A 71,289-nucleotide genomic window follows, 5' to 3' on the forward strand; every position below is an offset into this window, starting at 1 on the left:
ATGTCTGGCTGCGGGTGGCCGGAGCTGACCGGCGGCTCCGCAGCTTGGCCGTGGAGTGCAGCCAGCCAGCCAGGATTCCGGGGGGGGGGGAGGCACGGAGCGCCTCCCTCCCAGCAAGGATTCTGGGGGGAGGGACGGAGCACCTCCCCCCACCTGCGGAGCCCGGCGGAGCCAGGTAAGCAGGGTTTCGCACACCCCTAAACGAGTGCAACTCCTTCAGCACTGGACTGATGTGATCTCGCCGGCAGCTGCCTTTAATCAGGCAAGCCGCCGCGTTCTGTACCAGCTGCAGCTTCTGAACCATCTTCAAGGGTAACCCCACGTAGAGCGCATTACAGTAGTCTAGACAAGAGGAGCCCAGGGCATGTACTACTGATGGGAGAAGATGGTCAGGAAGGTAGGGGCGCAGCCACTGTATCAGGTGGAGTTGGTACAGTGCTGTCCGGCTCACAGCTGACACCTGAGTCTTCATGGACAGCTGGGAGTCTAAGATGACCCCCCAAGCTGCGGACCTAGTCTTTCAAGGGTAGCTGTACCCCATTCAACACCAGGTCAACATCCCCCAAACTCCTCTTGTCTCCCACCAAAAGTACCTTGGTCTTGTCAGGGTTCAGCTTCAGCTTATTCCTCCCCATCCAGCCATTCACCGTCTCCAGACATTTGGACAGGGATTCTATGGCCAACCTTGGTGAAGATTTGAACGAGAGGTAGAGCTGCATGTCATCCACATATTGGTGACACCGCACCCCAAACCTCCTGATGATAGCCCCCAGCAGATTTACATAAATGGTAAACAGCATCGGGGAGAGGATGGAACCCTGTGGCACCCCACAAGTGAGCGGCCATGGGTCCGAAACCTCCTTTCCCAGTGCTACCCTCTGGTACCTGCCGGAGAGGAAGGACCGGAACCACCACAATATGGTGTCTCCAATGCCCAACCCCTCCAGGTGGTCCAGGAGGATACTGTGGTCAACGGTATCAAAAGCTGCTGAGAGTTCGAGGAGAACAAGGAAAGAGCATTCGCCCCTATCCAGAGCCCTCCTCATATAATCCACCAAGGTGACCAAGGCCGTTTCTGTCACATGCCCAGGCCTGAAGCCCGACTGAAATGGATCTAGATAGTCAGCTCCTTCCAAGTGTGCCTTCAACTGCAACGCCACCACCCGCTCAATCACCTTGCCCCAAAATGGCAGATTCGAGACTGGGCGAAAGTTGTTCAGAACTTGGGGATCCAAGGAGGGCTTCTTTAAGAGTGGTCTTATCACTGCCTCCTTGAGGGCTGATGGCATCACTCTCTCCTCAAGGGAGGCGTTCACCACCGCCCTGATCCCTCCCCCAATCTCTCTCTGCAGCCCATAATGAGCCAAGATGGGCAAGGATCAAGTAAGCAGGTGGTCGGCCTTACAGATGAAAGCACCTTGTCCACTTCATCAGAAAGAAGAAGCTGGAACTGATCCCACAAAACCAGTTTGCCACAGATCACCTCTTGCTCACTAACTGTATCCACAGCGCACAGAATAGCACTCCTAATCCGATCAAATTTATCCGCAAAGTGCCTTGCCAAGGCCTCACAGGAGGCCTTAGAATGCTCCAGGGGTTCTGGAGCAACTGGACCGACCATGCTCCAGACCACTTGGAACATCCTCCTGGGACAGCACTCTGCAGATGCTAGGGATGGACGAAAGCCCCTTACCTGATCCCGCAGCTTGCTTCACGGTGGGGGGAGGCGCTCCGTTCCTCCCCCGAAATTCTGGGCAGGGGGGGAGGCGCCCGATTCCTCCGGCCGAAATTCTGGCTGGGGGGGAGGCGCCCCGTCCCTCCGGCCGCAAACCTCGTCTCCTGCCGGGATGCAAATGGCAGCGGCCGTAGCCGCGGCCATTTGCGTCCCTGCAGTCAACCGTGGTAGGCTATGTAAATCCTTATTACAGCCATGCAGTCAGCCGTGATAGGCTACGTAAATCCTTATAGGCTATTTGCGTTGCCCTTGTTTTCGCCATAGTCTACGTAAATGTTTACGTAGACTACACGTGCCCAAATAAGGAATGCAAATGGCGGCGCCCATGGGCGCCGCCATTTGCGTACGTGCTTTCCCCCCCCCCCCCAAAGTCAGTCGTGATAGGCTACGTAAGGATTTACGTAGCCTATCACGGTGTTCTTTGAAAATCTAGCTGTGGTACGCTACGTAAATCTTTACGTAGCCTATCACGTTTGTTGTTGTGTTTTTTTTTCACCTTGGAAATGGTGGTGGCGGCAGCCGGTCAGAAGATTGGCCGCCGCCGCTGCCGCACCGCCGCCGCACCACCGCCGGGAGCTGCCAGCGCCAGGGACATTCGACAAAGGTAAGTCCCATTCCGGGGGTGGGGTGGGGGGGTGGCGGACTGTTTCTCCACCAATTTTGGGGGGCCGAATGCGTTGGCATTCGGCCTCCTGGAGATTCGTGGAGAAATTCTCCGACATCCCTAGATGTGATAGAGGCAGCATAATATTCCCTTTTTGCTGCCTTCACTGCCACGTGATAGGCTGAAGAGACAGCTCTAGCCCGTGTCTGATCGTCTTTGGAGCGAGACTTCCGCCACCGGCACTCTAGCCATCTCACCTCCTGTTTCAGAGCTCGTAACTGCAGATTGAACCATGGTGCAGTCCGAGCCCTGTTCAGGGGGAGAGGGCGTTTCGGAGCCACCCGATCTAATGCCCCAGTGATTGCGGCATTCCAGCCACCCACGAGGTTCTCGACCGAGTAGTCATTGGCATGCTCCAGAGAATCCCCAAGCGCGTTCAGGAATCCATTCGGATCCATAAGACGCCTGGGGCGGACCATTTTAATGGGTCCTCCGCCCCTGTGGAGGGGTTGTGGAACTGAGAAGTCCAACATCACCAGATAGTGATCTGACCATGACAAGGGGGTGGTGGATATACCCCCGACTTCCAGATCACTCCCCGCTTCTCCAGAAACAAACACAAGGTCTAGCGCATGACCAGCTACATGAGTGGGCCCAGTTGGAATAGGGTGCAGCTCCCAGGAAGCTATGGTCTCCATGAAGTCCCGAGGTGCCCCTGTGAGGATGGCCTCTGAATGTACGCTGAAGTCTACCAACACCAATAAGTTAGGGGCCTGCACACACACATTTTCCCAGGAGAGCTGAGAAAATGACAAAGACCTAGGAGTTTTGGGTGGCACTACTGGAGCATTCTAGAGCCTCGTGTGGCGCAGAGTGGTAGGCAGCAGTATTGCAACTGAAACTCTCCCCACGACCTGAGTTCGATCCCAGCGGAAGCCGGGTCTCAGGTAGCTGGCTCAGGTCAACTCAGCCTTCCATCCTTCCGAGGTCGGTAAAATGAGTACCCAGCTTGCTGGGGGAAAGGTAGTCACGACTGGGGAAGGCAATGGCAAACCACCCTGCTACAGTCTGCCAGGAAAACGCCAACGCAAGCGGCATCCCTCTAGGGGTCAGTAATGACCCGGTGCTTGCACAGGAGGAACCTTTCCTTTCCTACTGGAGCATTAGCAAACATGAGTAAGCAGGCAGGAGAGGGAAGGAGTGGAAGAAGGAAAAGATCTGGAGCAGGAAAATTTCTGGAGGCTTTCCGATGAGTTTGGGGGTAGATCAGTCCCTATCAGGCCCATCACAATAACATCAGCAATGCAACACCTGGCACATAACTGGGCTTGAGATAAACCAAACTCTGTCTCTGAATTGTAGGGAAATGGTTTAGTTTTCCTGAGCTCAGTTACCAGCCTAAGCTGGAGAGTGTGCTTGCTCCATCACTACTGTCCAAATCTTAACAACCCTTCCAGCAGGTCACCCTAACCTTTCCAGAGGTAGGGCGCCAGTTCCTACCCAGTCAGTGTGGCCAATGACTGCCACTTTTTTATCTGATGTTAATCAAAGCAGACACGACATGGTGACTATAGGTACTGTAAGGTACGGGACAATTAATTCTTAAAATGCAAGATGGTTAGTGAGTAAACCCTGCCCCCGCAAGCTAAACTACTCATGTGTATCTTTGGATTGCTCTGGCTTGAAAGACACCTTTTGAGATATACAGCACCTACCCTTTAGTTTTGAAGCCTCTTCAAAAGTTGGTCAAGAACTACGAAATCGTTGCTCAGAATGTCCTTCCGCACAGCCTCCCAGGCACAAAAGCTGTATTCTTTGCCTTTTAGGTACCTATGGATTCGGATGAAGTATCTCTTCAGTCTTAGCCTTAGCCGGGGATCTTTGAATGATGCCTCCTCCCCGGTCTCTGCCACAGAGCACCTCTTCCACTGTATAATCTGTTGATCCAGGGCCTTTTGGAAAAGCTCTGTAACCTTCACATTCCATTCGGCCTGGGTGAAGTTGTGCCGAAATACATCTTGGATCTGCTCAAGGAGAAACCCTATTGTGGCTCTTGCATCCTCTTTGCTGCACTTGAGGAGTTTTTCCACGGGGAAGCCAAAGTCTGGCATTTCATAGAAGCACTCGGGAGGAAGCTGTTGTCCACCTCCCAGGGCTTCCAGATGCTTTATGGTCTCCCCATTCTCAGACTTTTGAGACTGCACAATTTCATTACAGTTGAGAGTTACGATTCCAGATGCCAGCAGAAGCAACAGGCCGATTTGCTGCAGACTCATGGCTGCCAGGCTGGGTCTCCTTTTTGGGTCTGGATGGAGATGCTGGAGAGGACACTTCCTTCAAGCTCTCTCTTTGATCGCTGCCTTTTGGAGCCATGCTGAGCTTATTTATTGTGAGCACCAGGAAAATTTCAGCCATGCAGTTTGCAATTGTAATTTCCAATTTCACTTTCAGTTTAACAGCATCAGGCACTTTCTGTCACTTTGGGGTTACCCTACTCCACTCTTCCCCAGCCTCCCAAATAGATAGCATAAAACAGACCCTTCTCTGTTAGAGGCCTCTTATCTATACCAAATGCATGTTATGGATAATGTTCGATTTGTACATATTTCCTATTGGAGAAATATTGCTGTTGCCTCACCACTGACAGCAACTTCCTTTAACATTTTGTGCTAATAGAACATAAGTGTGAGTCATCTGAAGACCGTTCCAACCTGGCATACGTAAAATCGGTTTGATTATCATCAGGATCAAAATCAGATGGAAGAGCCCAATTGTTTTATGGGGTTTCCCCCACCCCTGCTCCCTTGATCAGACGTATATCCCGACTGGAGTTGCAGCAATGAAACTTCTAACGGAAGACACTTCTTATGAGAGCATTTAGTGTTAGATCATTTTATATATCTGACTGCCCCCTTTTAAGCCAAGATGTATGCATCTTCTTGGTAAGCAGGGTAACATTAGCCTTTTTTTGCCTGATCTTGCAATTACACTCGGCCAACTTTCAAAGCTCTGTGAATAATCAGAGCTCAGTGGCCTCTTCTCCATCCTTCCCTTTCCTCAGCTGACCTGTCCAGTCATCTGCTGCTGGGGTCTCTGCCTCACATTTCCCTTGTCATTGAGGGCCAAATGAGATATGGTGTTTGTCCTATAGTTCTCCCCTGAAGCTGTTTCTTCAAAATCAGTCACTGGCATGGGGCGGGGGGGGGGGAGCAGGACTGGGGCCATGGAGTGGAGGCTTTAACCCTTTCACAGTCCAGATCAGAATTACCTTGTCTGCCACCAATGGGATCCAACTTTCCATTGCGATTTAGAGGTGTGGGTGGCCCAATTCTGATCAGGACCACATTGGGGCCCCCTGCTCTACCCCTGATCCTTCCAGCCCTGATCAGGGCCCCATCCTCGGCTCTTTATTTTTTTAAAACAAAACCAGCTATCCAAGGATGAACAACATGACAAATGGCCGGTCTCGTTTTGCCCTGAGTTGGCAGGACTGTTGGGTAGTGAATGAGAGCCTGAGAATATGCTGCCACCGTAGCAATCTTCCCACCTTCCTTCCAGAGGAGGCTGGTGGCTCTGATTTTGGTGGGGCTGTGAATCCAGTCCAGGTTTCAGCCAGAACTCTAAAGGAGCTATCCAAGATGCAGAACCTATTGTGGGGATAGGTTCAGGACCTTGAATAGCTCCTTTAGAGTTCTGGTTGGTTTTGACTGAAACCAACCAACCTCCGCTGCTTCCCTCAGCCATTCTTGTCTTCTCCTGTGGGGAGGTGTGGGGTGGGGGAGGGAGAGAAACTGAGCTCCTGTGCTGGTGCAGCTGCCATTGATGCTTGTTCATGCCAGGGAGAGCAACCACTCTTCTGCCATGCAGGCAAGTCCCATTGCCCCTCATCCCCACCGCTATCCCCGATAAGGATTCACCTGCACCAGGGATATCAGCCATTCTTCCCTGCATGGGTGAGTCCTGCTGCCCCTTACCCCTGCCCTGATCTCCCATCGGAGATAGCAGCAGGGATACAGGGCAGCCTGTGTCCCTCTTCCCATGCCAGGCAGAGGAACAGTTCTGTGCCTCCTTCCCGCATGGAGAAAAAAAGGGGGGTGATGCCAGGGGAGCACACCCCCTGATGTCCCCTGACCCATGGGGGACCTGGTGGGAGGCAATCCAGCTCTCCACCCCAAAGCCCTTCTTAATCTATTGAGAACAAACAAGTCGGGTGATAAAGTGGCACCCACCCCAAACGCTATTGTGAGTAACTGCTCAACTTCAAGTGTTTCCTCGGGTGAGTTGGACCTTCCCCTCTCCATGCAGCATAAAGGGATGCACAGTCAGAAAAAGTCCAATATCCCCGATAGTGTGGAAAGCCATTTGGAATCCTGCCTGCAGTTTATCATCATCACCATCCATATTTACATGCTGCCTTAGGGAGCAATCCTGTGGCCACTAGACAGCATCTGGGGGGCCATAGGGTTCTTCAGATTCCTTGATCAGAGGTTAGAGACAGCGCTCCAAGCTCTCGGCCCCCTCCTCCTCCCAGCAAGTGCAGAGAGACCTGCATTGAGGTCACAAAAGGGAAAGGGGGTGGTTCTGTGGGTAGGGAAAGGAGGGGACTGGAGAGGCTGGCTTACAAAGAATCCTCTGGCCTCCCCAGCCTCCTTCCCTCCTGCTCCACAGAGCCCCAGCTACATGGTGAAAAAGCCTGTCTAGCCAAAATGCAGAGTGGGAGGAGTGCAGAGGAGAAGATGGCCTCCGCACTCCTCCTGCCTTGCATAGGATGCCTGGCAGCCTCCGAATTCGGAGCCTGACGGGCATCCCGAGAGGATTGTGCCCTCAGTCATTTCCTAAAAGGCTATCAAGGTGGTGTACAACAATTTAAAACAATAAAGCCTCAACACAATAAAAAGCAGGAACATTAAACACAGGAAGACAGCCACATAATTTAAAAGGCTATGTTAAACAGATGCATCTTCACCCCCTTTCTAAAAGCCAGGAGCATGGCGGCCAATCGTCGGTCTTGTGGGAGTGTGTTCCACAGTTTGGGAGCAACACGGGAGGAAGCCGTTTCACGTGTGCCCAATGCAGGCACCTCTGTAGGTATGGTGTCCTCAGGAAGGTCTCTTCCTGATTCCCCTTAAGAACTGGAAAGTTTGATCATGAGAACTTTACAGCGGAAGAGCAATGATTATTAGTGCGAGAAGTCTTTCAAATAGAGGGCTGTCCTTCGGAAAAGGGGACACATGGCCAACCTAAGAGGGCCCCGAAGTGTCCACCCCTGGAACAGGGTATCAATTGCATCTAATGTCCATTAATTACAAGCACAAGAAAAGTGTGTTTAAAATGGGATTGAAAGGAAAAAGTTGCACATTTCTATTTTTTAAAACCCCTAATTGTATTACTGTTGTAATTTCACATTCTGCTGCTTTGTTCATTGTATCATGTGCTTGTTGGATTTCCCTTGTCTTGATTTTTGGACAAGGAAAATCTTTTAGCCAGGTTAATGTGCTCTGTTTCCTGTAGTCAGTTTCACTTTCTTATCCTCATGTTACAAGGCTCCACTGGGTGATTCCCATCACTTTAAAAGGAGTAGTGTGGGTTTTTAAAAAAGCGTCTTAAAACCAGAAATACCATTTAACTTGTAATGCAGCCAGGAAAAACAGATGAATCAAGCAGAAAAGCATTTTCTGTTTGAGGTAGGTACAGTAAATCGTCACCAGAATACTCAACAGAATACTCCCCAAATGATTTCTGAATCAGGATTTGATTTTATCTTTTGAGACTTGCCCCCCAGTTGTTGTTGGACTACAAAGTCTATCATCCCCAGTCAACACAGCCAAATATCAGGGTGCTGGGAGTTGTAGTCAAACAACATCTGGGAACCCAAAGTTGGGAAAGGTTGCCTAGAGTATCAACGGAGAGTAGCTGTGATAACAAAGTAGAACATCTGCATTCTGAGGCAGTATATCTTGGAGTACCAGATGCTTGGTACAGGTAACAATGCAGGGCTTAGGCCTAATGCTTTTTGACACAGATCTTTATCAAGGGAACTGAAGAATATAAGAAACATGATAAATGATATATAATGTACAGCAAGACATTTAAAATACAATTTTACATGTTTCTGAAAGAATGCTTAAATAATAAGCATTAAAATCTTCAAAGCATGCAGAACTATCCTAAAATAATGTTAAGATTCTCTATACGTAAGTACATAAGCTTTATAATCTGACAGATATATATATATATATATATATATATATATATATACACACACACACACACACACACAGCATTTAAAATACAAATGGATATGTTTTCAACAAAATCTCTGGATACCATAAAATGACTGGTTAAAAACTGCAAACACATATGAGCTGATGATAAGAACTCTCTGTACTTAAATACCCAATGATGATCAGGCAGGATTTTTTTTTTTTTTAACTTACTTACCAACTCTTAGACTTTTCTAGAGAATTCCCTCTCTCTCTTACTTCATCCAGAGAAGATTGAAAAGTCTCCTACCTTTCAAGGTAGGGTATCATCGGATTTTAATAAAATTAAATTGAGTTTAATTAAACCCTTCTTTCTCAGTCTCAACTCTTAAAGACAGAAAGGTAAAAATCCTGTTAAGACTTACTACCCTTTATGTTGAGATCAGTTTTAAGATGCAAACAAGAATGAGTATATTGCCAAGACAGACCTATAGTTAATCTTAGCATTTGACCCTGAAGGGGTTACAGTGTCAGGCCTCAAGATCCACATTGCTTCCTCTCTGAACAGTTTCTTCCTACAAAGCTCTTTCCTCTTCTCTCCAGGGCAATCTGCTCTATGGCTCCAAATTAAATATCCTCTGCCTTATGTCCATGTTGTAAGTAATGTTTGACTAGGGGTTCAGCTTCCCTTTTTTGCTTTATATTATTAAAATGTTCTGCAATCCTTATCTTCAGCTTGAGAGTAGTCATTCCTACATACATGCTTTGACGATTTTAATACATATTATTTAAGAATTCTTTCAGAAACATGTAAAATTGTATTTTAAATGTCTTGGTGTACATTAAATATCATTTATCATGTATTTTCAGTTTCCTTGATAAAGGCCCATGTTGAAATGCATTGGGAATTCAATTGGTGCAGCTGTTCCTTTTTGGATTTTGGTTTCCAGCTTTACAGCTGTTTTTTCTGATCCCTATTGGTACTGTTGCAGGGCTTAGGCCTCCATTATCCTGCTTATGACTTTACAGAGGCATCTGGCTACCCACTGTTGGAGACAGTATGCTGACCTAGATGGATTCTTGGCAGAGCTGCTCTTACATCCTTATGACAAGGATGTAAGAGCAGCTCCTTCATGATGGTTCCCGTCCCTCCTTGAGATTAACAAATATGGACTCTAATCCTGAGGCAGTGACAATTACAGTTGCTGCTGTGTTGGTGCTGGGAGCGGAGGCAGGTCTGGTGCAAGGGGCAGGAGCCTAAGAGCTTTTCTGCATGAGGCTGTTAATTTGCTGTATTTACTTTCATTCATTGCAGAACTGAGATCCAAGCACTACACAAAGTTCCCTTTCCTGCTTTTCTGCTGTATAACCTCTAGGTGGCACTGCAGTATAGCAGAATAGTGCAAATGCACAAATGGAAAAAGTATTCCCTTTCACCTTTACAGATAATACTGCATTTTTACTGCTCTAAATAAACTCACCAAAAGTGAGTTTCTTTAGAAGTGAAATAGAAGCAGAAAACAGAAGCAAAACTGGAGAGTCACATAATCTAAACAACCTGTAAACAACCATGAGTAGGGAATGATGAGTGCACAATAAATGTATAGAAAAGCTCTTAGACTGTTGATCTGCCCTCTCACTGTGGGACGGCCTATAGCAGGGGCGTGGAACCTCCTTCAGCCCGAGGGCCAAATTCAATTTCAGAGAAATGGTCAAGGTGTGAGTGTATGTGGGGCCAAAGGCAAAAGGGGCAGGGCCAATATACCCCAAATTCCAGGATATTGTAGCTTAAAGCTCTTATGGTCACTAACTAAGCCTTGGGAGAGTGGCATCTCACCCTTATAGAAATGAGGAGGGGCGGGCGGGCAGGCGGGCGGACTGCAAAAGCTGGGAAACCATCAAACAATCAGTAGTTTGGGGGAAAAGGAAAAAGTCCAGGGCAGGAGGCACAGACATCTGGGGAACCCCAGAAGGGCTGGATTAGCACCCTCGGCCTGAGGTTCCCCACCTATAGCAATGGTATGGAAAAGCCTATTCCTTCTAAATCCAACTGCTGGGGGGGGGGAGTTGAGCAAGCTTTTGAATCACATCAGGACTGATTCAATCGATGGCATCAGAATACAGTGTGCCAGCAAACAAGGAATATAATTGCCAGATGGTTCAAGAGAGCAAGTCTGCTGCACCCATTCACCTGGCTTGGAGCCACATGGTCTCAGGCATTCCTTGTGTAAATGCTTTACAAGAGGAGTCATGCAATGTGCTTTCAGAATGAAGTCATTAACCAACTGTCAGAGAGGAAAACCTCAAACGATCCTGACTTGGATGTCATCATTTCTGTTTCCTTCCTGTCATTTTTTAGCCCTGTAGTTTTCTCAGTCTCTTCAGCTGTTTCCTGTGCTTCAAGGTTCTCTGCTCCAACTGCACTTTCTAATTGTGAGCCTGTGACTTCAGGCTGGCCTTGTGGAATTTCCATGGCTTGAAGGATTTTGTTTTTGGTTTGTTCGTTTGTTTCAAAGTGTTGTTTAACCAGAAAAAACCCAAACCACTTTTACTGAAGTTAACAGAAAGATAAAGGAAATGTGAACTCTGCCTGTTTTGGTTATGACAATTGCCCCAATCCAGCACGGGCGAGAGGCAGTGGCAGCTGATGACTCCAGTTCCAGAGGGGCAGTAATTCCATTCTGGATTTTAGTTTCAACCAGCCAAAGCTCGAAAGGTACTCAAAGTCTAATTCTGCACATGAATTTCCTTGCTTATTTGGGAAGTGCATGCACAGAGTTGGATGCAGGAACACATATGCATTGTGATATGTTCAGATACAAAGCATCTGAATGCAGCCCCCATTTACATGACCCCAGGGGCAGGCGGACTTCAGGCTTACAGGATCTACCTTGGTTTTTGTTTTTTTTAATGAGAATCTTGAGATTCACCCACTGGAGCCTGGTGCAAAAGACATGCACTTGGAATCAAAGAATTCTTAGTCCAAGATTTGTTATGAGTACCAAAACTGAACTCAGCTCACAGCCTTTCCACACAAACTCCATTCCTGGTTATCCCAAGCTTTCTTCATTTCAGCAGAATTATTTTGGGTGTGTGGAGTCATTTTGTTACTGCAGTTGTTGAACAATTGGAAGTCACAAATGCTTCCTAATTTGCTGCAGTCACCCAGAGATCTATTAGGATATTCAGATCTACCTTCTGTGCTACACAGTGTGAATGGAAGCATGAATGTCCACCCACATTACAATCAAGTGGAAGCCAGGAGACAATCTGGGTGATGATATGGAGCCCAGAAACAAGCCAAGAGTCAGAATGAGCCAGAAGGAACTGAAGACCCAGCCTGAACAGGAAGCCCACCCCATATAAACCTTCCTGTTGAGGAAAGCCAGTGGGCAGCCTTGACATGTTTCTGGAAACTAGGGAATGGGACTTCTTATGGATTTACATTTAGATTAAGTTAAGAGAAAATTGATCTTGGGGCACTATTGGACCATTGTAAAACACTTTTGAGTCCCACTGAGTTTAGTGGGATCATTAAATATGTGCTTAACAGTGCAATCCCATACATGCTAGGAGTTGTAGGATGTTTTTCTGTCTAAATGGGCATAGGATCACACCCTTATTCTCTCTTGCTGAAGGCAATGGATGTCAACTGGATCCCACCAAATTAGTGGTTGTTGTTGTTGTTGTTGTTGTTCAGTCGTTCAGTTGTGTCCGACTCTTCGTGACCCCATGGACCATAGCACGCCAGGCCTTCCTGCCCTGCGCTCTCTCCCGGAGCGTGCTCAAGTTCATATTCATTGCATTGGTGATGCTATCTAGCCATCTCATCCTCTGCCATCCCCTTCTCCTTTTGCCTTCAGTCTTTCCCAGCATCAGGGTCTTTTCCAGAGAGTTTTCTCTTCGCATTAGGTGGCCAAAATATTTGAGCTTCATCTGTCCTTCCAATGAGCACTCAGGGTTGATTTCCTTTAGGATTGACTGATTTGACCTCCTTGCAGTCCAGGGGACTCGTAAGAGTCTTCTCCAGCACCACAGTTCGAAAGCATCAGTTCTTCGGCGCTCAGCCTTCCTTATAGTCTGGCTCTCACAGCCATACATTACTACTGGGAAAACCATAGCTTTGATTAGACGGACCTTTGTCAGCAAGGTGATGTCTCTGCTTCTTACTATGCTGTCTAGGTTTGCCATAGCTTTCCTCCCAAGGAGCAAGCGTCTTTTAATTTCATGGCTATAGTCACCGTCTGCAGTGACCTTGGAGCCCAAGAAAGTAAAATCTGTCACTGCTTCCATTTCTTCCCCTTCTATATGCCAGGAAGTGATAGGGCCAGATGCCATGATCTGAGTTTTTTTTAATGTTGAGTTTCAAACCAGCTTTTGCACTCTCCTCTTTCACCCTCAACAAGAGGCTCTGTAGATCCTCTTCGCTTTCTGCCATTAGGGTGGTATTGTCTGCATATAGGAGGTTGTTGATAATTCTCCTGGCAATCTTAATTCCGACCTCTGATTCATCCAACCCGGCATTTCTCATGATGTACTCTGCATATAAGTTAAATAAGCAGGGTGACAATATGCAGCCTTGTCGTACTCCTTTCCCAATTTTGAACCACTCGATTGTTCCATGTCTGGTTCTGACTGTCGCTTCTTGACCCTCGTACAGGTTTCTCAGGAGACAGGTAAGGTGGTCTGGTACTCCCATCACTTTAAGAATTTGCCACAGTTTGTTGTGATCCACACAATCAAAGGCTTTAGCGTAGTCAATGAAGCAGAAATAGACGTTTTTCTGGAATTCTCTTGCTTTCTCCATGATGCAGTGAATGTTGGCGATTTGATCTCTAGTTCCTCTGCCTCTTCGAAACCCAGCTTGTACCTCCGGTAGTTCTTGGTTCGCATACTGCTGAAGAAGCCTAGCTTGTAGGATTTTGAGCATCACCTTGCTGGCATGTGAAATGAGCGCAATTGTGCGGTAGTTTGAACAGTCTTTGGCGTTGCCCTTCTTTGGAATTGGAATGTAAACTGACCTTTTCCAGTCTTGCAGCCATTATTGAGTGTTCCAAATTTGTTGGCATATTGAATGCAGCACTTTAACAGCATCATCTTTTAGGATCATAAATAGCTCAGCTGGAATACTGTCATCTCCTCTAGCTTTGTTTTTACTAATGCTTCCTAAGGCCCACTTGACTTCACTCTCGAGGATGTCCGGCTCAAGTTCAGTGACCGCGCTATCATGGCTATCAGGGACATGAAGATCTTTCCTGTATAGTTCTTCTGTATATTCTTTCCACCTCTTCTTAATCTCATCTGCTTCTGTTAGGTCCCTGCCTTCTTTGTCCTTTATCATGCCCATCTTTGCACAAAACGTTCCCTTGAGATCTCCAATTTTCTTGAAGAGATCTCTAGTCTTTCCCATTCTGTTGTTTTCCTCGATTTCTTTGCATTGTTCATTTCAGAAGGCCTTCTTGTCTCTCCTTCCTATTCTCTGGAACTCTGCATTCAGTTGGATATATCTTCCCCTTTCTCCCTTGCTTTTCGCTTCCCTTCTTTCCTCAGCTACTTGTAAAGCCTCATCAGACAGCCACTTGGCTTTCTTGCATTTCTTTTTCTTTGGGATGGATTTTGTTGCTCCCTCCTGAACAATGTTACGGACCTCCGTCCATAGTTCCTCAGGCACTCTGTCTATCAGGTCTAATCCCTGAAATCTATTCCTCACCTCCACTGTATATTCGTAAAGGACACAATCAATCTGATTTCGATATTGACCATCTGGTGATGTCCATGTGTAGAGTCGTCTCTTGTGCTGTTGGAAAAGAGTGTTTGCTATGATCAGCGTGTTCTCTTGGCAAAACTCTATTAGCTTTTGTCCTGCTTCATTTTGTACACCAAGGCCATGCCTGCCTGTTATCCCAGTGATTTCTTGACTTCCTACTTTAGTATTCCAATCCCCTATGATGAAGAGGACATCTTTTTTTGGTGTTAGTTCTAGAAGGTGTTGTAGGTCTTCATAGAACCGATCAACCTCAGCTTCTTCGGCATCAATGGTTGGGGCATAGACTTGAATTACTATGATGTTGAATGGTTTGCCTTGGATTCGTACTGAGATCATTCTATCATTTTTGAGATTGTACCCCAGTACTGCTTTTCCCACCCTTTTGTTGACTATGAGTGCTACTCCATTTCTTCTAAGGGATTCTTGCCCACAATAGTAGATATGATGGTCACCTGAATTAAATTTGCCCATGCCTGTCCATTTTAGTTCGCTGATTCCCAAGATGTCGATGTTCAATCTTGCCATCTCATGTTTGACCCACCTCCAGCTTACCCTGAATCATTGATCTGACATTCCAGGTTCCTAAACAATATTGTTCTTTACACCATCGGATTTTCTTTTCACCACCAGACACATCCACAGCTGAGTGTCCTTTTGGCTTTGGCCCAGCTGCTTCACTCTTTCTGGCGCTACTTGGAAATACCCTCTGCTCTTCCCCAGTAGCATATTGGACACCTTCCAACCTGAGGGGCTCATGTTCCGGCGTCATATCTTTTAGCCTTGTGATACGTTCCATGGGGTTTTCTTGGCAAGAATACTGGAGTGGGTTGCCATTTCCTTCTCCACATTTTGTCAGAACTCTCTGCCATGACCTGTCCGTCTTGGGTGGCCCTGCATGGCATAGCTTATGGCTTCACTGAGTTACGCAAGCCCCTTTGCCACAACAAGGCAGTGATCCATGAAGGGGAAATTAGTGGTGCAGATATTAAAAGCACAATATGCCTATTGTTCCTTATGTACTTGTGATTGCATATTTGTTGCCTGGTCCTTTTTTGCATGCTTGGAATCTGGATTTTTGGGAATTGAAATAAGTAGTGGAAGGATGGACATGTTGGTCATTCGTTACAACAGTTGCAGCTAATGCTGTAATGGGGACAGGAGGATAAAAACTAGCAGTGATGGGAATGGATTGGGGATTATTGCAGTGTTAAATTTAACTTCCTGTTTTCACCAGAAGCTGATCCAGCTGCCACCTAGCTTTTGAGCCTTGAACACAAATCCCCCCCCCCCGGATTTCTCTATTTTTCCCCACATGCATCATAGGGATGGCAGAGTACAGCGTATGTTGAACTAAAGCAGCCTTCCCACCCTAGTGTCCCCCGCATGTGTTGGACTGCAACTCCCATCATTCCCAGCCAGCATAGCTATTGGCCATGCTGGCTGGGAATAACAGCAATTGCAGTCCAACACATCTGGAGAGCATTGGATTGGGGAAGTATGAACTAAAGGTTATGGAATGGGCAGGGAGGGAATTTCTATTTATAGCATGTAATGGCACAAGTCTGCTATACCACGTTGCCATCTAGTGGCTGTATAATTAACCATAGAGATAGGCAGAGAAAGACACCCCCCCCCCCCGGGGAAAAAGCATGTGTAAAAGCCTAATGTAGAAATGCCCTCAGCCTGGTGAGCTGGATTTTCTGACCCCTTGGAGATATGGTGCCATCCTCCATCTCTGCACTCCATCAGGGTTCCAGGTTTTTAAATTTGCTGATCCAGTCCAGTCTGGAGAATCGTTATGGAATTCTCATCCCAAGCCATTTCAGTATGGTTTTGCTTGAAGATGTGATCAATCTCTTGGAGAATGTCTTGCATGGCCACCTTGACATTCATTGGTGTTTGTGATTATTTCTTCATTGGGTGAGAAGTTTATTACTTCACCTATGCATTATAGAGGAATGATTGATCCCATTTTATTGCTCAGATGTTCCAAGTGTCCCTCCTTGGCCTCTTGTGACTACTGTGAAGTTATTTGCATCCCTGATATGAGATTTCAGTGAGGAAGAGCATTGCTAAACAAATATGCAGAAGCCAGCCCTTTCTGATCATGGTGGAGATGAAAGAATGTAGCCTTTACTGGAGTGCAGAATGTCGAAGATTGGGTCTTCTACAAGATGCCCTGAAGTCTGTTGCATCTTTGCACCATGTCTTTGAATTTAAATATTCAGGGATGGAGGTTTTCATTTGTCTTTTATGAAGATTTCTCCTTTATGAAAATATTTTATTTCCCTCTTTCTCCTTCCATATATATATTTAAAATCATGCAGTCCAAAAATGCTACTCTGAGATGGGGACGGTACATCTCAGAGATAGAAATACCCTCCTCCTGTGGGGATGGAACCATGGTCATCTCCCCTGAGGGCCCAGGGTCCCCCAGGACTCCTGCCACAGATGTCTCCTTGGTGTTGGCTCTGGTAGCTCTAGCTCTCCCTCAGAGGAGGATTCGTCCAGTGGGGGCATGTCACATGTGTACCCAAGAACACAAAATGTTAGGACCTTTTGCAGAGGCATGACACTCACACAGTAGTAGATTATACACTGTACCAGACTAAAATGGGTTATTCCTATTAGCAGTGATAGAATGAGAAAAGATGGAAGGGTGGGCATTGTGATTTGCAGGATAAGGACAGCAGATGTTGCTAGGGAAATGACAATCCCATCTGCTCTCTTTATCCTGCAAATCACAGTGCCCCCCCCTCCATCTTTTCTCATTCTATCACTGCTAATAGGAATGGTCTGCCAGGAATAGTCTGCTGGGGGTGGCATATTAACCAACTGGTTTCTTTCCATGAACATTGGTGATCATGCTTGTACAGTTTGGAACAGCATCTTTGTCCATGAGCTAATTCCCTCACTTTAGCCCAGCACAGTGTATAATCGACTACTGTGTGAATGTCATGCCACAGCAGAAGGTCCTAACATTCTGTGTTCTCAGGTACACGTGTGTCATTCCCCCACGGGAGGAATCCTCTTCTGACGGGGAGCTAGAGCTCCCAGAGATGGCCAACACCAAGCAGGTGTTTGGATGGTGTGTGAATGAGGTGGGTGACTGAGCAAGTTAATGGGTGGGTGCGAAAGGAGTGTGTGTCTGTCAGAGTATGGAGTATGGATTTTGCCTCACCCACTTTAGCATATAACCCCACACACTGCTGGCACGCAGTCCTTGACATGGGGTGGGTGCCAATGTGGCCTTCGGGGCAAAAATGTTTCCCCATCTCTGTCTTAAATGGAGTGAGCATTTAATGTCTCAGAGTTCAGAACTTGCTGATAAAGTTCATGCTGGAATCAGTGTAAAGGACATCCAGACAATGAACCTGGAGAAGACATCCCTTGCTTTCTGTGTCCCATGCTTCTTGTTTTTAAAATACAGAAAATAACACAAGCTGCCCATATTTTTTTGGTGTTGAGACTTTTAATAGAAAGAATGTGCGTAGCTTTCAAAGAAAATATATAATAAATAATATATAGCATTACATGAAGGCAATAAATAACTACATGTATTCAAGTTGGCCAGCAATATAAATACAAATTTTAGGCCTGTGGCAGGTACAGACCTTTGGAATCAATTATATTATTGATTCCAAATCAATAACTGGGCTCAATAACTGTTGGGCTCAAAGAATTTCATATTTACAGTTCATTTCTCTGAAGGTGGAACTTGCTGGTAAAATTCATGTTGGAATCAGTGCAAACTTTGAGAGGGTTTGCAGACAGAGATGATATACCAGGGAATCTTCTGGCTTGACCATTTCTTTGGTCTTTCTCCAGTATGTTTTGGCCTTTTATTTTCTGGATAAGGCATCAATGTAGCACTGCATATTTCAAAATTTCATCTTGCTATTTTAAACTTAGTGAAACAATTTAGTAACAGATGAAGAGGAAAAGTACTATTTTGCTTTCTGGCAATGTTGTTGTTGGAGGAAGCCAATTGAAGCTGAACTATTTGTGCGCTCTGTTCATGTTGCAGTTTCATTTAACTGTTCTGTCGCTGGATCCCTGGCTGCAGGTGAAGCTGGAAGGAAAAAGCAAAGCGGTGAAAATTCCCCGTTCATTTTTATTTTATTTTTTCTCTTTTTATGTCATGATTTCAAATATAGAACCGAGCACAAAGCTTTTGTGATATGGATTCTCAGAAAACTGAACTATACTTTGTTACCGAGCTTTTGCAGTCGTACTCAGCAATGAAGCGGCAGGAGTCAATTATTTGGGATTCAATGAGCAACGACATTTATGAACTTTTACAAAGCAGGGGGTGGGGGGAATCTGCATATTCCAACCATTCAACCTACCAAGTAATTCATGCCCTCTCTCCAGTGTGGGTCCCTATGCAGCTGAGGCAAATGAACCAATACCCTGTCATCCCGAGCCCTTTTCTGGGCAAGCTGCCCTGTCTTGGATCAATGGCTAGTGATACTGAGGAGGGTCTGCCCACATCACCCCTGTGCAGGCCCTGCAGCTGTGTGTCCATGAGTCAGGCATGCCCCAAGCAGAGCTCTTGCCCTCAAACCATGCAGACTTAAAGGAGCCAGTATGAGGTTGCCTCCCTCCATACTAAAAGATGCCTCAGGGTACTCACCAAATGACATTGGAGGCTGGTGGCTCCAATTTCAGCAGGGCCATGAATCCACTACTTGGGGGCTGTGGTTCAGCACCTTGTATAGCTTCTTTAGGGTTCTGGCTGGTTCTGACTCAAACCCAGAATGTATCTACAGCCCCACCAAAATCAGAGCCACCAGCCTCCACTGCCAAATGGTTATTTCTCCAACTGTCCCAGAATCCCACACTACAACAGCCACAGGAGGGGACTAGCCACTGCCTACCACCCCACTGACAGATGCACTTCTTCAAACTCCTCTGCAGATCCCTCCAAAACAGATCATAACCGTCATCTGACAGGCAAACTCCATCATCATGGAATATTTGAGGTGAGAAATGCACAATGGCAGGATGCTGTATTACTCCTGAAAAAAACTGGACATGCTTAGCCTTGAGAAGAGAAGACTGAGTGGAGATATGATAGTGCTCTTCAAGTACTTGAAAGGATGTCACAAAGAGGAAGGTCAGCATCTCTTCTCGATCATCCCAGACTGCAGGACATGGGATAATGGGCTCAAGCTAAAGGAAGCCAGATTCTGGCTGAACATCAGGAAAAACTTCCCGACTGTTAGAGTAACACGGCAATGGAACCAATGACCTAGGGAGGTGGTGGGCTCTCCCACACTGGAGGCATTCAAGACGAGGCTGGACAGCCATCTGTCAGGGATGCTCTGACTTGGATTCCTGCATTGAGCAGGGCGTTGGACTTGATGGCCTTGTAGGCCCCTTCCAACCCTACTGTTTTATGATTCTATGATCCTCCCCCAACAGACAATATAAATACCCACTGAAACTTATTATTCTTAGAGCTTTTGCTATTGGGTGGTATAGAAATGTAATAAATAAAATACTCCTAGCCCCATCCATTTGTTTGGGATCACGAATTCTCTGTCCCTCACGCAAGAGCATATCTGACGATATTATTTTAAAAGCTGGAAAAGTAGCCAGCACCTGCCCCAGCTCCTTCTTCCCTTGAAGACTCAGAGAAATGCGTTTGCCAAAACCCAGATCATTTTCTCCCAGGTGGATCATGGCAACCTGAGGCAGGCCAGCAGCCTGCAACGGACACAGAAGGATTGGCAGTAGTTCACCCCAGAGCGTGCCTCACCAATCAGGCCAATCCGAAACATTTTGCTGTTTCTCCAAAGGGGAATAATGCCCTCATAGAATGAGCCTGACATGTTGTATATGCCACTCCGAATGGCTCCCCAGTCTGTCGTCCCCGCACCAGTGGTGTCATTGGATGCCACATATGACTTCCATAGCAGTGGAGGATGGTGATCCCTATTTCAGTGGGGTGGTTTCAGTCAGAAACAGAATTCTAACAGCGCTATCCAAGATACGGAGCCCATTTTGGGGCTAGGGTCCAGCACTTTGGAGAGCTCCTTTAGAGTTCTGACTGGCTCTAACTGAAACCCAGAGCAGATGCACCACCCCGCTGAAATAGGGGCCACCAGCCTCCACTGCTCCATAGCAGCCTGGCATTCCCGCCTGCCGACCCTGATTGCCACCTGGTCACAAGATACATATGGAGAGTGTGTGTAGTCAGAAGCCTCCTCAGAGCTTCGGTTCCAAGATCCCCCCTCCCTCCCCACTTGAAGTCTGTACTACTCAAGAAGTCCCTTCACTAGGAGTACCATAAAACCACTGGGCAACGACAGGCTGCAAATGATTACCGTTGTCACCTACTACTCCATAGAATACTCACCCATTTCCAGCTATTCTTCCTGCTTGGCCTGTACTCCGGATGGGAGAGTACACATATCTGTGGCCTGCTCATTATTCACCTCAGCTACAGCAGCAGCTGTAAGATTAATAAATGTCTTAGATTTCTTTGACCCCCGAGCTTCATGCACTTCAGTTCCCCACTTTGTTGACATCTTTTTTTTCCTGCAGTTCCCTAAACCTAGCCAAGAATTCTCCCAACTCCTGATCATCACTTTCCTCTGAACAATCCACTACAACATTTGGCTGTCTCTGCACTGGGCTTTTCTTAAGCCCTCTTTATTGCAATGCTTTGTTTGGCCCCATTTCCCAAAAATTTTTAAACATTGATGCATCTAGCCTACACTACACCTGCTGAATACCCTCAAGCTACACTCACCTTTCGCTGCATACCCACTACCCATTAGCTCTACAAGATCCTTTAACAGGAGAACTGCGACCAGTACACCCCCCTGTAGAAAAATCAGCCAAATCAAAAGAACCACCACCCTTTCTTGTTGTTGCCTGTGAGAAAGGCGACTGGGTTTTGTTTTGTTTTGATGTATATGCAAATGTGAAAGTAAAAATGAATGACTGAGGGATTTAATGGAAACTTCCCCAAATCTGACAATAGCTCTCCAAATATGAGTACATTCAGCATCCTGTTGTTTTTCAAACAGGAGATGGACATGGACTCAGAATCCACCCTCCCACCAAGGATGATGTGCCTGAGCCATCTACTCCCAACTTCCACTTGCAGTGACTAAGGGGCAGATTCAGTTTAATATGGGCTGTTCACATGACATGCTAACCCACACTAAGTGGTTGAGTGTGGGTTATTTGTTGAACCACGGGGTAGCACATTGTCTGAAGCCAGGTCATTTTTAGGGATGTCAGAGAATTCTGCCTCGGATCTCGGTGAGGCCGAATGCCAGTGCATTCGGCCCCCCGAAATCCGTGGCGGAACGAAGCCCCTCGCCCCCCCCCCATGAAAAGCGCGCGAAATGGAGCACTTACCTGCTGCCGTCCGCGCTGACTTGCGAATGGCGGCCGCATCTGCGGCCGCCATTCGCTTCCTCATTACAGCCGTGATAGGCTACGTAAATAATTACGTAGCCTATCACAGCTAATGCAGGGACGCCATTTGCCTCCATGCGGAGGCCGTGATAGGCTATGTAAGTATTTATGTAGCCTATCACGGCAAAAAACAAACAAACAGTGAACGCAAATGGCGGCGGCTACAGTGGCCGCCATTTGCGTTCCCTTTTTTTTTTTTGCCGTTTTAGCCTACGTAAATATTTTCATAGGCTAAAACGGCAAAAAAAAAGGGAACGCAAATGGCGGCCACCGTAGCTGCCACCATTTGTGTCCGCTGGTTTTTTTCCCCCCTGCAATAGGTTACATAAATATTTACGTAGCCTATCACGGCAAAATACAGGGACGCAAATGGCGACAGCAGCCGCCATTTGCATCCCTGCAGGCTGCCCAGCAGCTCCGTGGAATCTCTGCGGAGTGGAACTGGCCGGAGAGAATTTCGGGGGGAGGGACAGAGTGCCTCCCCCCCACTGCAAATGTCACCCTTTGAAAAGGTAAGTGACTTTCGTACATCCCTAGTCATTTTCCACAGGGTGGCTTGTTAACCATGCATGCAGTGTGGCTTAATTTTCTCAACCAAGCCACCCTGAGAACCCATGGTTTGTTGTTGGGTTGTTCAGTGTGGCTTGGTTAACAAGTCACACTGCATGGTTAACAAGCCACCTTGCAGAAAATGTCCTGGGTTCAGACAACACACCAACCCATGTTTCAGCAAACAACCCACCGTTCAACAACACCCCACACTCAACCACTGAGTGTGTGTTAGTGTTGCATGTATCCAGTCTTTGTGTGTGTGAGATCTATCTATCTATCTATCTATCTATCTATCTATCTATCTATCCATCCATCCATCCATCCATCCATCCCTCCCTATTCAGGTATTCAGAATCTGTGTCGAATCAACACGCGAAGAGAAGGAGTGCTCTAGCCCCGTGGCGATCCTTACATGTTTCTGTTGCCCTGTACTCATGGAGGGTGATGGTCTGAAGAGGAACACCTCCTGTGGTGCTCCACATGATTAAGAACCATGATTTTCCAGGAGAGGCCTGCGGCCAGAGCACTCCTTCTCCTCACATGTTGATTCAACACAGATTCTGAATGCCTGAATAGGCTGGCTGGCTATCTATCTATCTATCTATCTATATCTCACAGTGGAGGCTGGTGGCTCTCATTCTGGTGGGGCTGAATCCTATCCCAAAATACGTTCAGCACCTTGGATAGCTTCTTTAGAGTTCTGGCTGGTTCTGGCTGAAACCCAGAATGGAATTACAGCCCTACCAAAATCTGAGCCACCAGCCTCCACTGCACACACATACAGCTTCCTGATGCAGAAGCCCCAACCACTTTCCTTGCTGCTAAGCCGAAGAAGGAAGAGGATGCCACAGAGGGGGATCAGGGCATTGAATGTCCTGCTGTGTTCCTTTTGGGGCCCGACATGCTCTCTTTGAAGCTGCTTCTCACCTCACCACTGGGCCAGGTGCAAAAACACCACCCCACCCCAATAGCAAGTCAGGTCAGGGGAAGGTAAAGACATTTAGTGAGTTGATATGAGTAAAATAAGTGACCTCTGTGCTAGTACTAAATACATACATACATACATGATATAATGTAGTGACTTATATGTGAGAAAATATGGTAAGTTTCGTGCATTAAATCTATGTAGCTGCATTGTTTTCATTTTAGAATTGCCGCTGAGATGCCCTTCAGAAGCAGCTGGCCAGGATATGTTTTACTGTGATGTGCTCCAACGTGGCTGGCAGCTGTGTATGAATCATACTATAGCATGGGTGGAGTAGATAATGTGCACTTTTTTCTCAGGCAGTTGGCACTATCCATTATCCCTGATTGCATCATTCATGCAACACCCCAAGCCACGTGATTTCACATCACAAAAAAAGGCTGCCTGCAGCTGCATTTGAAGAGCACCGAAATGTCACCTGAGGCACAATTCTGAGATGAAATTGGCAACTCCTGGCTTAGTTGAAACATTCAATGGGAGCAAAAAAACTTTTAGTAAATTGGTCAGTGAGAACACAGAAGACATGCATGCAGATTCTTAATAAAACTATCCTATCAATGACATGTGTTGCTACCCAGAATGAAATGTACTGATGTTTGCATACATTGCAATAGTGAGGCAAAGTTTTAGATTCTGCTCAGAAAAATTATCTGATAAATTCTGAGGGAAGCAGAAAAGGCTTTGATATGAGGGTGAACATTTCTTGGTGGGAAGTGGGTGTGGTTTATGCATCCCTAATTGGTAGCTAAGTAAAGGTAATTTTCTAGTTTGGTTCTAAGCAAAACCATTATTCTAAAAAATTTCACAGTACCTTCATTTTGAATCCTTTTGATGAGTCGACCAACTATCACAAAACATTCCCTAACTTCCATCTGGGCAATCTCCCAGGCACACATGTTGTACCGCTTATCTTTCAGTACGTCCTTGATTCTTTGGAAGTAGCTTTTCACTATTGGGATGATATCAATGTAATCCCCTGTACTCAAGCAAGGTCGCAAGTTCTCAATTTCCTTGTCCAGTCCAGCCTTGAAAATGGCTATGGAGTTCTCATCCCAAGCCAATTCGGTATGGTTTTGATGGAAGATGTCATGTATCTCCCGGAGGATTTCCTGTATAGCCACTGTAGCATTCTCCGCCCGCAACTGACTGATCTTTTTGAAATTTTCTTCACTGGGTTTGGATGTGAAGCTCATTACATCATCCATGCATTTTAGAGGAACAGTTGATCCCATCTTTTTGGTCAGCAATTCCAAGTTGTCGTTGTTACTTTCTTCAAGCTTGCTGTGAGATTGGCTACACTCGTCAGATGAGATTTCAGTGAAGAAGAGCATCATTAGGCAAACGTGCAGAAGCCAAACCTTTCCGAGCATGGTGGAGGTGAAGGGGATGCGCTCTTTTTCAGGTGTGCAGAATCTGGAAGGTTTGGTCTTAGGGCAGATGCTCCAGATTATGTGGCTTCTTTGGGCTATAATTTTGTATTTAAAAATTTAGGGATAGAAACTTCCTTTTTCTTCAGATTTCTGAAAAACATACTCCACTTGGACTTTCACTTTTGTCTTTCCATATCAATTTAAAAACCATGCAGGCTAAAAATGCTATTCTAAGGAAGCGTCAATATCTAGAGAACTGATTTTGGTTTTATTTATGAATAACAATTTTACCAAGAAATGCAATGCAAAGAGACTTTTGTTGATGGTGAAACTGGAATCCCTTGCCACCTAATTCTGTCACTGCTCCCATATCATAAGGACTAGCAGGAATAGCTCTATACAGAAATTCAGACTGTATACAATGAATGCATGAGGTGTGAGATTTGTTGAATAGTATCCTAAATACACTGAGTTAAATGTCTCTGTGTAGCTTACATTCATACAGCCATATGGATGTAGGACTCTCTCTGTGCAATTGAGAATACTGCAAAAGCCGGGTTCTGGACTGCGCAAAGAGAATCCTAATGACATACAATTGTAGCCATGGAAACCCCATGCAGTCATACAACTGAAAACATGTAGGGTCCCCCTCCAGTGTTTACTATACAATTTGAATATTTGTATCACCCAAGTGTCTGAAAGGATGGGATCTTAAAAACTGGATAAGCTAAGATGGGCGCATTCACATGCGTCATTTACAGCTCTTGGGAAGCCATAACCTATTCTACTGACCACTGGATTGGCTTCCCTTTCTTACTCAACTCATGTAGCAGTTTTGCCATATTGGCAATGCCAGATATAAACCTTTAGTCCTAGAGAAAGACAACCTGGGAACAAAACATTGTAGTGTATTTCTGGTGTGGAGGTGTTACCTGAGCCTGTTGCTGAGGGGATTTAGATGACTATTAGTGTGCCTTCAAGAAAAATCCCACCAACAGCTTTTCTGTCTGAATGACGCTTGAAGCTCCTGGCTGGGTGCCAAGCGTCCATCTTTGCACCACATCATCCCACATCAAGGCCTATCCCACTTTCATGCCCAGCAGAAGCCCCTCTTGCAAACATGGTTTATTTCATCGGCATTCTAACTCATTCTAACTCATTTTTGGATGCCTCCAAGTCACCACATCTGCATCAAGAAACTCCTGCCAGTTTTTCTAAGATGAGCTAGCAACATAGATGTCAATGCGGCTACCATCTGAATGTTTTGCCTATATTATAACTGTAGGGCAAAAGTTTAGTTTCTGCTTAGAAGAATAACCTTTACCAGTGCTGCTTGCTATGTCATGCGAACCTGCCTAGGATGTCTTGTTACCATGGTTAACAAGCCACCCCAGAGCCCTAAAACAGCCCATGGGTTCTGGGTGGCTTGTTAACCATGGCAACAAACCATCTTGCCAGTTTCACATGACATGGCAAGCTGCACTGGTGAAGGTAATTATATAGATCTCTTATATAGACAACCGGCATGCATGGCGGGGGAAATAATCCACTGTGGCTTATTTTCCTCACCATGAACTGGGCACTCCCTCTGTTTTGCACAGCACTGGTGCATCCCTACAATCATGTAGAAAGAGAAACATGTGGGACAGCACAGTATTTCTGTTTCCTTAGAAGGAAAGGGCTAACTAGATTGGAAAGAGAACTCGTGCACTACATTTTGAATTTTGGTTTGATATGGTATCCACCATGGGCTGGATTCAGAGAAACCTGAACTCATTTGAATCCGTTATGGATTTCTCTGACATCTGTAGATATTGCACAGAAGCAGAGATCCAGCGAGAGGAAAAACAAGGAACTTGCAATTGTGCAATGTCCAAGTGAGGAACATCAAATATAAGAGATCTGCCAACCTGCCCCATTCCAGAAAAGGCATTTCTGTTTGCTTTTGGGCCTCCTCTGGGAATGGTTAACTCTCTAATGATCAAGAAGTGGACCCTGCTTGAGCAACAGAATTGATGGGGCTGGCCGCTTGCTGATGGGAACAGTCAGCCCTGATCGCAGACCGGCAGCATAGGATACTCGCCCTGTTTGTGAAGTACCAAAAGCTAGTTCACAATTCAATTGTGTTTCCGCTCCTTATCTTCCATGTAATGTCTGCACTTGGTCTGGACTATGCACTTGGTCTTTTATGGGGAGTGCAACCCCACTGAAGACCAGTTGTGATCTACCTTCCAGAGTAGTTGGTTTCCCAACCCGCAGTACTTCCATCTTGTCGGGATTAAGTTCCATCTTGTTTACTCTCATCCATCCAAAAATATCCTCCAGACACTGGTTCAAGAGTTCTACAGCCTCCCTCGGATGTGAAGATGGAAACGAGAAGTAGAGCTGAGTATCATATGCATACTGACAACGCTTCAGCCCAAACGTATAGATGGCTTCCCCCAGTAGTTTCTTGGAGATCTTAAAAAGCATGTTGGACAAGATGGATCTTTGTGGCACTCCTCAGGCTAATGGAACCACTTTAAAACATTGCCTCTTAAGCTCAGCTCAGAGAAACGACCCAAAAGGTCCACGGTATCAAAAGCTGCTGAGAATTCTAGAAGAACCAACCGGGTTGCACTCCTCCCATCCATTCCATGGTAGAAGTTATCAGCCCGAGTGACCAGACTGCTTCCACCCCATAACCAGGTCTGAGACCTGATTGGAGTGGAACTAAAGCATCATTGTCAACCAACACTACTTCGAATTGTGAGGCCACCACCCGTTTCAGCACATTGCAGTCTCCCCATTTTGCTCAGCACTGGAGCAGGCCTACAATCGTGTAGACAGAGAAACATGTGGGACAGCAGAGTTTTCCCGTTTCCTGAACTGGAAAGTGCCAAACAGACAGGAAAGAGAACTCATGCACTAAATTTTGGATAGAATAGAAGGGATTCCTGAGGGTGGAGTCTGACATTGCAAAGAGGCATGATTGGGCAGAAAGGAAGCCCAAGGGACCTCCAGTTCTTCAGTACAACGGAAGGTGGGAAAGCGCACTTCTACCTGAATAGAAATATCTGACCTAGACCTGTGTCTGGACCTCATGCATCTCACTGCATGGCAAGGTGACATTGCCTCTCAGGATCCTACAGAGAAGCATCAGAAGCTGCTATGTCAAGTCAGTCATGGCTGCGCTCCCCAGCTTCTTTCTGTGATCTAAGCTGCCATATTTCACAGCCTACCTACTTTGCCGTGTCTCTCATGGTGATATTCTTGAAATACGCAAAGGAAACCAAAGTACCCATGGTTTTTGGAGTTACCGGTTTTAATCAAAAGAACTTCTTCAATTTTCAATATGAAGTATATACAAAATATTATTAAATTAAGACACTAAATAAATAATACTAAATACAGGCAATAAATAAATAGCATTAAATGAATACACGGGCTCATCATGACCAGCAGGATGAATATAAATAGTAGTCCCCAAAATATAAATCACATTTTCACAGTGTCGTAAGAGGATCAGTATTGAAAATGGAATAATACTACAATCAGTGTTGTTCTACATTCTTCATGTAGGAATAATGTCTCATCCTTTGCACTAGATCTGCACCCCTTGACAGGCAGAAGTCTCAGTCCTGTCATTACAGGCACAGACCTTAGCAATCAACAACATTATGGGTGTTGAGCTTAGGTGGTTTGAGCATCGCAATTTCTATCTGTCAGGGTAGAACTTGCTGATAAAGTTGAGGCTGGAACATCCCTCCAAGGACAATCTGAATACATTAATACTACACACACACACACACACACACACACACCCCAACAAACACACCTTTGGTTTGAATCCAGTGTTAGTTGTCCTTAGACTAGACCCAGCAAAATGAATGGCACTTTGGTTAGACTAATATTGGACACCACCACTGATGGTTGTTTTGGGGAAAAGCAAGAAACATCCATCCAACGAAACGTCAGAGATTTGTAGAAGGTGGAGAGCATCTTCTGGCTCGACTGTTTCTGCAGCCTTTCTCCTGTATGTTTTGTTTTTCCTTTTGGTCTTTCAGTTTCAGTATAAGGCATCAATGTGGCATTGCATATATCGAATGACATCTTGCTATTTTTAAGTCAGTAGTCCAATGTAGTCACAGATTAAGTAGAGCAGGAAATAGCAGCTGTTTTGCTTTCTAGAAATATGTTGTTTGGAGGAAACCAGAGAAAGCAGAATGATTTGGGCGGTCTCTTCATGCTGCAGTTTCATTCAGCTGTTTCCGTTGCATCATTGGCAGCAGGCAAAGCTGGAAGGAAGAAGAGAAGTGGTGAAAATTCCCTATTCATTCTGAAATCTGTCCCTTCTTGTGTCATTATTTGAAACCTGAAACATGTAGAATCAGGAGCAATCAGAGTTTTGATACAGACTCCGCAGAAATGCGAACTCTGCCTCCTGCTACAAAGGTGTTTAGTGACTCAACTCAGTTCAAAGAAGGGACCTGTTTGCTGCATCCAGCCTATTCTAGTTGAGAGTATGCAATACCTTCTAGATTTCATGGGAAGATGCAGTTGAAAACACCCCGTCTTGCGTATCACATTAACTACTTCGGCTGGAGACAGGCTTAGAATAGACTCATGCTTAGAATAGATGCTGCAGATAATGGGACTTAAGCTGTTTATGACTAACAGGTCCTGTGGATGCCAGCGGGACTTCTGTGATCATGACTACATCTGGATCCAGCCTGTTCTTTTTAAAAGTATGCAATACCTTAATTTGGGATCCTCTTGATGAGTTGATCGGTCAAGAGAAAACATTGCCTAACTTCCATCTGCACAATCTCCCAGGCACACAGGCTGTACTCCTTTTCTTTCAAGAAGTCCTTGATCCCACGGAAGTATCTGTTCAATCGCTGGGGGACGGCATCCCCCTTCTCTGCAATCAAGCATGGTGCCAGGTTCACAATTTCCTGATCCAGTGCAATCTGGAGATCTCTGATGGAATTCTCATCCCAAGCCATTTCAGTATGGTCTTGTTGGAAGATGTGATGGATCTGTTGGAGGATTTCATGTATGGCCACCTTGGCATGCTCTTCCTGGGGTTCAGCAGCGTTCATGAGGGTTTCCTCATTGGGTGAGAAGTTCATTACATCGTCTATGCATTGCAGGGGAATGGTGGATCCCATTCTGCTGTTCAGAAGTTCCAAAATGTTCCTGTTGGCATGTTGTAGCCTGCTGCGAAGTTGGCTACAACCCTGAGACAAGATTCCAGTGATGAAGAGCATCGCTAGGCAAACGTGCAGAAGCCATCCCTGAGCAGTCATGGTGGGGAGGAAGAAGGATTTTTTTTCTCTTGGGCAGAATCTGGAAGACTGGGTTTCCTGGAGGGTGCTGTGCAGCCTGTTGCATCTTGGAACCATGTCTCTGTATTTAAACATCCTAGGACAGACGTTTTCATGTTTCAGTTTATAATGGGAAGATACTCTACTTTTTACTTGCACTTTTTTCCTGGACTAAAGATGCTATTTGAAGAGATGGGGGTCAATGTTTGGAAAACTGATGCTTTATATGTCATGCTTCACGAAGAATTGGAATTAATGTGAAAATGTGTTTCTTAATCTTCAGTTACCAAGTCTGGATTTCTCCGTTTTTTGTCCTGAGATTAGAATGATACAGCTTTGGCATGTCTGATGATGTCACTCAGACTAGTCAGGGTCCCCAATTCTTAGGCAATTGGAGTGGAACCATTTGAACAGACCTTGCCTATTCCCAGTGATGCAGCCTGAAGGCACTGAAAATGCAAGCGTTTCACTTGATGGACCACTGCATGGTCACGAGCCAAAGGAGGCCTCACTTTCGAGACGTAGGCAGCAGAGATGGTATTTGTTCTTCCTTACTCTCATCCAGATTGTGAACCTAGCCTGGGGCCCTGATCCATACTGTGAACCTAGCATGGGTGCGGGCGGGGGTAGGGGGCACCCCCTGTTCCCTTGCTGTAGTCCCATTTCGCTCTTTCCCTCCCCTCTTCCCTTTTGCCTTCCTATTTCCCCCTCCCTCCCAGCCCTGAGCCTTGGTAGTTCTCTATCCCTGCCTCTTTACCTCATTATCTCCCTGTCGTCCCTCCCTGTCTCTTGCCTTGCTGGTTCTCTTGCCATTCCTCCCCGCCAGCCTGAGCCTTGCTGTTTCTCACCCCTCACCCCTTATCTTGCTCTCTTTCCTCCTCCAGCCCCGAGCCGCGCTCTTTTTCTCTCCCTTCCCAGCTGCTTCTCTTTTTCTTCACACACACACACATACCACCTTCCCAAGCAGGGCTTGGGAGCCCGGCAGGTGTGCCCCTCTGGATTTTGGTAGGGCAGGGTACATTTGTTCCTGTGAGCTTGCAAGAACCTGTGCAGCAAGGCTCGCTCTCTTCTAAAAATAACGCAGGAAATGAGCAGAAAGACTCCTTGCTGGAACAGGGCAGGTCAGCCGAGATCGCAGAAAGGCAACAGAAACTGCAGAGGCGGAGTAGACGTGTCGGATGCTGCCCTTAGTTTTTACACTGCGTTCGTCAATTTAAAGTGACTGAAATGTGCCCAAGTGTTTGAAGGCTACCGATCGCCTCCAACAAGCACACAGCTTTATAGTCAATACGGTATGAAGAGGGGGATGTAGTCCAAGGGGGGAGTCCCTTCCCCCTGCTGTGGCACACCTTGTCCTCAGGGGATTGCGGTGGACAGAGGGTTCCTTCAGGGGCCAGGCCAAGGGGTGCGAGCGGGCGTGGCTTCACTCAGAGGTTTGTTCCAACATATCTCACACTAGGGGGGATGTATATGACTAGCAACATGGGGCAGTAAAGTTTTTTTCAACTGTGCTTAAGAGGGAAGTCCACTATAGCAATTATAAATATAATGTTCTCACATTTATATGTACTGAAAAGCAGTTTTGAAGCAGGCTTTGGATTTTATTTATTTATTTACTGATTGAAAACATTCCTTGTCCACCTTTCAAGGTAGAAGCCCTCTGACGGCAGCATACAAAAATAGAATACATGAAAAGAGTTAAAACATGAAAAGTGATTGAAACATAAAAACAATAAAAGCAATAACAGCCAGCAATATAACCAGCAACAATGATAACAGCAGTAAGAACAACAACAGCAGTCATATTAAGAGAAGGCCACGGTTAAATTATATGTTTTCAAGGCCTTCTTAAATGCCTGCAGTGATGGAGCATGGTGGACCTCCAATGGCAATGAGTTCCAAAGGTGTGGGACCACTACAGGGAAGGCCCCCTTACGTGTGATCACCCACCTGACTGCTCTCACGGGTGGACAAATGGGAAGGGCCTCTCTTTCTGATCTGAAAGTGCAGGTGGGCTGATATGGGTGAAGGCAGTCCTTCAAGTAACTTGGTGCCAAGCCACTGAAGGCTTGAAATGCCAAAAGCAGCACTCTGAATTGGACCCAGAAGCACACTGGTAGCCAGTGCTGCCAGTGCAGTATAGGCACTGCGTGATCACATCACCTCACCCCCACCAACACTCGGGCGGACGCATTCTGCATGAGCTGGAGTTTCTGAACCGTCTTCAAAGGCAGCCCCCCATATCGCACACTACGGTAGTCCAGCCTGGAGGTCACATGTTTGGATAACCGAGGCAAGGTCCGTCCTCTTCAGATGGTGCCACAGCTGGAATCACTTTAAACTGGGCCTCTGAAGCTCAGCTCAGGGGAACGACCCAGAAGGTCCATGGTATCGAAAGCTGCTGAGAACTCTAGAAGAACCAACCGGGTTGCACCCCCCAACGCACTCTGTGGTAGAAGTTATCAGCCAGGTGACCATACTGCTTCCATCCCATAACCTGGTCTGAAACTCTCCCTGCAGCTGCGCCGTTGAGAGAGGAGCGGGCTCCTCTCCCACGGGTTGTTGCTCTTCCTCAGAATCAGAACTGCTCTGGGGCTCTATGGGCTCAGTTTCCACGCTGACACATGCCCAGCAGAATCCATTCGCACAGTGTTTCACGGGAATTCCAGTTTCCAGTGCCATCCCGTTGCTGCATTGGGCTGGGAAGCATGGGAAGTTACATTTCCCATGCAACACAACACAAAGGACGCTTCTCAGGGAATTCATGGACATTCAGGGTGAGGCCTGTCCTCTGCTCTTCCCAGTTCACCCTCCCCGCTGCAAGCGCAACTCTTTTGTAAGGGGAGAGCTTCAAAAGAGTGGTGTGCGTGGAACTGACCTTTTCAAAGTGAAATCGTGGGCGGAGGAAGGTGTATTGCAAGGGGAGCTGAGTGGGAGGTCTACTTTTGTTGCAATTGTATGGCTGCTAGACGGCGTCTAGATGGCCATAGACCTGTTTGGTTTATGGGAAGCGAGCCTGGAGCCAATGGTCCAAGCTGGGTTCTGAGCACTGTGACTCCCCGACCCCTTCCTGCCGCCTCATAGGAGGCACACTTCATCCCTGGCTCTGTGCTCGTAAGAGCACCACAGAGCAGCCGAAAGGGGTCGTTCCAAGGGACAGGGAGGGGAGGGAACAGCAGAAGCACTGGTCTGATGCTTCCTATGCACCGTCTGGCCTCCTCTGTCAAGCCTGGCTCCGAGACGCCCTGGTTAGACAGCCCAAATCGGCCGTCTAGCCGCAAATGCAGGGCAGCCGGAGCACGGAGGAGAAGATCCCCTCGCACTCCGACCACCCTCCATTGGATAGTCAGCTGCCGGTGACAGTCGTCTTCTGCCCGACAGCTTGACTGAGAATCGGTATGTCATATTTTCTGTGGTTTGGGGTCATGGTGTCAGAACGCACTTGACAAGTTTCATTCGTTCCTTCTAGGCAAACCTCAGTGGCAAACACAGATAAAAAGACATAGGTGGGCAGATTTCAGAACTACAATGTGAACGTATGTTTCTCTTTTTCCAAAGTCTCTCCACAACAGACTCTTAACAAAGTGAATTATTTCTCCACAACAGACTCTTAACAAAGTGAATTATTTGAAACCCCATCTTTTGAAAGTTTTCTAGTTCCATTTTCTGAATCCTCTGTAGAGAGAAGTAGGGAACAATACACATGGCATATTTGGAACCTCAAATGTGAACATTTTTGAGTTAAACATGGAAAGAACGAGTGAAAAGGAACATGAAGAACCATTCCAAAATGAGTTGGTAATTTCCACTGCTTCCTTCCTTCTTTCCAGCTTAAACTACCATCAGTGATGCAATGAAAACAGCAGAATGAAACTGCATCTCAAACACAACCCCCAAATCATTCAGCTTTCACTTGATTTCTCCAGTGACATGTTGCTAGAAAGCAAAACAGCTGCTGTTTCCTGTTCATCTCTTACTACATTGTTTCACTTAGGCCTTCTCTACACACGGCTTTTATCGTGCACTCGTGATTGGTGGCTCACGGTAGTCTGTGTGTCCGTCACAAGATGTTGTGATGCTCCAGGGCCTCTCCTGTGCTTTCTGACCATTACTGGGGCTTTTTTCTTAATAGAGAAAATGCAGTATTTAATTTTAATGGTGTTCCAAGGACTCGTGTATTTGTGCAATTCCAGTATATCACAGCTATACCACAGTACCAGCTGGTGGCTGTAGATTGAAACATATAGAACTGCAGAGAAAGGAAGTGCCCCCCCCCCCGCAAAGCACATGCAAAGGAGCCATTCTTAATCCCACAAAGAATCCCGAAGCAGAAAACTGGTAAAGGCACAGGATAATAGCCTGGTGTAGAGAAGCCCTTAGTTAAATATCATAAGAAGTGATTTGGAAAGATGCAATAATGGTGCAATGAGGGATACAGTGAAGGCAGAGGACCCAAAGGGAAAAGAAAACGTCCTGGAAAGACCTACTGATTGGTTCAGCTGGAGGATTCTCCAATAGAGTTCCTCCACCTTCTGCAACTCTTCTCAAGTATCCCTGGATGGATGAGTTGTGGGAAAAGGCTACACTGAAAAAGAGATTTCCCAAACCTGGGACCAAATTCGTATCCAGTTGCAAAAGTCTCCAACGGAGTGTGTCAGCACGGCACATCCCTGCAAGTGCTGCCATTTGCGCATGTCTAGCAATCAGAGAGGGCAGAAGTGCAAGCAGTTCCTTGGGGACGATGCTTCTTCTATGATTGTAAGGCACTACTATTTATATTGCGGGGTGTTTTTTTTGTTCATTCATTTACCTATTTATAACATTTGTAACTCTCCCCCCCCCCCCCCGGCCGCAATTTCATTAAGATCTCAGGGCAGCGTCCAGATTATGAATTCTTGTTATCGGTATTTATGTTGCTGGTTAACTTGTATACATGTATTTGTTGATTTCTTGTATTTAATATTTATTTAGTAGTCAATAATATTATCATTATCTCTCTCTATTTGTAATTTAAGACACTCAGTGAAAACAACAAATGTCCCTCCTATTGCAACTACAACTGCAAACAGGCAGGATGGGTAGTTTGGATGATTTGCAGAGTTGAATATCATGGAGGATGGGAGATCCCTCCCATCCGCCATGATTTCATCATTCCCAGTGGTGGCTGGTGACTCCAGTTCTGGCAGGGGCAGAGATTCCGTTCTGGGTTGCGGTTGCCACCAGGGAGAACGCTGGAGCTACTCTGCAAAGTGCTGTGCCATATCCTGCAAATGGCGTCAGCACCTTGGATAGCACCTGTAGAGCTTTGGCGGGGTGTAACTAAAACCCAGAGTAGAATTACCGCCCCTCTGGAACTGCAGCCACCAGCCGCCGCTGCATCCCCACTCAGCATCACTCCCTTTCAGCCAAACCCTCTTCACAGGGTCGTTGTGAGAATAAAAGGGGACAAGGGAGATGAAAGAGCAGATTGATGCCTCTCTTGTTCTACACACACACACACACACACACACACCACCTCCCCAGGCTGGTCTCTGAGGGCAGACGAGGCGACGAGAGTGCCAGGTGGGGCCTGGAGTGGCTGCGTCTGGGGTCAAGGCAGAGAAAACTGTTCCTTTCCGTTGGGGCTGAGGAAAAGTGTGTATGTGGATAAGATGAGCGGGACGGCCCCCATGTATGTCCACTCAGAAATAATTATCACTGACTCCCATGTAAGTATGCAAAGGATTGCAACCTTCAATGGGTTTTTTGTTTTGCCTCCCTGGGGTCAAATATGTGGATTGGATTTGGAGTTCAGACTCTTCCTCTGCTTGTACTCTGTTTCTTGGGGGAATTCCTTGCCTTTTGACTTGCCAGGCCCGCACTGCCACCATTATGTGACTAGCCGCATCCTCCATAGGAGCCATTTTGTGCTGGTGCCCATAGCAGATTCTCAAATGTGCCCATGGGCCCCAAAAGGCTGAGAACCCTTAACTTAGGGAAAGTACGTGCACTTGTTCACTGCCCTAGCTACACTGGCCTAACTCCAGCCCTTACATTTCACTAGATTTGCATGCAGTCATGGTGCAGTTCAATGAGCTGTGAAATCCAAGCTTGAACCCTTCCTGTGCCATAAAGAAATTAATAAATTATTCTTAAGAGATTAAGAAATTTAAATAAACAAACAAACAAACTCAAAGAGGACGCAATAAAGAATCTCTCTCTCTCTCTCACTCTCTCTCTCTCTGTCTCCTTTAGCCCTTCTACCCATTCTACCTAAGGGCACAATCCTATGAATATTTAGGCCCCAAAGAAGTCCCACAACTCCCAGCATCCCTCCAACCAGCCATGTTGGCTAGGGCATGCTGGGAATTGTAGGACATTTTCTGTCTAAACATGCATAGGATTGCGCCATAAGGGGACATACTTAACTTACTGTATGGATTCTTGTTTCAGTATTACAGAACTAAACAAAATCACTTGTGGGAGATGAAGAGGTGGCTAAAGAGAAATGCTTTACCTGTGGCGCTCCTGCACAGTTTGTTCTTGGTACGAGCACATGCTAATTTGTATATATGGATGCAAATTGAGGCTGACCTTCAGTGAAAGAAACACATGGTGGCAATTTCTCTCTTGACTTACTTACAGGTGCTGGGTGTTGCCAGATTTTAGTGGAAGTGAAAGAGCCCCGTAAGCAGGGGAGGTTGGTTTTCTACTTGCATTCTCTTGCGCTTGTCTGTCCTCTGCTGCATGTCAGAAGGAGGCACGGTATTCCTGTTCGAGCCATTACATGTCACCTCATCTTCCTGGGCTAGGAGGGAGCCGTCTGCCTAACAAATGGCAGGACGGCTATGTTGAAAATGGTGAGGAAATGGTAATAGTGCCACAAATTGGTCTCATTTAAAAAAAGAGCCCTCCAAATATCTACGAGTAATGCTTAAAAATTCAGAGAAGCTGTTTACTGGGGCTTAGGAACATATGTTTAAAGGGAAATATTTTATTTAACCCGTGTGTTTCCCTTTGTCTCGTGAAATCTGCAGGGGAAGCCATGTACCCCTTCAGTGTCAGGGAGAAGGACAGTGGCGGGGAGATTCAGAGCCTTCCCTGTTTGGCTGCCTTGATTTGGAATGCCCTCTTGACATTCCCGCCCAAGGTTGCCCCTTTCCCCCAACCTCCCCCTGAAACTGAGAACCAAACCCCTCAGGAAATGCCCGCGTTCACTTTGGGACAGCTGTCCTGCTGTCCCACAAGCTTCAGCCCTTGTTCTCTGCCTGTGTTCCAGGGAAAGGCAATATGCTCAATTGGTTCTCTCAACCCACTACAGGAGAAGTAACAGGGAAAGAGATATAATGAGGGAGCGTAAAATCAAACAACACACGGGAATCTCGATTTTTAAAACAAATAAAGGTTGATTTTAAACATGGACAGCTGTAAGTTATTATTAATCAATGTCTGTTCCTAACTCCCCGACCTGTTCTACCTTCCTGAAATCCCACACACAGAACCCACTTCCGAGACGCTGCTTCTTCAGTCCCGAAGGCCTCTTTGACTGACTGACCAACGGTCAGCTCAGCCTTGATATAACCTCAGTATCCTCACACACATGCAAGCCGCTCCGTCTTTCACTCACTCTGTGGCATACTGTTAACTCTATCTTATCTGGGGTAAATGTAACAATATTAAAACATGCATAACAAAACAGGCAGACGTTCCACTCTCCCACGGAACACAAACCTGGCTGATTCTTTCTTGATAGAAGCCACGACAACAAGCCATCTTGCCAGTTTCATGTCACATGGCAAGCTGCACCGGGAAAGGAAATTATGTAAATCCCCACTCCCTGCATGCAAACAGCACGCACACTGGGGGAAATAATTCACCCTGGCTTATTCTTCCCACCTTGATCATGTGAACTGGGCAGTCTCCCCATTTTGCTCAGCATGCCTACAATCGTGTAGATGGAGAAACATGTGGGACAGCAGAGTTTTCCCGTTTCCTGAGCAGGAAAGTGCCAAACAGACTGGAAAGGGAACTCATGTACTAAATTTGGAATTTAAAAGAAGGGATTCCTGAGGGTGAAGTCTGACATTGCAAAGAGGAGGATTGGCCAGAAAGGAAGCCCAAGGGACCTCCACTTCTTCAATACAACGGAAGGTGGGAAAGCGCACTTCTCCCTGAATAGAAATATCTGGCCTAAACCTGTGTCTGGACCTCATGCATCTCACTGCATGGCAAGGTGACATTGACTCTCAGGATCCTACAGAGAAGCATCAGAAGCTGCTATGTCAAGTCAGTCATGGCTGCACTCCCCAGCTTCTTTCTGTGATCTAAGCTGCCATATTTCACAGCCTACCTACTTTGCCGTGTCTCTCGTGGTGATATAATTGAAATAGGCCACAGAAACTAAACTACCCATGGTTTTTGGAGTTACCGTTTTTTATTGGAAGTACTTCTTCAATTTTCAATATGAGGTAGTAGATACAAAAATAGTTAAATAATGAAGCTCAATAATTCTAAATACAGGCTATAAATAAATAGCATTAATTGAATACATGGGCTCATCATGACCAGCAGGATGAATATAAATAGTAGTCCCCAAAATATAAATCACATTTTCACAGTGTCGTAAGAGGATCAGTAGTGAAAATGGAATAATACTACAATCAGTGTTGTTCTACATTCTTCATATAGGAATAATGTCTCATTGTTGTTGTTTTTCAGTCGTTCAGTCGTGTCCGACTCTTCGTGACCTCATGGACCATAGCACACCAGGCCTTCCTGTCCTGCGCTCTCTCCCGGAGCGTGCTCAAGTTCATATTCATTGCATTGGTGATGCTATCTAGCCATCCTCTGCCATCCCCTTCTCCTTTTGCCTTCAGTCTTTCCCAGCATCAGGGTCTTTTCCAGTGACTTTTCTCTTCGCATTAGGTGGCCAAAATATTTTCTTCGCATTAAAAAATCTCTTCGCATTAGGTGGCCAAAATATTTGAGCTTCAGCTTCAGTATCCGTCCTTGCAATGAGCAGTCAGGGTTGATTTCCTTTAGGATGGACTGATTTGACCTCCTTGCAGTCCAGGGGACTCGTAAGAGCAGCACCAGAGTTCCCAGCACCACAATTTGAAGGCATCAATTCTTCGGCGCTCAGCCTTCCTTACAGTCCAGCTCTCACAGCCATACGTTGCTACTGGGAAAACCATAGCTTTGATTAGACACACCTTTGTCGGCAAGGTGATGTCTCTGCTTCTTACTATGCTGTCTAGGTTTGCCATAGCTTTCCTCCCAAGGAGCAAGCGTCTTTTAATTTCATGGCTACAGTCACCGTCTGCGGTGATCTTGGAGCCCAAGAAAATAAAATCTGTCACTGCTTCCATTTCTTCCCCTTCCATATGCCAGGAAGTGATGGGGCCAGATGCCATGATCTTCGTTTTATTAATGTTGAGTTTCAAACCAGCTTTTGCACTCTCCTCTTTCACCCTCAACAAGAGGCTTTGTAGATCCTCTTCGCTTTCTGCCATTAGGGTGGTATCATCTGCATATCTGAGGTAGTTGATCATTCTCCCGGCAATCTAAATTCCAACGTGTGATTCATCCAACCCGGCATTTCTCATGATGTACTCTGCATGTAAGTTAAATAAGCAGGGCAACAATATGCAGCCTTGTTGTACTCCTTTCCCAATTTTGAACCAATCAGTTGTTCCATGTCTGGTACTTACTGTTGCTTCTTGACCCTCGTACAGGTTTCTCAGGAGACAGGTAAGGTGGTCTGGTACTCCCATCTCTTTAAGAATTTGCCACAGTTTGTTGTGATCCACACAATCAAAGGCTTTAGCGTAGTCAATGAAGCAGAAATAGACGTTCTTCTGGAATTCTCTTGCTTTCTCCATGATCCAGTGAAAGTTGGCAATTTGATCTCTAGTTCCTCTGCCTCTTCGAAACCCAGCTTGTACTTCCGGTAGTTCTCGGTTCGCATACTGCTGAAGCCTAGCTTGTAGGATTTTGAGCATCACCTTGCTGGCATGTGAAATTAGCGCAATTGTACAGTAGTTTGAATACTCTTTGGTGTTGCCCTTCTTTGGAATTGGAATGTAAACTGACCTTTTCCAGTCTTGTGGCCATTGTTGAGTGTTCCAAATTTGTTGGCATATTGAGTGCAGCACTTTAACAGCATCATCTTTTAGGATTTTATATAGCTCAGCTGGAATACTGTCATCTCCGCTAGCTTTGTTGTTACTAATGCTTCCTAAGGCCCACTTGACTTCACTCTCGAGGATGTCCGGCTCACGTTCAGTGACTGCACTATCATGGCTATCAGGGATATTAAGACCTTTCCTGTATAGTTCTTCTGTGTATTCTTTCCACCTCTTCTTAATCTCATCTGCTTCTGTTAGGTCCCTGCCTTCTTTGTCCTTTATCATGCCCGTCTTTGCACAAAACGTTCCCTTGAGATCTCCAATTTTCTTGAAGAGATCTCTAGTCTTTCCCATTCTGTTGTTTTCCTCGATTTCTTTGCATTGTTCATTTCAGAAGGCCTTCTTGTCTCTCCTTGCTATTCTCTGGAACTCTGCATTCAGTTGCATATATCTTCCCCTTTCTCCCTTGCTTTTCGCTTCCCTTCTTTCCTCAGCTACTTGTAAAGCCTCATCAGACAGCCACTTGGCTTTCTTGCATTTCTTTTTCTTTGGGATGGATTGAGTTGCTGCCTCCTGAACAATGTTACGGACCTCTGTCCATAGTTCCTCAGGCACTCTGTCTATCAGGTCTATTCCCTTAAATCTATTCCTCACCTCCACTGTATATTCATAAGGGATATGATTTAGGTCATACCTGAATGGTTTAGTGGTTTTCCCGACGTTCTTCAATCTAAGCTGACATTTTGCAACAAGAAGCTCATGATCTGGGTCACAGTCAGCTCCAGGTCTTGTTTTTACTGACTGTATAGAGCTTCTCCATCTTTGGCTGCAAAGGACATAATCAATCTGATTTCGATATTGACTATCTGGTGATGTCCATGTGTAGAGTCGCCTCTTGTGCTGTTGGAAAAGAGTGTTTGCTATGATCAGCGTGTTCTCTTGGCAAAACTCTATTAGCCTTTGTCCTGCTTCATTTTGTACACCAAGGCCATGCCTGCCTGTTATCCCAGTGATTTCTTGACTTCCTACTTTAGCATTCCAATCCCCTACGATGAAGAGGACATCTTTTTTTGGTGTTAGTTCTAGAAAGTGTTGTAGGTCTTCATCGAACCGATCAACCTCAGCTTCTTTGGCCTCCGTTGTTGGGCCATAGACTTGAATTACTGTGATGTTGAATGGTTTGCCTTGGATTCGTACTGAGATCATTCTATCATTTTTAAGATTGTACCCCAGTACTGCTTTTCCCACCCTTTTGTTGACTATGAGTGCTACTCCATTTCTTCTAAGGGATTCTTGCCCACAATAGTAGATATGATGGTCACCTGAATTAAATTCGCCCATGCTTGTCCATTTTAGTTCGCTGATTCCCAAGATGTCGTTGTTCAATCTTGCCATCTCACGTTTGACCACCTCCAGCTTACCTTGATTCATTGATCTGACATTCCAGGTTCCTAAACAATATTGTTCTTTACACCATCGGATTTTCTTTTCACCACCAGACACATCCACAGCTGAGTGTCCAGTCCTTTCGGCTTTGGCCCAGGCGCTTCACTCTTTCTGGCGCTACTTGGAAATACCCTCTGCTCTTCCCCAGTAGCATATTGGACACCTTCCGACCTGAGGGGCTCATCTTCCGGCATCATATCTTTTAGCCTTGTGATACGTTCCATGGGGTTTTCTTGGCAAGAATACTGGAGTGGGTTGCCATTTCCTTCTCCAGTGGACCACATTTTGTCAGAACTCTCTGCCATGACCTGTCCGTCTTGGGTGGCCCTGCACGGCATAGCTTATGGCTTCACTGAGTTATGCAAGCCCCTTCACCACAACAAGGGAGTGATCCATGAAGGGGATAATATCTCATCCTTTGCACTAGATCTGCACCCCTTCACAGGCAAAAGTCTCAGTCCTGTCATTACAGGCACAGACCTTAGCGATCAACATAATATGTGTTGAGCTTAAGTTGCTTGAGCATTGCATTTTCTCTCTCTAAGGGTAGAACTCGCTGATAAAGTTGAGGCTGGAACATCCCTCCAAGGACAATCTGATTTTAATTAATACAATATCTATCTATCTATCTATCTATCTATCTATCTATCTATCTATCTATCTATCTATCTTTCTATCCATCCATCCATCCATCCATCCATCCATCATCTATCTTTGGTTTAAATCCAATCAAGAAACATCCATCCAATGAACCTTGAGAGGGGTTGTAGAAGGTAGAGAGAATTTCTGGCTCGACCATTTCTTTGGCCTTTCTCTTGTATGTTTTGTTTTTCCTTTTGGTCTTTCAGTTTCAGTAGAAGGCATCAGAGTAGGATTGCATATTTCAAATGACATCATCCTATTCCTAAGTCAGTGATACAATTTACTAGCAGATTAGTGAAACAGACATCCTGAACAGGGAATTACCGCCTCGCCTCTCTGGAACTGGAGCCACCAGCCACAACTGCATCCTCACTCAACGTCACTCCCTTTCAGCCAAACCCACTTCACAGGGTCGTTGTGAGAATAAAAGGGGACAAGGGGGACAAAACAGCAGAGAGATGCTGTTTCCTTCATTCTGCTCTGCACCTCGGGCCTCTTCAGGGCTGGCAGCAAGGGTAGGCAAGCTGGGGCCCTGCCGAGGGTCTGGAGGCCAGCGGGGCCCACGGACAAGAGCCCCCTGGACTTGCTCCTGCTCTTCCCCATTGCAACCTTCTTGTTCACCTGCCTCTTGCTCTGGGCCAGACAACAGAGGTGGTGAGATGAAGGAGCAGTAGATGCCACCGTGTGGCCACCTCCAACGACAGCCACAAAGCCCTCCTGTCACTGCCCTTTGAGTGAATTAGCCGTAATAAACACCTGGAAAACTGATAGGCATCCAGTTCTAGTTCCTGAACCTGCTACTAATCAGCCACTCGGAGGGTGGGAAAAGAAGGAAGGCGTTCCTCCTTGGCCCCACGAATCTTCTTCCTCCAGCACAGACCTTTGCGCTCTCTCTCTCTCTCCCTCCAGTCCTAGCCTCCAGGTTCGCTCTTTCCCTCCCCTCTTCCCCTTTGCCTTCCATTTCCTCCTTCCTCCCAGCCCCAAGCTCTCTATCCCTGCCTCTTTACCTCATTATCTCCCTGTCGTCCCTCCCTGTCTCTTGCCTTGCCGGTTCTCTTGCCATTTCCCCACCTCCCAGCCCCGAGCCTTGCTGTTTCTCATCCCTCACCCCTTATCTCGCTCTCTTTACTCCTCCAGCCCTGAGGCGTCCTCTTTTTCTCTCCCTTCCCAGCTGCTTCTCTTGTTCTTCACACACACACACACACACACACACTCACTCACACACACCACCTTCCCAAGCAGGGCTCTGAGGGCAGAGGAGGAGACAGGAGTGCCAGATGGGGATCGCAGTGGCTGAATCTGGGATTGAGGAAGAGAAAACTGTTCCTTTCCTTTGCAGCTGAGGAAACATGTATGTGTGTGTGTGTGTGTGGATAAGATGAGCGGTTGGCCCCATGTATGTCTACTCACAAGTAATTCCCACTGAATCCCATGTAAGTGTGCATAGGATTGCAACCTTCAATGGGTATTTTGTTGTGCTTCTCTGGGAGCAAATATGTGGATTGGATTTGGAGTTCAGACACTTCCTCTGCTTGTTCTCTGTTTCTTTGGTGAATTTCTTGCCTTTTGACTAGCCAGGCCCGCACTGCTGCCATTATGTGACTAGTCACATCCTCCATAGGAGCCATTTTGTGTTGGTGCCCATAGCAGATTCTCAAATGTGTCCATAGGCCCAAAAAGGTTGAAAACCCTTGACTTAGGGAAAGTACGTGCACTTGTTCAGAATTCTGTATATGCATTGCTGTAGTGAATTATTTCGAAGGTTAGACTTCTTACTCAGTGGCCAGTGACAGGAACTAATACTGCAATATTATGAAGAGCTACACTGGCCTAACTCCAGTCCTTACATTTCACTAGATTTGCATGCAGTTTGGGAGCAGTTCAATAAACTATGAAATCCAAAGCTTGAATCCTTCCTGTGCCATATACTCAAAGAGTCCTGAAAAATAAAACACCTCTTTTCTCTCTCCCTCAGCCCTTCTACCCAGTCTGCACTAAGGGCACAACCCTATGAACATTTAGAACCGAAAGAAGTCCTACAAATCCCAGCATCCCTCCGGCCAGCCATGCTGGCTAGGGCATGCTGGGAATGGTAGGACATTTTCTGTCTAAACATGCATAGGATTGCACCATAGGGGGACGTATTTCACCTACTGTATGGATTTTTATTTCAGTGTTACAAAACTCAACATAACCACATTGAGGAGGGCTAAAGAGAAATGGTTTACCTGTGGCTGCATGTGCTGCGTGTGCCAGTCACCCTCCAAGGGGATTTGCATAAGAACTCTCCCCAGTGTTGCTTGGCGTTTCATATGATCCCGCCAAGGACATCTTGTGTGGTGGATAACAAGCCACCCCTGACCCCTAAAACAGCTCATGGGGCCTCGGTGGCTTGTTAGCCACAACAACGAGCCATCTTGCCAGTTTCACGTCACATGGCAAGCTGCACCGGCAAAGGAAATTATGTAAATCCCCACCCCCCGCATGCAACCCGCACACACGCTGGGGGAAATAATTCACCCTGGCTTATTCTCCCCACCTTGATCATGTGAACTGGGCAGACTGCCCGCTTTGCTCAGCATGCCTACCATCGTGTAGATGGAGAAACATGTGGGACAGCAGAGTTTTCCCGTTTCCTGAACAGGAAGGTGCCAAACAGACGGGAAAGAGAACTCATGCACTAAATTTTGGATAGAATAGAAGGGATTCCTGAGGGTGAAGTCTGACATTGCAAAGTGGCAGGATTGGGCGGAAAGGAAGCCCAAGGGACCTCCAGTTCTTCAATGCAACGGAAGGTGGTAAAGCGCACTTCTCCCTGAATGGAAATATCTGACCTAAACCTGTGTCTGGACCTCATGCATCTCACTGCATGGCAAGGTGACATTGCCTCTCAGGATCCTACAGAGAAGCATCAGAAGCTGCTATGTCAAGTCAGTCATGGCTGCGCTCCCCAGCTTCTTTCTGTGATCTAGGCTGCCATATTTCACAGCCTACCTACTTTGCAGTGTCTCTCATGGTGATATTGTGGAAATATACAAAGGAAACCAAAGTACCCATGGTTTTTGGAGTTACCGGTTTTAATCAAAAGAACTTCTTCAATTTTCAATATGAAGTATATACAAAATATTATTAAATGAAGACACTAAATAAATAATACTAAATACAGGCAATAAATAAATAGGATTAATTGAATACATGGGCTCATCATGAACAGCAGGATGAATATAAATAGTAGTCCCCAAAATATAAATCACATTTTCACAGTGTCGTAAGAGGATCAGTACTGAAAATGGAATAATACTACAATCAGTGTTGTTCTACATTCTTCATATAGGAATAATGTCTCATCCTTTGCACTAGATCTGCACCCCTTGACAGGCAGAAGTCTCAGTCCTGTCATTACAGGCACAGACCTTAGCAATCAACAACATTATGGGTGTTGAGCTTAGGTGGTTTGAGCATCGCAATTTCTATCTGTCAGGGTAGAACTTGCTGATAAACTTGAGGCTGGAACATCCCTCCAAGGACATTCTGAATACATTAATACTAGACACACACACACACACACACACAGACACCAACCAACACACCTTTGGTTTGAATCCAGTGTTAGTTGTCCTTAGACTAGACCCATCAAAATGAACGGCACTTTGGTTAGACTAATATTGGACACCACCACTGATGGTTGTTCTGGGGAAAAGCAAGAAACATCCATCCAATGCAATGTCAGAGATTTGTAGAAGGTGGAGAGCATCTTCTGGCTCGACTGTTTCTGCGGCCTTTCTCCTGTATGTTTGGTTTTTCCTTTTGGTCTTTCAGTTTCAGTATAAGGCATCAATGTGGCATTGCATATATCGAATGACATCTTGCTATTTTTAAGTCAGTAGTCCAATGTAGTCACAGATTAAGTAGAGCAGGAAATAGCAGCTGTTTTGCTTTCTAGAAATATGTCGTTTAGAGGAAACCAGTAAAAGCGGAATGATTTGGGCGGTCTCTTCATGCTGCAGTTTCATTCAGCTGTTTCCGTTGCATCATTGGCAGCAGGCAAAGCTGGAAGGAAGAAGAGAAGTGGTGAAAATTCCCTATTCATTCTGAAATCTGTCCCTTCTTGTGTCATTATTTGAAACCTGAAACATGTGGAATCAGGAGCAATCAGAGTTTTGATACAGACTCCGCAGAAATGCGAACTCTGCCTCCTGCTACAAAGGTGTTCAGTGACTCAACTCAGTTCAAAGAAGGGACCTGTTTGCTGCATCCAGCCTATTCTAGTTGAGAGTATGCAATACCTTCTGATTGTGCTGCACCAATCAACAGAAAGCCTTGCATAAAGTAACAGCACTTGACAGAATGGAACGCTTTGCCTACATTATAACTGTGGGATAAAATATTAGATTCTGCTTAGAAGAGTCATCTGATGAGATTGGAGGAAAAGCAGACAGATCTTCACAATGAAATAGTTAGATTTCATGGGAGGATGCAGTTGTAAACACCTCGTCTTGCGTATCACATTAACTACTTCGGCTGGAGACAGGCTTAGAATAGACTCATGCTTAGAATAGATGCTGCAGATAATGGGACTTAAGCTGTTTATGACTAACAGGTCCTGTGGATGCCAGCGGGACTTCTGTGATCATGACTACATCTGGATCCAGCCTGTTCTTTTTAAAAGTATGCAATACCTTAATTTGGGATCCTCTTGATGAGTTGATCGGTCAAGAGAAAACATTGCCTAACTTCCATCTGCACAATCTCCCAGGCACACAGGCTGTACTCCTTTTCTTTCAGGAAGTCCTTGATCCCACGGAAGTATCTGTTCAATCGCTGGGGGATGGCATCCCCCTTCTCTGCAATCAAGCATGGTGCCAGGTTCACAATTTCCTGATCCAGTGCAATCTGGAGATCTCTGATGGAATTCTCATCCCAAGCCATTTCAGTATGGTCTTGTTGGAAGATGTGATGGATCTGTTGGAGGATTTCATGTATGGCCACCTTGGCATGCTCTTCCTGGGGTTCAGCAGCGTTCATGAGGGTTTCCTCGTTGGGTGAGAAGTTCATTACATCGTCTATGCATTGCAGGGGAATGGTGGATCCCATTCTGCTGTTCAGAAGTTCCAAGATGTTCCTGTTGGCATCTTGTAGCCTGCTGCGAAGTTGGCTACAACCCTGAGACGAGATTCCAGTGATGAAGAGCATCGCTAGGCAAACGTGCAGAAGCCATCCCTGTGCAGTCATGGCGGGGAGGAAGGAAGGATTTTTTTTCTCTTGGGCAGAATCTGGAAGACTGGGTTTCCTGGAGGGTGCTGTGCAGGCTGTTGCATCTTGGAACCATGTCTCTGTATTTAAACATCCTAGGACGGACGTTTTCATGTTTCAGTTTATAATGGGAAGATACTCCACTTTTTACTTGCACTTTTTTCCTGGACTAAAGATGCTATTTGAAGAGATGGGGGTCAATGTCTGGAAAACCGATGCTTTATATGTCATGCTTCATGAAGAATTGGAATTAATGTGAAAATGTGTTTCTTCATCTTCAGTTACCAAGTCTGGATTTCTCCGTTTTTTGTCCTGAGATTAGACTGATACAGTTTTGGCATGTCTGATGATGTAACTCAGACTAGTCAGGGTCCCCAATCCTTAGGCAATCGGAGTGGAACCATTTGAACAGACTTTGCCTGTTCCCAGTGATGCAGCCTGAAGGCACTGAAAACGCAAATGTTTCACTTGATGGACCACTGCATGGTCGCGAGCCAAAGGAGCCCTTACTTTGGCCAAAGGAGGCCTCACTTTCGAGACGTAGGCAGCAGCGATGGTATTTGTTCTTCCTTACTCTCATCCAGATTGTGAACCAAGCCTGGGTCCCTGATCCATATTGTGAACCTAGCATGGGTGCGGGCGGGGGTGGGGGGCACCCCCTGTTCTCTTGCTGTAGTCCCATTTCAGATTGGGCTTTCTATGCCTGTAATTTATAGTGCAAACTTGAAATCCATTAAAGGCAATTGGTTACTAGTGGGAGCCACTAATGCAAATGGGGAACCACGGAGAACGCTCAGGGGACTACAGGGGTGCCCCATGGCAGGGATGCCAGCTCCACTCTGACGGGGTGGGCACAATGTGCGAGCTACGTCTGTTTGCTTGAAGGTGTCACTCTGTGAAACAAAGGGCTCTTCCAACCCTTGCAAGGCCCGGTCTGTTTGCAAGAGTATCGCAACAAGACATGCGGCGGTGCGTGTCCGCCTGTCAGTTCCATAGCACCAGGGTCTAGATACCGGAAAGATGGCTGGCATCCTGTGGGAGCCCGGCAGGTGTGCCCCTCTGGATTTTGGTAGGGCAGGGTCCAATTGTTCCTGTGAGCTTGCAAGAACCTGTGCAGCAAGGCTCGCTCTCTTCTAAAAATAACGCAGGAAATGAGCAGAAAGACTCCTTGCTGGAACAGGGCAGGTCAGCCGAGATCGCAGAAAGGCAACAGAAACTGCAGAGGCGGAGTAGACGTGTCGGATGCTGCCCTTAGTTTTTACAGTGCGTTCGTGAATTTAAAGTGATTGAAATGTGCCCAAGTGTTTGAAGGCTACCGATCGCCTCCAACAAGCACACAGCTTTATAGTCAATACGGTATGAAGAGGGGGATGTGGTCCAAGGGGGGAGTCCCTTCCCCCTGCTGTGGCGCACCTTGTCCTCAGGGGATTGCGGTGGACAGAGGGTTCCTTCGGGGGCCAGGCCAAGGGGTGCGAGCGGGCGTGGCTTCACTCAGAGGTTTGTTCCAATATATCTCACACTAGGGGGGATGTATATGACTAGCAACATGGGATAGTAAAGTTTTTTTCAACTGTGCTTAAGAGGGAAGTCCCTATAGCAACTATAAATATAATGTTCTCAGATTTATATGTACTGAAAAGCAGTATTGAAGCGGGCTTTGGATTTTATTTATTTATTTATTTACTGATTGAAAACATTCCTTGTCCACCTTTCAAGGTAGAAGCCCTCTGATGGCAACTTACAGCAAGATAATACATGAAAAGAGTTAAAACATGAAAAGTGATAGAAACATAAAAACAATAAAAGCAATAACAGCCAGCAATATAACCAGCAACAATGATAACAGCAGTAACAGCAACAACAGCAGTCATATTAAGGGAAGGCCACGGTCAAATCATACGTTTTCAAGGCCTTCTTAAAAGCCTGCAATGATGGAGCATGGTGGACCTCCAATGGCAATGAGTTCCAAAGGTGTGGGACCACTACAGGGAAGGCCCCCTTACGTGTGATCACCCACCTGACTGCTCTCACAGGTGGATAAATGGGAAGGGCCTCTCTTTCTGATCTGAAAGTGCAGGCGGGCTGATATGGGTGAAGGCAGTCCTTCAAGTAACTTGGTCCCAAACCACTGAAGGCTTGAAATGCCAAAAGCAGCAGAAACACACTGGTAGCCAGTGCTGCTGCCGGTGCAGTATAGGCAGTGCATGATCGCATCGCCTCACCCCCACCAACACTCGGTTGGCCGCATTCTGCATGAGCTGGAGTTTCTGAACCGTCTTCAAAGGCAGCCTGCCATATCGCACACTACAGTTGTCCAGCCTGGAGGTCGCGTGTGTGTGACTAACCGAGGCAAGGTCCATCCTCTTCAGATGGTGCCACAGCTGGAATCACTTTAAAACCAGGCCTCTGAAGCTCAGCTCAGGGAAACGACCCAGAAGGTCCATGGTATCGAAAGCTGCTGAGCATTCTAGAAGAACCAGCTGGGTTGCACCCCCCGAAGCACTCCATGGTAGACGTTATCAGCCAGGCGACCACACTGCTTCCATCCCATAACCCGGTCCGAAACCTGACTGGAGTGGAACTAAAGCATCAGCATCATCCAACACTAATTCGAATTGTGAGGCCACCACCCATTCCAACACCTTTCCAAAGAGTGGCAAGTCGTTTGACTTGCAGAGATGAAGTCCTAAAACATACATTGAATATATCTGTTTAGACAATAGTTAGACATCAAAAAAGAGTAAAAGAGAACACAGGCAGAAAATGTCATCTAGTTCGATAATATTTTAGACTGTATCCCTATCGCTCTCAGCAAGTATTTAGCTGCAACTTTTGTGACAAACCCTTTTGTATGAGAATGAAAAAAAGAACATAGGATTCAGATTTTCATCCTGGATACAAAGAGATTAATGTGTTAATCACCTTATTACACAGATCTCCGTAAAGATTACAGAAAAGAAAAACATGGTTTACTGTTCCAATTTCTTCTGAGCCACAAGGACCTAGTCTGTTGGAACAAGGTATCATTATTATTATTATTCCACTCCTCCCCTCCCAATGACTCTGCCCATTGGAAAGGAGGGAGAGAGGTTCTCTGCAGGGACTTAGGAGTTTTTGCTTTCGTGCATGAAGCCTGACTTCTCCTCAGCATGCTGTCAGGAGCGCCCTAGCTGCCTCTTAAAGTCCCCTACAATAGCCAACTCAAGCTGGGTTCTGATTCCTGAGCACTGTGACTCCCCGACCCCTTCCCGCCACCTCGTAGGAGGCACGCTTCGTCCTCGGCTCTGTGCTCGTAAAAGCACCACAGAGCAGCCGAAAGGGGTCGTTCCAAGGGACAGGGAGGGGAGGGAACAGCGGAAGCACTGGTCTGATGTTTCCTATGCACCGTCCGGCCTCCTCTGTCAACCCTGGCTCCGAGACGCCCTGGTTAGACAGCCCAAATCGGCCGTCTAGTCGCAAATGCAGGGCAGCCGGAGCACGGAGGAGAAGATCCCCTCGCGCTCCGACCGCCCTCCATTGGATAGCCAGCTGCCGGTGACAGTCGTCTTCTGCCCGACAGCTTGACTGAGAATCGGTATGTCATATTTTCTGTGTTTTGGGGTCATGGTGTCAGAACGCACTTGACAAATTTCATTCGTTCCTTCTAGGCAAACTTCAGTGGCAAACACAGATAAAAAGACATAGGTGGGCAGATTTCAGAACTACAATGTGAACGTATGTTTCTCTTTTTACAAAGTCTCTCCACAACAGACACCTAACAAAGTGAATTATTTGAAACCCCATCTTTTGAAAGTTTTCTAGTTCCATTTTCTGAATCCTCTGTAGAGAGAAGTAGGGAACAATACACATGGCATATTTGGAGACTCAAATGTGAACATTTTTGAGTTAAACATGGAAAGAACGAGTGAAAAGGAACATGAAGAACCATTCCAAAATGAGTTGGTAATTTCCACTGCTTCCTTCCTTCTTTCCAGCTTAAACTGCCATCAGTGATGCAATGAAAACAACGGAATGAAACTGCATCTCGAACACAGCCCCCAAATCATTCAGCTTTCACTTGATTCCTCCAGTGACATGTTGCTAGAAAGGCAAAACAGCTGCTGTTTCCTGTTCATCTCTTACCACATTGTTTCACTTAGGCCTTCTCTACACACAGCTTTTATCGTGCACTCATGATTGGTCACTCATGGTAGTCTATGTGTCCATCGCAAGATGTTGTGAAGCTCCAGAGCCTGTCCTGTGCTTTCTGACCATTACTGGGACTTTTTTCTTAATAGAGAAAATGCAGTATTTAATTTTAATGGTGTTCCAAGGACTCGTGTATTTATGGAATTCCAGTATATCACAGCTATTCCACAGTGCCAGCTGGTGGCTGTAGATTGAAACATATAGAACTGCAGAGAAAGGAAGTGCCCCCCCCCCCAGCAGAGCACATGCAAAGGAGCCATTCTTAATCCCGCAAAGAATCCCGAAGCAGAAAACTGGTAAAGGCACAGGATAATAGCTTGGTGTAGAGAAGCTCTTAGTTAAATGTCATCAGAAGTGATTTGGAAAGATGCAATAATGGTACACTGAGGGATACAGTGAAGGCAGAGGACCCAAAGGGAAAAGAAAACGTCCTGGAAAGACCTACTGATTGGTTCAGCTGGAGGATTCTCCAATAGAGTTCCTCCACCTTCTGCAACTCTTCTCAAGTATCCCTGGATGGATGAGTTGTGGGAAAAGGCTACACTGAAAAAGAGATTTCCCAAACCTGGGACCAAATTCGTATCCAGTTGCAAAAGTCTCCAACGGAGTGTGTCAGCACGGCACATCCCTGCAAGTGCTGCCATTTGCGCATGTCTAGCAATCAGAGAGGGCAGAAGTGCAAGCAGTTCCTTGGGGACGATGCTTCTTCTATGATTGTAAGGCACTATTATTTATATTGCGGGGTGTTTTTTTTGTTCATTCATTTACTTATTTATAACATTTGTAACTCCCCCCCCCCCCCGCAATTTCATTAAGATCTCAGGGCAGCGTCCAGATTATGAATTCTTGTTATCGGTATTTATGTTGCTGGTTAACTTGTATACATGTATTTGTTGATTTCCTGTATTTAATATTTATTTAGTAGTCAATAATATTATCATTATCTCTCTCTATTTGTAATTTAAGACACTCAGTGAAAACAACAAATGTCCCTCCTATTGCAACTACAACTGCAAACAGGCAGGATGGGTAGTTTGGATAATTTGCAGAGTTGAATATCATGGAGGATGGGAGATCCCTCCCATCGTCCATGATTTCATCATTCCCAACCCCACAGTGGTGGCTGGTGACTCCAGTTCTGGCAGGGGCAGAGATTCCGTTCTGGGTTGCGGTTGCCACCAGGGAGAACGCTGGAGCTACTCTGCAAGGTGCTGAGCCATATCCTGCAAATGGCGTCAGCACCTTGGATAGCACCTGTAGAGCTTTGGCGGGGTGTAACTAAAACCCAGAGTAGAATTACCGCCCCTCTGGAACTGCAGCCACCAGCCGCCGCTGCATCCCCACTCAGCATCACTCCCTTTCAGCCAAACCCTCTTCACAGGGTCGTTGTGAGAATAAAAGGGGACAAGGGAGATGAAAGAGCAAATTGATGCCTCTCTTGTTCTACACACACACAAACACACACACACACACCACCTCCCCAGGCTGGTCTCTGAGGGCAGACGAGGCGACGAGAGTGCCAGGTGGGGCCTGGAGTGGCTGCGTCTGGGGTCAAGGCAGAGAAAACTGTTCCTTTCCGTTGGGGCTGAGGAAAAGTGTGTATGTGGATAAGATGAGCGGGACGGCCCCATGTATGTCCACTTAGAAATAATTATCACTGAATCCCATGTCAGTATGCATAGGATTGCAACCTTCAATGGGCATTTTGTTGTGCCTCTCTGGGGTCAAATATGTGGATTGGATTTGGAGTTCAGACTCTTCCTCTGCTTGTACTCTGTTTCTTGGAGGAATTCCTTGCCTTTTGACTTGCCAGGCCCGCACTGCCACCATTATGTGACTGGCCACATCCTCCATAGGAGCCATTTTGTGCTGGTGCCCATAGCAGATTCTCAAATGTGTCCATGGGCCCCAAAAGGCTGAGAACCCTTGACTTAGGGAAAGTACGTGCACTTGTTCACTGCCCTAGCTAAACTGCCCTAACTCCAGTCCTCACATTTCACTAGATTTGCATGCAGTCATGGTGCAGTTCAATGAGCTGTGAAATCCAAAGCTTGAACCCTTCCTGTGCCAGATACTCAAAGAGGACGCAAAATAGAATCTCTCTCTCTCTCTCTCTCTCTCCCCCCCCCCCGTCTCCTTTTGCCCTTCTACCCATTCTACTTAAGGGCACAATCCTATGAATATTTAGGCCCCAAAGAAGTCCCACAACTCCCAGCATCCCTCCAGCCAGCCATGTTGGCTAGGGCATGCTGGGAATTGTAGGACATTTTCTGTCTAAACATGCATAGGATTGCGCCATAAGGGGACAGAGTTAACCTACTGTATGGATTCTTGTTTCAGCATTACAGAACTAAGCAAAATCACTTGTGGGAGATGAAGAGGTGGGCTAAAGAGAAATGCTTTACCTGTGGCACTCCTGCACAGTTTGTACTTGGTACGAACACATGCTAATTTGTATGTATGGATGCAAATTGAGGCTAACCTTCAGTGAAAAAACACACGGTGGTAATTTCTCTCATGACTTACTTAGAGGTGCTGGGTGTCGCCAGAATTTTAGTGGAAGTGAAAGAGCCCCGTAAGCAGAGGAGGTTGGTTTTCTACTTGCATTCTCTTGCGCTTGTCTGTCCTCTGCTGCATGTCAGAAGGAGGCACGGTATTCCTGTTCGAGCCATTACACGTCACCTGATCTTCCTGGGCTAGGAGGGAGCCGTCTGCCTAACAAATGGCAGGACGGCTATGTTGAAAATGGTGAGGAAATGGTAATAGTGCCACTAATTGGACTCATTTAAAAAAAGAGCCCTCCAAATATCTACAAGTAATGCTTAAAAATTCAGAGAAGCTGTTTACTGGGGCTTAGGAACATATGTTTAAAGGGAAATATTTTATTTAACCCGTGTGTTTCCCTTTGTCTCGTGAAATCTGCAGGGGAAGCCATGTACCCCTTCAGTGTCAGGGAGAAGGACAGTGGCGGGGAGATTCAGAGCCTTTCCTGTTTGGCTGCCTTGATTTGGAATGCCCTCTTGACATTCCCGCCCAAGGTTGCCCCTTTCCCCCAACCTCCCCCTGAAACTGAGAACCAAACCCCTCAGGAAATGCCCGCGTTCACTTTGGGACAGCTGTCCTGCTGTCCCACAAGCTTCAGCCCTTGTTCTCTGCCTGGGTTCCAGGGAAAGGCAATATGCTCAATTGGTTCTCTCAGCCCACTACAGGAGAAGTAACAGGGAAAGAGATATAATGAGGGAGCGTAAAATCAAACAACACGCGAGAATCTCGATTTTTAAAACAAATTAAGGTTGATTTTAAACATGGACAGCTGTAAGTTATTATTAATCAATGTCTGTTCCTAACTCCCCGACCTGTTCTACCTTCCTGAAATCCCACACACAGAACCCACTTCCGAGACGCTGCTTCTTCAGTCCCGAAAGCCTCTTTGACTGACTGACCAACGGTCAGCTCAGCCTTGATATAACCTCAGTATCCTCACACACATGCAAGCCGCTCCGTCTTTCACTCACTCTATGGCATACTGTTAACTCTATCTTATATTTATTTATTTATTTATTTATTTATTTCATTTCTATACCGCCCAATAGCCGAAGCTCTCTGGGCGGTTCACAAAAAATGTAACAATATTAAAACATACATAACAAAACAGGCAGACGTTCCACTCTCCCACCGAACACAAACCTGGCTGATTCTTTCTTGATAGAAGCCACGACAACAAGCCTCTTGCAAGTTTCACGTCACATGGCAAGCTGCACCCACAAAGGAAATTATGTAAATCCCCACCCCCCACATGCACCCAGCACGCACACCGGGGGAAATAATTCACCCTGGCTTATTCTCCCCACCTTGATCATGTGAACTGGGCAGACTCCTCACTTTGCTCAGCATGCCTACAATCGTGTAGATGGAGAAACATGTGGGACAGCATTTTTCCCGTTTCCTGAACAGGAAGGTGCCAAACAAATGGGAAAGAGAACTCATGTACTAAATTTGGAATATAAAAGAAGGGATTCCTGAGGGTGAAGTCTGACATTGCGAAGTGGCAGGATTGGGCGGAAAGGAAGCCCAAGGGACCTCCAGTTCTTCAATGCAACGGAAGGTGGGAAAGCGCACTTCTCCCTGAATGGAAATATCCGACCTAAACCTGTGTCTGGACCTCATGCATCTCACTGCATGGCAAGGTGACATTGCCTCTCAGGATCCTACAGAGAAGCATCAGAAGCTGCTATGTCAAGTCAGTCATGGCTGCGCTCCCCAGCTTCTTTCTGTGATCTAAGCTGCCATATTTCACAGCCTACCTACTTCAGAGTGTCTCTCATGGTGATATAATTGAAATAGGCCACAGAAACCAAACTACCCATGGTTTTTGGAGTTACCGTTTTTTATCGAAAGTACTTCTTCAATTTTCAATATGAGGTAGTAGATACAAAAATAATTAAATAATGACGTTCAATAATACTAAATACAGGCCATAAATAAATCGCATTAAATGAATACATGGGCTCATCATGACCAGCAGGATGAATATAAATAGTAGTCCCCAAAATATAAATCACATTTTCACAGTGTCGTAAGGGGATCAGTAGTGAAAATGGAATAATACTACAATCAGTGTTGTTCTACATTCTTCATATAGGAATAACGTCTCATCCTTTGCACTAGATCTGCACCCCTTGACAGGCAAAAGTCTCAGTCCTGTCATTACAGGCACAGACCTTAGCAATCAACAACATTATATGTGTTGAGCTTAAGTGGCTTGAGCATTGCAGTTTCTATCTGTAAGGGTAGAACGTGATGATAAAGTTGAGGCTGGAACATACCTCCAAGGAGAATCTGATTTTAATTAATACAATATTTATCTATCTATCTATCTATCTATCTATCTATCTATCTATCTATCTATCTTTCTATCTATCTATCCATCCATCCATCCATCTTTGGTTTAAATCCAGTCAAGAAACATCCATCCAATGAACCTTGAGAGGGGTTGTAGAAGGTAGAGAGAATTTCTGGCTCAACCATTTCTTTGGCCTTTCTCTTGTATGTTTTGTTTTTCCTTTTTTTCTTTCAGTTTCAGTAGAAGGCATCAGTGTAGCATCGCATATTTCAAATGACATCATCCTATTTCTAAGTCAGTGATACAATTTACTAGCAGATTAGTGAAACAGACATCTTGAACAGGGAATTACTGCCTCACCTCTCTGGAACTGGAGCGACCAGCTGCCACTGCATCCCCATGCAACGTCACTCCCTTTCAGCCAAACCCTCTTCACAGGGTCGTTGTGAGAATAAAAGGGGACAAGGGGGACAAAACAGCAGAGACATGCTGCTTCCTTTGTTCTGCTCTGCACCTCGGGCCTCTTCAGGGCTGGCAGCAAGGGTAGGCAAGCTGGGGCCCTGCCGAGGGTCCGCAGGCCAGCGGGGCCCATGGACAAGAGCCCCCTGGACTTGCTCCTGCTCTTCCCATTTGCAACCTTCTTGTTCACCTGCCTCTTGCTCTGGGCCAGACAACAGAGGTGGTGAGACGAAGGAGCAGTAGATGCCACTGTGTGGCCACCTGCAACGACAGCCACAAAGCCCTCCTGCCACTGCCCTTTGAGCGAATTAGCCATAATAAACACCTGGAAAACTGATAGGGCATCCGGTTCTAGTTCCTGAACCTGCTACTAATCAGCCACTCAGAGAGCAGGAAGAGAAGAAAGGCATTCCTCCTTGGCCCCACGAATCTTCTTCCTCCAGCACAGGCCTTTGCGCTCTCTCTCTCTCTCTCCCTCTCTCCCTCTCCCTCTCTCCCTCCAGTCCTAGCCTCCAGGTTCGCTCTTTCACTCCCCTCTTCCCCTTTGCCTTCCTATTTCCCCCTCCCTCCCAGCCCCGAGCCTTGGTAGTTCTCTATACCCACCTCTTTACCTCATTATCTCCCTGTCGTCCCTCCCTGTCTCTTGCCTTGCCTGTTCTCTTGCCATTTCCCCCCCTCCCAGCCCCGAGCCTTGCTGTTTCTCACCCCTCACCCCTTATCTCGCTCTCTTTCCTCCTCCAGCCCCGAGCCGTGCTCTTTTTCTCTCCCTTCCCAGCTGCTTCTCTTGTTCTTCACACACATACATGCACACACACTCACTCACACACACCACCTTCCCAAGCAGGGCTCTGAGGGCAGAGGAGGAGACAGGAGTGCCAGATGGGGATCGGAGTGGCTGAGATTGAGGAAGAGAAAACTGTTCCTTTCCTTTGCGGCTGAGGAAAGGGGTGCGTGTGTGGATAAGATGAGCGGCCGGCCCCATGTATGTCTACTCACAAATAATTCCCACTGAATCCCATGTAAGTGTGCATAGGATTGCAACCTTCAATGGGTATTTTGTTGTGCTTCTCTGGGAGCAAATATGTGGATTGGATTTGGAGTTCAGACTCTTCCTCTGCTTGTACTCTGTTTCTTTGGTGAATTTCTTGCCTTTTGACTAGCCAGGCCCGCACTGCTGCCATTATGTGACTAGCCATATTCTCCATAGGAGCCATTTTATGTTGGTGCCCATAGCAGATTCTCAAATATGTCCATGGGCCCAAAAAGGTTGAAAACCCTTGACTTAGGGAAAGTACGTGCACTTGTTCAGAATTCTGTATATGCATTGCCGTAGTGAATTATTTCGAAGGTTAGACTTCTTACTCAGTGGCCAATGACAGGAACTAATACTGCAATATTATGAAGAGCTACACTGGCCTAACTCCAGTCCTTGCATTTCATTGGATTTGCATGCAGTTTGGGAGCAGTTCAATAAACGATGAAATCCAAAGCTTGAATCCTTCCTGTGCCATATACTCAAAGAGTCCTGAAAAATGAAACACCCCTTTTCTCTCTCCCTCAGCCCTTCTACCCAGTCTGCACTAAGGGCACAACCCTATGAACATTTAGAACTGAAAGAAGTCCTACAAATCCCAGCATCCTTCCGGCCAGCCATGCTGGCTAGGACATGCTGGGAACGGTAGGACATTTTCTGTCTAAACATGCATAGGATTGCACCATAGGGGGACATATTTCACGTACTGTATGGATTTTTGTTTCAGTGTTACAAAACTCAACAAAACCAGGTGTGGGATTCGAAGAGGAGGGCTAAAGAGAAATGGTTTACCTGTGGCTGCATGTGCTGCATGTGCCAGTCACCCTCCGAGGGGATTTGCATAGGAACCCTCCCCAGTGTTGCTTGGCGTGTCATGCGATCTCGCCAAGGACATCTTGTGTGGTGGTTAACAAGCCACCCCTGAGCCCTAAAACAGCCCATGGGGTATCGGTGGCTCGTTAGCCACAACAACGAGCTGTCTTCCCAGTTTCACGTCACATGGCAAGCTGCACCCGCAAAGGAAATTATGTAAATCCCCACCCCCCGCATGAAACCAGCACGCACGGTGGGGGAAATAATTCACCCTGGCTTATTCTCCCCACCTTGATCATGTGAACTGGGCACTCTCCCCATTTTGCTCAGCACTGGAGCATGTCTACCATCGTGTAGATGGAGAAACATGTGGGACAGCAGAGTTTTCCCATTTCCTGAACAGGAAAGTGCCAGACAGACGGGAAAGAGAACTCATGCACTAAATTTTGGATAGAATAGAAGGGATTCCTGAGGGTGAAGTCTGACATTGCAAAGTGGCAGGATTGGGCGGAAAGGAAGCCCAAGGGACCTCCAGTTCTTCAATGCAACGGAAGGTGGGAAAGCGCACTTCTCCCTGAATGGAAATATCTGACCTAAACCTGTGTCTGGACCTCATGCATGTCACTGCATGGCAAGGTGACATTGCCTCTCAGGATCCTACAGAGAAGCATCAGAAGCTGCTATGTCAAGTCAGTCATGGCTGCGCTCCCCAGCTTCTTTCTGTGATCTAAGCTGCCATATTTCACAGCCTACTTACTTTGGTGATATAGTTGAAATAGGCCACAGAAACCAAACTACCCATGGTTTTTGGAGTTACCGGTTTTAATTAAAAGAACTTCTTCAATTTTCAATATGAAGTGTATACAAAATATTATTAAATGAAGACACTAAATAAATAATACTAAATACAGGCAATAAATAAATAGCATTAACTGAATACATGGGCTCATCATGACCAGCAGGATGAATATAAATAGTAGTCCCCAAAATATAAATCACATTTTCACAGTGTCATGAGAGGATCAGTATTGAAAATGGAATAATACTACAATCAGTGTTGTTCTACATTCTTCATATAGGAATAATGTCTCATCCTTTGCACTAGATCTGCACCCCTTGACAGGCAGAAGTCTCAGTCCTGTCATTACAGGCAAAAGTCTCAGTCCTGTCATTACAGGCACAGACCTTAGCAATCAACAACATTATATGTGTTGAGCTTAAGTGGTTTGAGCATTGCAGTTTCTATCTCTAAGGGTAGAACTTGCTGATAAAGTTGAGGCTGGAACATCCCTCCAAGGACAATCTGACTTTAATTAATACTCTATCTATCTATCTATCTATCATCATCATCATCATCTATCATCTATCTTTGGTTTAAATCCAATCAAGAAACATCCATCCAATGAACCTTTAAAGGAGTTGTAGAAGGTGGAGAAAATCTTCTGGTTCGAACCATTTCTTTGGCCTTTCTCCTGTATGTTTTGTTTTTCCTTTGGTCTTTCAGTTTCAGTATAAGCCATCAATGTAGCATTGCATATATTGAATGACATCTTGCTATTTTTAAGTCAGTAGTCCAATGTAGTCACAGATTAAGTAGAGCAGGAAATAGCAGCTGTTTTGCTTTCTAGAAATATGTCCTTTGGAGGAAACCAGTGAAAGCGGAATGATTTGGGCGGTCTCTTCATGCTGCAGTTTCATTCAGCTGTTTCCGTTGCATCATTGGCAGCAGGCAAAGCTGGAAGGAAGAAGAGAAGTGGTGAAAATTCCCTATTCATTCTGAAATCTGTCCCTTCTTGTGTCATTATTTGAAACCTGAAACATGTGGAATCAGGAGCAATCAAGAGTTTTGATACAGACTCGCAGAAATGCGAACTCTGCCTCCTGCTACAAAGGTGTTCAGTGACTCAACTCAGTTCAAAGAAGGGACCTGTTTGCTGCATCCAGCCTATTCTAGTTGAGAGTATGCAATACCTTCTGATTGTGCTGCACCAATCAACAGAAAGCCTTGCATAAAGTAACAGCACTTGACAGAATGGAACGCTTTGCCTACATTATAACTGTGGGATAAAACACGAGATTCTGCTTAGAAGAGTCATCTGATGAGATTGGAGGAAAAGCAGACAGATCTTCACAATGAAATAGTTAGACTTCATGGGAGGATGCAGTTGTAAACACCCCGTCTTGTGTATCACATTAACTACTTTGGTTGGTGACAGGCTTAGAATAGACCCATGCTTAGAATAGACATGCTGCAGATAACGGGACTTAAGCTGTTTATGACTAACAGGTCCTGTGGATGCCAGCGGGACTTCTGTGATCATGACTACATCTGGATCCAGCCTGTTCTTTTTAAAAGTATGCAATACCTTAATTTGGGATCCTCTTGATGAGTTGATCGGTCAAGAGAAAACATTGCCTAACTTCCATCTGCACAATCTCCCAGGCACACAGGCTGTACTCCTTTTCTTTCAGGAAGTCCTTGATCCCATGGAAGTATCTGTTCAATCGCTGGGGGACAGCATCCCCCTTCTCTGCAATCAAGCATGGTGCCAGGTTCACAATTTCCTGATGCAGTGCAATCTGGAGATCTCTGATGGAATTCTCATCCCAAGCCATTTCAGTATGGTCTTGTTGGATGATGTGATGGATCTGTTGGAGGATTTCACGTATGGCCACCTTCGCATTCTCTTCCTGGAGTTCAGCAATGTTCATGAGGGTTTCCTCGTTGGGTGAGAAGTTCATTACATCGTCTATGCATTGTAGGGGAATGGTGGATCCCATTTTGCTGCTCAGAAGTTCCAAGATGTTCCTGTTGGCATCTTGTAGCCTGCTGCGAAGTCGGCTACAACCCTGAGATGAGACTTCAGTGATGAAGAGCATCGCTAGGCAAACGTGCAGAAGCCAGCCCTGTGCAGTCATGGTGGGGAGGAAGGAAGGATTTTTTCTCTCTTGGGCAGAATCTGGAAGACTGGGTCTCCTGGAGGATGCTGTGCAGTCTGTTGCATCTTGGAACCATGTCTCTGTATTTAAGCATCCTAGGACGGACGTTTTCATGTTTCAGTTTATAATGGAAAGATACCCTACTTTTTACTTGCACTTTTTTCCTGGACTAAAGATGCTATTTGAATTGATGGGGGTCAATGTCTGGAAAACCGATGCTTTATATGTCATGCTTCATGAAGAATTGGAATTAATGTGAAAATGTGTTCTTTAATCTTCAGTTACCAAGTCTGGATTTCTCCATTTTTTGTCCTGAGATTAGACTGATACAGTTTTGGCATGTCTGATGATGTCACTCAGACTAGTCAGGGTCCCCAATCCTTAGGCAATTGGAGTGGAACCATTTGAACAGACCTTGCCCATTCCCAGTGATGCAGCCTGAAGGCACTGAAAATGCAAGTGTTTCACTTGATGGACAACTGCATGGTCACAAGCCAAAGGAGGCCTTACTTTGGCCAAAGGAGGCCTCGTTTTCGAGACGTAGGCAGCAGCGATGGTATTTGTTCTTCCTTACTCTCATCCAGATTGTGAACCTAGCCTGGGTCCCTGATCCATATTGTGAACCTAGCATGGGTGTGGGCAGGGGTAGGGGGCACCCCCTTTTCCCTTGCTGTAGTCCCATTTCAGATTGGGCTTTCTATGCCTGTAATTTATAGTGCAAACCTGAAATCCATTAAAGGCAATTGGTTACTAGTGGGAGCCACTAATGCAAATGGGGAACCACGGAGAACGTTCAGGGGACTACAGGGGTGCCCCATGGCAGGAGCCGTGCCTACGGATGCCAGCTCCACTCTGACGGGGTGGGCACAATGTGCGAGCTATGTCTGTTTGCTTGAAGGTGTCACTCTGTGAAACAAAGGGCTCTTCCAACCCTTGCAAGGCCCGGTATGTTTGCAAGAGTAAAGAGTAAGGTCTGTTTGCAGAGGGTTCCTTCGGGGGCCAGGCCCAGGGGTGCGAGCGGGCGTGGCTTCACTCAGAGGTTTGTTCCAACATATCTCACACTAGGGGGGATGTATATGACTAGCAACATGGGGCAGTAAAGTTTTTTTCAACTGTGCTTAAGAAGGAAGTCCACTATAGCAACTATAAATATAATGTTCTCAGATTTATATGTACTGAAAAGCAGTATTGAAGCGGGCTTTGGATTTTATTTATTTATTTATTTACTGATTGAAAACATTCCTTGTCCACCTTTCAAGGTAGAAGCCCTCCGACAGCAGCATACAGCAATATAATACATGAAAAGAGTTAAAACATGAAAAGTGATAGAAACATAAAAATAATAAAAGCAATAACAGCCAGCAATATAACCAGCAACAATGATAACAGCAGTAACAGCAACAAAAGCAGTCATACTAAGAGAAGGCCACGGTCAAATCATATGTTTTCAAGGCCTTCTTAAAAGCCTGCAATGACGGAGCATGGTGCACCTACAATGGCAATGAGTTCCAAAGGTGTGGGACCTCTACAGGGAAGGCCCCCTTACGTGTGATCACTCACCTGACTGCTCTCACAAGTGGATAAATGGGAAGGGCCTCTCTTTCTGATCTGAAAGTGCAGGCGGGCTGATATGGGTGAAGGCAGTCCTTCCAGTAACTTGGTCCCAAACCACTGAAGGCTTGAAATGCCAAAAGCAGCAGAAACACACTGGTAGCCAGTGCTGCTGCCGGTGCAGTATAGGCAGTGCGTGATCGCATCGCCTCACCCCCACCAACACTCGGGCGGCCGCATTCTGCATGAGCTGGAGTTTCTGAACCGTCTTCAAAGGCAGCCCGCCATATCACACACTACAGCAGTCCAGCCTGGAGGTCACGTGTGTGTGACTAACCAAGGCAAGGTCCGTCCTCTTCAGATGGTGCCACAGCTGGAATCACTTTAAAACCAGGCCTCTGTAGCTCAGCTCAGGGAAACGACCCAGAAGGTCCATGGTATCGAAAGCTGCTGAGCATTCTAGAAGAACCAGCCGGGTTGCACCCCCCGATGCAGTCCGTGGTAGACGTTATCAGCTAGGCGATGTCAGGGTGGACACAGCCCATAGAATCCCAGAGTAGTTTTGATTCTGAGGAAGAGCAGCCGCTCCTGGGAGGGGAGCGCACTCCTCTTTCCCAGGGCCAACAGCTGATGGAGATTCCTCCCACCAACATCCCTAGCTTAGATAGCCGTCCAGGGAGTAACAGAGAGAGGATAGCAAACTTGGTGGACGCGCGACGCCGACGCAGAGAGCAGCGCCAGATGGAGGTCGCAGAAAGGAGGCGGAGTGCCTGGTTGGCGCGCAAACAACGGCTGCGTCCAGAGGATCCAAGGGAAAAGGGGAGGGACTCTCCCTAGGCCTTAGGTTCAGGGGTCTGCCAGTAATTCCCTTTCAAACGGGGACCAACTGTTCCAACTTAGGGCATAGGTTCGGTGCTGCTCAGATCCAGTTGCAAACGGTATAGTGGTTAAGTTGTAATAGAAGAATAAAGCTTTGAAAAGAATCCCTTCGTCTGTGTCTGGACTTGGCTACTGGATTAGACTGAGAGAGGCCTCCAAGGAGCCCTTGACAGGCGACCACACTGCTTCCATCCCATAACCCGGTCCGAAACCTGACTGGAGTGGAACTAAAGCATCAGCATCATCCAACACTAATTCGAATTGTGAGGCCAACACCCGTTCCAACACCTTTCCAAAGAGTGGCAAGTCGTTTGACTTGCAGAGATGAAGTCCTAAAACATACATCAAATATCTCTGTTTAGACAATAGTTAGACATCAAAAAAGAGTAAAAGAGAACACAGGCAGAAAATGTCATCTAGTTCGATAATATTTTAGACTGTATCCCTATCACTCTCAGCAAGTATTTAGCAACTTTTGTGACAAACCCTTTTGCATGAGAACAAAGAAAAGAACATAGGATTCAGATTTTCATCCTGGATACAAAGAGCTGAATGTGTTAATCACCTTATTACACAGATCTCCGTAAAGATTACAGAAAAGAAAAACATGGTTTGCTGTTCCAATTTCTTCTGAGCCACAAGGACCTAGTCTGTTGGAACAAGGTATCATTATTATTATTATTCCACTCCTCCCCTCCCAATGACTCTGCCCACTGGAAAGGAGGGAGAGAGGTTCTCTGCAGGGACTTAGGAGTTTTTGCTTTCATGCGTGAAGCCTGACTACTCCTCAGCATGCTGTCAGGAGCGCCCTTGTTGTTGTTGTTCAGTCGTTCAGTCGTGTCCGACTCTTCGTGACCCCATGGACCATAGCACGCCAGGCCTTCCTGTCCTGCGCTGTCTCCCGGAGCGTGCTCAAGTTCATATTCATTGCATCGGTGATGCTATCTAGCCATCTCATCCTCTGCAGTCCCCTTCTCCTTTTGCCTTCAGTCTTTCCCAGCATCAGGGTCTTTTCCAGAGAGTTTTCTCTTCGCATTAGGTGGCCAAAATATTTGAGCTTCAGCTTCAGTATCTGTCCTTCCAATGAGCACTCAGGGTTGATTTCCTTTAGGATTGATTGATATGACCTCCTTGCAGTCCAGGGGACTCGTAAGAGTCTTCTCCAGCACCACAGTTCGAAGGCATCAATTCTTTGGCACTCAGCCTTCCTTATAGTCCAGCTCTCACAGCCACACATTACTACTGGGAAAACCATAGCTTTGATTATGTGGACCTTTGTCGGCAAGGTGATGTCTCTGCTTCTGACTATGCTGTCTAGGTTTGCCATAGCTTTCCTCCCAAGGAGCAAGCGTCTTTTAATTTCATGGCTACAGTCACCGTCTGCGGTGATCTTGGAGCCCAAGAAAGTAAAATCTGTCATTGCTTCCATTTCTTCCCCTTCTATATGCCAGGAAGTGATAGGGCCAGATGCCATGATCTTAGTTTTTTTAATGTTGAGTTTCAAACCAGCTTTTGCACTCTCCTCTTTCACCCTCAACAAGAGGCTCTTTAGAACCTCTTCGCTTTCTGGCATTAGGGTGGTGTCGTCTGCATATCGGAGGTTGTTGATCATTCTCCCAGCAATCTTAATTCTGACCTCTGATTCATCCAACCCGGCGTTTCTCATGATGTACTCTGCATATAAGTTAAATAAGCAGGGTGACAATATGCAGCCTTGTCGTACTCCTTTCCCAATTTTGAACCACTCGGTTTTTCCATGTCTGGTTCTGACTGTTGCTTCTTGACCCTCGTACAGGTTTCTCAGGAGACAGGTAAGGTGGTCTGGTACTCCCATCACTTTACTTATTTGCCACAGTTTGTTGTGATCCACACAATCAAAGGCTTTAGCGTAGTCAATGAAGCAGAAAGAGAAGTTTTTCTGGAATTCTCTTGTTTTCCCCTTGATCCAGCAAATGTTGGCAATTTGATCTCTAGTTCCTCTGCCTCTTCGAAACCCAGCTTGTACTTCCGGTAGTTCTCGGTTCGCATACTGCTGAAGCCTAGCTTGTAGGATTTTGAGCATCACCTTTCTGGCATGTGAAATGAGCGCAATTGTATGGTAGTTTGAACACTCTTTGGCGTTGCCCTTCTTTGGAATTGGAATGTAAACTGACCTTTTCCAGTCTTGCGGCCATTGTTGAGTGTTCCAAATTTGTTGGCATATTGAATGCAGCACTTTAACAGCATCATCTTTTAGGATTTTAAATAGCTCAGCTGGAAGACTGTCATCTCCGCTAGCTTTGTTGTTCCTAATGCTTCCTAAGGCCCACTTGACTTCACTCTCGAGGATGTCCGGCTCAAGTTCAGTGACCGCACTATCATGGCTATCAGGGACATTCAGATCTTTCCTGTATAGTTCTTCTGTGTATTCTTTCCACCTCTTCTTAATCTCATCTGCATCTGTTAGGTCCCTGCCTTCTTTGTCCTTTATCATGCCCGTCTTTGCACAAAATGTTCCCTTGAGATCTCCGATTTTCTTGAAGAGATCTCTAGTCTTTCCCATTCTGTTGTTTTCTTCGATTTCTTTGCATTGTTCATTTCAGAAGGCCTTCTTGTCTCTCCTTGCTATTCTCTGGAACTCTGCATTCAGTTGCATATATCTTCCCCTTTCTCCCTTGCTTTTCGCTGCCCTTCTTTCCTCAGCTACTTGTAAAGCCTCATCAGACAGCCACTTGGCTTTCTTGCATTTCTTTTTCTTTGGGATGGATTGAGTTGCTGCCTCCTGAACAATGTTACGGACCTCCGTCCATAGTTCCTCAGGCACTCTGTCTATCAGGTCTAATCCCTGAAATCTATTCCTCACCTCCACTGTATATTCATAAGGGATATGAGTTAGGTCATACCTGAATGGTGTAGTGGTTTTCCCTACGTTCTTCAATTTAAGCTGACATTTTGCAACAAGAAGCTCATGATCTGAGCCACAGTCAGCTCCAGGTCTTGTTTTGACTGACTGTATAGAGCTTCTCCATCTTTGGCTGCAAAGGACATAATCAATCTGATTTCGATATTGACCATCTGGTGATGTCCATGTGTAGAGTCACCTCTTGTGCTGTTGGAAAAGAGTGTTTGCTATGATCAGCGTGTTCTCTTGGCAAAACTCTATTAGCTTTTGTCCTGCTTCATTTTGTACACCAAGGCCATGCCTGCCTGTTATCCCAGTGATTTCTTGACTTCCTACTTTAGCATTCCAATCCCCTATGATGAAGAGGACATCTTTTTTTGGTGTTAGTTCTAGAAGGTGTTGTAGGTCTTCATAGAACCGATCAACCTCAGCTTCTTTGGCATCAGTGGTTGGGGCATAGACTTGAATTACTGTGATGTTGAATGGTTTGCCTTGGATTTGTACTGAGATCATTCTATCATTTTTAAGATTGTACCCCAGTACTGCTTTTCCCACCCTTTTGTTGACTATGAGTGCTACTCCATTTCTTCTAAGGGATTCTTGCCCACAATAGTAGATATGATGGTCACCTGAATTAAATTCGCCCATGCCTGTCCATTTTAGTTCACTGATTCCCAAGATGTCGATGTTCAATCTTGCCATCTCATGTTTGACCACCTCCAGCTTACCTTGATTCATTGATCTGACATTCCAGGTTCCTAAACAATATTGTTCTTTACAGCATCGGATTTTCTTTTCACCACCAGACACATCCACAGCTGAGTGTCCAGTCTTTTCGGCTTTGGCCCAGGCGCTTCACTCTTTCTGGCGCTACTTGGAAATACCCTCTGCTCTTCCCCAGTAGTATATTGGAGACCTTCCGACCTGAGGGGCTCATCTTCCAGCGTCATATCTATTAGCCTTGTGATACGTTCCATGGGGTTTTCTTGGCAAGAATACTGGAGTGGGTTGCCATTTCCTTCTCCAGTGGACCACATTTTGTCAGAACTCACTGCCATGACCTGTCCGTCTTGGGTGGCCCTGCACGGCATAGCTTATGGCTTCACTGAGTTACGCAAGCCCCTTCGCCACAACAAGGCAGTGATCCATGAAGGGGCAGGAGCGCCCTAGCTGCCTCTTAAAGTCCCCTACAATAGCCAACTCAAGCTGGGTTCTGATTCCTGAGCACTGTGATTCCCCGACCCCTTCCCGCCACCTCGTAGGAGGCACACTTCATCCCCGGCTCTGTGCTCATAAAAGCACCACAGAGCAGCCGAAAGGGGTCGTTCCAAGGGATGGGGAGGGGAGGGAACAGCAGAAGCACTGGTCTGATGCTTCCTATGCACCGTCCGGCCTCCTCTGTCAACCCTGGCTCCGAGACGCCCTGGTTAGACAGCCCAAATCGGCCGTCTAGTCGCAAATGCAGGGCAGCCGGAGCACGGAGGAGAAGATCCCCTCGCACTCTGACCACCCTCCATTGGATAGTCAGCTGCCGGTGACAGTCGTCTTCTGCCTGACAGCTTGACTGAGAATCGGTATGTCATATTTTCTGTGGTTTGGGGTCATGGTGTCAGAACGCACTTGACAAGTTTCATTCGTTCCTTCTAGGCAAACTTCAGTGGCAAACACAGATAAAAAGACATAGGTGGGCAGATTTCAGAACTACAATGTGAACGTATGTTTCTCTTTTTACAAAGTCTCTCCACAACAGACACCTAACAAAGTGAATTATTTGAAACCTCATCTTTTGAAAGTTTTCTAGTTCCATTTTCTGAATCCTCTGTAGAGAGAAGTAGGGAACAATACACATGGCATATTTGGAACCTCAAACGTGAACATTTTTGAGTTAAACATGGAACGAACGAGTGAAAAGGAACATGAAGAACCATTCCAAAATGAGTTGGTAATTCCCACTGCTTCCTTCCTTCTTTCCAGCTTAAACTGCCATCAGTGATGCAATGAAAACAACGGAATGAAACTGCATCTCGAACACAGCCCCCAAATCATTCAGCTTTCACTTGATTTCTCCAGTGACATGTTGCTAGAAAGCAAAACAGCTGCTGTTTCCTGTTCATCTCTTACTACATTGTTTCACTTAGGCCTTCTCTACACACGGCTTTTATCGTGTTCTCGTGATTGGTGGCTCACGGTAGTCTGTGTGTCCGTCAAAAGATGCTGTGACGCTCCAGGGCCTGTCCTGTGATTTCTGACCATTACTGGGGCTTTTTTCTTAATAGAGAAAATGCAGTATTTAATTTTAATGGTGTTCCAAGGACTTGTGTATTTGTGCAATTCCAGTATATCACAGCTATACCACAGTGCCAGCTGGTGGCTGTAGATTGAAACATATAGAACTGCAGAGAAAGGAAGTGCCCCCCCCCCAGCAGAGCACATGCAAAGGAGCCATTCTTAATCCCGCAAAGAATCCCGAAGCAGAAAACTGGTAAAGGCACAGGATAATAGCCTGGTGTAGAGAAGCCCTTAGTTAAATATCATAAGAAGTGATTTGGAAAGATGCAATAATGGTACACTGAGGGATACAGTGAAGGCAGAGGACCCAAAGGGAAAAGAAAACGTCCTGGAAAGACCTACTGATTGGTTCAGCTGGAGGATTCTCCAATAGAGTTCCTCCACCTTCTGCAACTCTTCTCAAGTATCCCTGGATGGATGAGTTGTGGGAAAAGGCTACACTGAAAAAGTGATTTCCCAAACCTGGGACCAAATTCGTATCCAGTTGCAAAAGTCTCCAACGGAGTGTGTCAGCACGGCACATCCCTGCAAGTGCTGCCATTTGCGCATGTCTAGCAATCAGAGAGGGCAGAAATGCAAGCAGTTCCTTGGGGACGATGCTTCTTCTGTGATTGTAAGGCACTATTATTTATATTGCGGGGTGTTTTTTTTTGTTCATTCATTTACTTATTTATAACATTTGTTACTCTCCCCCCCCCACCCAAATTTAATTAAGATCTCAGGGCAGCGTCCAGATTATGAATTCTTGTTATCGGTATTTATGTTGCTGGTTAACTTGTATACATGTATTTGTTGATTTCCTGTATTTAATATTTATTTAGTAGTCAATAATATTATCATTATCTCTCTCTATTTGTAATTTAAGACACTCAGTGAAAACAACAAATGTCCCTCCTATTGCAACTACAACTGCAAACAGGCAGGATGGGTAGTTTGGATGATTTGCAGAGTTGAATATCATGGAGGATGGGAGATCCCTCCCATCGTCCATGATTTCATCATTCCCAACCCCACAGTGGTGGCTGGTGACTCCAGTTCTGGCAGGGGCAGAGATTCCGTTCTGGGTTGCGGTTGCCACCAGGGAGAACGCTGGAGCTACTCTGCAAGGTGCTGAGCCATATCCTGCAAATGGCGTCAGCACCTTGGATAGCACCTGTAGAGCTTTGGCGGGGTGTAACTAAAACCCAGAGTAGAATTACCGCCCCTCTGGAACTGCAGCCACCAGCCGCCGCTGCATCCCCACTCAGCATCACTCCCTTTCAGCCAAACCCTCTTCACAGGGTCGTTGTGAGAATAAAAGGGGACAAGGGAGATGAAAGAGCAGATTGATGCTTCTCTTGTTCTACACACACAAACACACACACACACACCCCACCTCCCCAGGCTGGTCTCTGAGGGCAGACGAGGCGACGAGAGTGCCAGGTGGGGCCTGGAGTGGCTGAGTCTGGGGTCAAGGCAGAGAAAACTGTTCCCTTCCATTGGGGCTGAGGAAAAGTGTGTATGTGGATAAGATGAGCGGGACGGCCCCATGTATGTCCACTTAGAAATAATTATCACTGACTCCCATGTAAGTATGCAAAGGATTGCAATCTTCAATGGGCATTTTGTTGTGCCTCTCTGGGGTCAAATATGTGGATTGGATTTGGAGTTCAGACTCTTCCTCTGCTTGTACTCTGTTTCTTGGGGGAATTCCTTGCCTTTTGACTTGCCAGGCCCGCACTGCTGTCATTATGTGACTGGCCACATCCTCCATAGGAGCCATTTTGTGTTGGTGCCCATAGCAGATTCTCAAATGTGTCCATGGGCCCCAAAAGGCTGAGAACCCTTGACTTAAGGAAAGTACGTGCACTTGTTCACTGCCCTAGCTAAACTGCCCTAACTCCAGTCCTTACATTTCACTAGATTTGCATGCAGTCGTGGTGCATTTCAATGAGCTGTGAAATCCAAAGCTTGAACCCTTCCTGTGCCAGATACTCAAAGAGGACGCAAAAAAGAATCTCTCTC

At 46.1% G+C, this 71,289-nt stretch overlaps 4 protein-coding genes and 1 pseudogene across 4 annotated transcripts; all 5 read right to left on the bottom strand.

Moving 5' to 3' along the window:
• Positions 1 to 3,969: 3,969 nt before the first annotated feature.
• Positions 3,970 to 16,418, bottom strand: LOC146352642 (interferon kappa-like; annotated as a pseudogene).
• Positions 16,419 to 18,342: 1,924 nt separating this feature from the next.
• Positions 18,343 to 27,125, bottom strand: LOC146352643 (uncharacterized). Its single transcript, XM_084829669.1, has 5 exons — positions 26,882 to 27,125; positions 24,095 to 24,748; positions 20,376 to 20,476; positions 19,917 to 20,021; positions 18,343 to 18,381 (listed from the first exon to the last, which is right to left on the bottom strand). The coding sequence occupies exons 1-5, from the start codon at positions 27,123 to 27,125 to the stop codon at positions 18,343 to 18,345; spliced, it is 1,143 nt and encodes a 380-aa protein (XP_084685795.1).
• A 2,184-nt stretch (positions 27,126 to 29,309) lies between these two features.
• Positions 29,310 to 29,944, bottom strand: LOC146352644 (interferon kappa-like). Its single transcript, XM_084832137.1, has one exon. It carries the CDS (start codon positions 29,942 to 29,944, stop codon positions 29,393 to 29,395), a length of 552 nt encoding a protein of 183 aa, XP_084688263.1. The 3' UTR covers positions 29,310 to 29,392.
• Positions 29,945 to 46,753: 16,809 nt separating this feature from the next.
• On the bottom strand, positions 46,754 to 47,388 carry LOC146352645 (interferon beta-like). Its single transcript, XM_084832138.1, has one exon. It carries the CDS (start codon positions 47,386 to 47,388, stop codon positions 46,837 to 46,839), a length of 552 nt encoding a protein of 183 aa, XP_084688264.1. The 3' UTR covers positions 46,754 to 46,836.
• A 13,641-nt stretch (positions 47,389 to 61,029) lies between these two features.
• On the bottom strand, positions 61,030 to 61,664 carry LOC146352646 (interferon beta-like). Its single transcript, XM_084832139.1, has one exon. It carries the CDS (start codon positions 61,662 to 61,664, stop codon positions 61,113 to 61,115), a length of 552 nt encoding a protein of 183 aa, XP_084688265.1. The 3' UTR covers positions 61,030 to 61,112.
• Between the last annotated feature and the right edge of the window lie 9,625 nt (positions 61,665 to 71,289).

The sequence above is a fragment of the Heloderma suspectum genome, chromosome 2 (assembly GCF_057233095.1).
Source record: "Heloderma suspectum isolate Gila_16-S chromosome 2, 16-S_ref, whole genome shotgun sequence".
Classification (NCBI taxonomy): domain Eukaryota; kingdom Metazoa; phylum Chordata; class Lepidosauria; order Squamata; family Helodermatidae; genus Heloderma; species Heloderma suspectum.

What these genes read in the sequence shown, in the direction of transcription:
- LOC146352643 (XM_084829669.1), bottom strand. Translation starts at nt 27,125, where the DNA reads ATGCTTTTTAAGATCTCCAAGAAACTACTGGGGGAAGCCATCTATACG. An exon ending in GAAACCAACTACTCTGGAAG is followed by an intron (nt 24,749 to 26,881) that starts GTAGATCACAAC and finishes ACAAAATTATAG; the next exon opens with CCCAAAGAAGCCACATAATC. An exon ending in GGAAGAAGGAGCTGGGGCAG is followed by an intron (nt 18,382 to 19,916) that starts GTGCTGGCTACT and finishes TTTTCCTTCCAG; the next exon opens with CTTCACCTGCAGCCAGGGAT.
- LOC146352644 (XM_084832137.1), bottom strand. Translation starts at nt 29,944, where the DNA reads ATGACTGCTCAGGGATGGCTTCTGCACGTTTGCCTAGCGATGCTCTTC.
- LOC146352645 (XM_084832138.1), bottom strand. Translation starts at nt 47,388, where the DNA reads ATGACTGCACAGGGATGGCTTCTGCACGTTTGCCTAGCGATGCTCTTC.
- LOC146352646 (XM_084832139.1), bottom strand. Translation starts at nt 61,664, where the DNA reads ATGACTGCACAGGGCTGGCTTCTGCACGTTTGCCTAGCGATGCTCTTC.